Genomic DNA, 72,089 nt, shown 5'->3' with positions numbered 1-72,089 from the left:
ATTAACCTCAAAATGACAGTGTGGTCAGACAGTGACTATATAATAAAAAAACATCCAATCACACTTTGTTTTAATGAAATGAGCAGAAACAATGACAGTCTAAAAATAAATTATTTTTTTGCAATCAGAATACATCAACAAACACTTGCATGTATTTGCCATCCAAACATTGTGATTAAATGAACACCTATTTCATATTCCTGTCTCTGAATTACTGGCAACATACTAAAAGAGTTCTTTCTCTTTTTCAGTATACTTAATGGGTCGTAGGCTTTTTTCCAATGCATTCAAAGATGCATGGACCATAGTACCAATCATATTAATTTCTTAAAAGTCATATTTCCAAGGTATGATAGATTTTGTACTATAAATGCATGATTTTGTTCTTTTCTTGATTTGCTGATTTTGCTTATAAATTTCTTATTGATATTTGAGAAATGTGGGTTATTTTGCAAAGATTTAGGCTGACGTAGAGACATGCTTAGGTGCCAACGTGCACACAATAAATTAATTAATACATTAATCTATAATTATGGATTTCTTGTGCAGTGTATGTATTTCCAGCTTTATTAGCTAAGTATCCAAATTACCTTTGTACTGCAAGATTCAGGCTTGGTAAGGAAGTCTTATATCCCAAAGTTTGTCACTAATACCTTCGGGCGTGACTCAGAATCAATTGTTTTATTAGAATTTCTTATTCATTGTATATTCAGCTTCTTGTGTACATGTATCAGAGTCTTTGTAATTTTTTCTTCTACTTTGAGAAAATGTCCTTACTTGCAAAATACTTATTAAACTAATTCCATACTTGTCCATTCCACTTGTAGATCAGCTTTCCATCTGAAGTACATGTACTTGACAATCCATAATACAGCTAGATGCTCCTTCCTAAGGTGTTAATTGATCAACTTTTTATTGTTAAATTGGGGGAAAATATTCTCTTTATACCTTTTTTAATTAATTGAGAAAAAATGTAAAAGGATAAGTCAGAATGGATTATAATTTGAAAATGTAACGAGAGAGTTGGGAATATTATTTATTCATAATGATTTTTTTAATAATTTCATTGTCATGTCAATTTAGAAGGTATATTAAATAGCTTTTAAGTTTTATTCAGGAGTGGAGTGGCACAACATTTGGCATGGAGAATGGAATGAAAATTTTCATATTTTTTTTCCTCTTTCTGGTTGAATATGGTTATTGCCAGCATGCAGGATAACAAGTTAATTGAAAATGTCTGCTTGTCTATCTCTGGTTTGTATAAAACTTTATGTCCTTTGATAAAAAATAATCGTGGTCGACAATTTTATGTATCAGTGTTGATTGCACTTCCGTAACATTCATTATCAATTCTTACTTTTATGTTGCCAATATTTTCAAGTCTCTTTGTATCAGCCAAGGTAAATCAATTATCATGTTACAAGAAATAATGTATATTGGTTTTTCTATTATGTACAACTTTTGTTTTTCTTTATGCACTGTGATATAATGAAAATGCTTTTAACCTTACCTGATCTATTTTGTGCAGCTTTCTTTGTGTTATAGGGCTGAGATTATGTTCTACATGTATGTGCTTCTGAAAAGCTATAACTCTTGTCTTAAGAAAGTTTTACAATTACTTCAATATTACAGAGGATTGGCAGGCTTTTCAGCAATTTAAAGATTTCATTTGAGATGAGGAATTGTTTCAAAGAAAATAAATTTGGGAGAGCAGTCACATGTATTTTTAGCAAAGGAAAAAAAAATGGGCGTTTTCAGAGATAAAATAGGGGACATCCTTACAGAGATGAGACAATTTTCAGAATGCAGATTTGAAGGAATTTTGTCAAACTGTTATCTCAATGACTGAATTTCATTCTAGTCTCATGCTCATCTTTCTTATGTATTTTCTTTGCCATTGAAACTTAACCCTATGTCAATTTCATTTTCTATGCAGAATAAAAATGGCAGAAAATCACCATGCTCATTTAATGCATCTTGATCGTGTCAACAGGCTCAGAGAGGTAAGCTTTTGTTTTTATTGAACAACAAACTGATGCAGTGCTTATCGCAAAATATTTCCTTTTTTATAACTGACAAAATTATGTTTCTAAATATGGAGGAGATATTGATTGAAGCACTAGTGATGAAACCAACATGGCAAATTTTTGTTCCTACTTGCACAAGCAGTGACAATTTTCATCCAGGATATAAAAAAATGGATTGAGCCAAAATGAATGGAAGGAGTACGGCAATTAAAGCAGCAGATTATTTGAAACATGTAACTTGATATATGCAATTTATATATTAAAGTAAAAAAAATTAGGGAAAAAAAACAAACTTAATCCTAAATAGACTGGGCTATTTCCATACGGTACCTAAGAAGACTAGGGGGGGGGGGCTGAATGTTTGCAAACCTTACCTATTTTTCAGGGAATCTTGAATTACCAATTTTTTTTTCATGTTTGTCTACTCTCATTCTTTTTCCATGTATACACAGATAGCCAATAGGCCCAGACCTGACGGGGATTACAGGACAGAATGAATCCTTTTGAGTTGTACATGATAAAGCCTTTCGAATGCGGTATCGCTTCTCAAAAGAGACTGCACTCCATCTCATCAACATGCTTGAGGGTGATCTGAGGAGAAATACAGAACGTAATGAACCTCTACCTGTTTCTTTGCAGGTTCTGAAAACTTTACGATTTTATGCCGTTGGTGAGTTCATATTATCCACCAAATATTTATATGATATTGGATGCGCTTGAGTGGTATATCATATATTGCATTCGTCAGTCACTATGATTATTGCACTAGTCTATGACCAGCAGAGATTCTACGAGTACTGCGGGTTTCCTGGCGTCATAGGTGCCATCGATGGGACTCATGTCTACATTAGGAGTCCTGGTGGGGAACAAGCCTTGTACTTCCTTAACCGAAAGAACAGGTATTCCGTCAATGTGCAGGTTAGATCGCATTTTGAATATATTACCGGTACTTATCTTCATAAACGTATACTCTGTTATGCCAGTTTGAAGTTTTGGGAAAGGGTCGATAATGTGACTTGTACTCCTATCATCATTCCAATGTCACTAAAGTATAATAGCGGTCATTGACTTTTTTTTTACATTGAAATTTAGATTGTTTTATTTAGCACCCTCTCTTTGTAATGTATTGTACAGTTCTTATTTGTCCTTTAAATATGCTCTTGAGCGATTTCCTTACAAATTTATTTATTTAGATATGAGACGCTACAGACTAAGAATTTATTTTCAGTTACTTTTGATATACTTTGACATTGATTTTCATTTATATATGTCTCATAAAATGTTTTTCCCCTTTAATTGATTTGATTTATTTTAAGAAGTTAGCATATATTAACATGAAAAGATGATGAAGAAGGTGTTAGAAATATGAAAAAAAAGATGAACAAATTCAATTTATCATGTGTTTTTTCTTTCTCCTATTGATGTTTCTCTGTATACCATGATTAGGTTGTTTGTGATAATGCTGGAAAGATAACAAGTATTGTGGCAAGGTGGCCTGGCAGCACTCATGATTCACGGATTTTCTCTGAGTGCACTGAAATTGCAGCTAGAGGCAAGAGCAGATGGTTCTGGGTGGTTGCTTGGAGATAGTGGGTATGTCGATTTCTTTAAAAAAAATGTAACCAACTACATGTACTTAAAAAACCTTCACTGGCTTCCCGTAGAACAACGCATAAAATACATGTATAAGATACTGCTTCTAACAATTTGGATGAAATTTTCAGTGTCATGCTTAATGGATTTTTCTCTTTTTAGTCAAATCAACTTTTTGTGGGATGGACTTGTCCTTTAATATAATGGGCATAACAATACACCTCTGTACACATCAAAGAGTCCTTCATTTATTATGATTTTTCAGAAAGTAAAGCAACAACAGAAAAGAAATGTCAGTTTTGGATATTAAAAATTTACATAAATTTGCATATCAATATGATCTTTATGAAATGAATGAATCCCTTTAAGTTATATATCATCTAAATAATAAGCAATACAAAAATGTTAAGTAATTAATGATATGGGCAAAGAGGAAAAAATATGAATGTTTGAAATAAAGTATGTTCGGGGTTGTAAAATGTCCACTCATAATATGTTAGCAATTCATCTACCTCATTTAATGCCATTTATGGAATCCTCATGAAATTTTCTTCTGAAAAAATATAGTTTTGTAAGGATAGGGTTATTTTCATTTATTTTAGTTATGACCATTTGATTACCGATAGGTGCACTATTCAATTGTGACATAACACAAATGGGGTGTCGTGAGTTCAAGATTCAAGTAATAAAGTTCAAGTAATTTTTACATTTCATGAATTATAACTGCTACATAGCTAGGGGGAGGGGTGGTGGAGTGGCTGTTCCTCCCCATGATGAAAGGAAGAAGAAATATGCATTGCAGTTTCAAAATGGATATAGACCACACACAAAATTTATGAAAACAACAGGTAACTTTGAAAAACAGAACAAGTTTTCAAGGTAATTAAACCTTAACCATGATAATTATAAACAAAGTCTCCTACAAGATCCGTTGGAGTATTGGTCGCAACAAAGGCAGTTGGCATGGGTTTTCACATTACTTATATCATGAATGTAATTAATTGAAGTCCAAGTAGCAATGCTATATCTTACTGACAGGAAGTGGGCAGATATAGCAAGGATAGGAAACCATACAGCTCCTCGCTGCCACAAAGGCAGAACATGTACAAGATGGTGAGGAATTTGACTCAGAAACATCAACCTCAGCTTGAAACATCGACCAAATCATGACGTCCACCGAAATCACACTCGCGCAAAAGGCAGTTAATTTGTTCTTCATGCACCAGGAAAGGCTGCCGTGCAATGTCAAAGGGACCCACGGCCATCACGATTTAGACCTCATCTGTGTTTCAAAAAGGAAATCATTGTATCTTCATACAAATGTGGTGCAAGGATTCATCCCTCAGCTACAATAACCAATAAGATTCATTATGATATTATTCCACTTTTATCTCTCAAGCCTACTTTTATTTGTGCTTCCCTGACCACCCAAACACTTTTTTATATCATTGATGCTCCTGATACAAAAGAAGCATTGAAGTGGCTTATTCAAGAGTTGATGGATAAAAGAAAAAAAAGTCCAACAAAACACTGCTGATAGCAAAAAAAAACTGTACATCTACCATGCTATTTCTTGCTTTGGACAAGAAATTATTTGCTGATGTACCAAAAATTAAGCTCGTAAGTAAATTTCATGGAGAAGACGAGGAAATTGACAAGAAACTTTTGTTAAACAACTTCAAGTCTCCTACAAATATAGTTCGAGTATTGGTCACAGCAAAGGCATTTGGCATGGGTGTTCAAGATCACTGATATCATGAATGTGATTCCAATACAAGTAGTGATGCCACATCCAATTGGCAGGAAGTGGCCAGATGTAGGAGGGATGGGAAACTGCGCAGCTCCTCGCTGCTACAAAGCCAGAACATAACAAGATAGTGAGGAATTAGACTAAAAAATATCCACCTCGGCTTGTATTGACCTAATTATGATGCTGACCAATAATGCACTCGCACGAAAAGAAAAGTTAAAAATTGGAACCATAACGACCTTATCAAGGCACTACGGTGAGTTGACTTGGGAGAACTTTCTATAAGGGAAGCGTCAGCCGCGTACGGTATCCCAAAGTCAACTCTCCATGACAAACCAACAAGAAAAACACCTGTAGAGACAAGACAGGGACCTCTGCCTATCCTGACGAGAGTGAAAGAGACACAGATATGTGAGTGGGGCAAACACATGGCAAGAGTGGGTTTAGGGAAAACCAAAGATTACATTAAAAATGTAACTTCCTTTTATATCATGTGATGTTGAAATTTTTTCATGTAGCAAAGTAAAAAAAAAATTATATATTTGTCATTAGGTATATCATTGCAATCATTGCAAGATAACTATTTAGATATACGAATTTAATTAATATTATTGACTGAATTCATAAATTTGTCTAATTTTCCTTACTTGGGGAGGGGGGAGGTACACTGCTATTAAATACTACTAGTAAGTGAATGATGATGGCAATAACAATTAAATCAAAATAATGAAAGGTATCGCCGAAGCGAAAATTTCCAAATGGAGTTCCGTTGGCTCACCCTTCAGTTGGGCCCAGTAAACTCCTAAAGAAGACTGCTGGGGCTGCCCAACCTAGTTAGCCTTCGGAACAATCCCACCTGCAGAGACTTACTCCCAAAGAAAAACAGGAGTACAAGAACGGCAAGTAAAGGTGGTGGCTGAAGAAAGGGGCCGGGAAGAAGAACCCCAGCTCTTCGGCTGCGGCTACTCCTCCGAATCCCTATAATCCAGGGTTTGGATGGTGTAGACCGGCAAGAAGTGCCCCCCCCCCCTGTTGCCTTTGGCAATAGGACCCTGTTGGGAAGGAGAGTGGGTGTTACCCCTCTCATCAGTAGGTACTTCGGTCCTGCTACTGGAAGAGGTAGGGGACTTGCGTCCTACGATGTCTCTCTTTTGGTAGCAGTTCGTGCGTGTAGAGCTTGTTAATTCACGGTGGCATGCAGAGACTCCTTGGTAGACCAAGGAGAATCTGTTTGAGATGCAGGCCATGATTGACCATCATAAGTGGCAAAAAGTGGATCTGGCTCTCGAGCCTAGACTGAACTCGCCAGCAGCGTTGATTCACTACCGACCTTTGGTTTTCCTGCTGGACCTACTCTCTGATAACCAGCGAAAGCCTATTGCCGAGTTGAGAGAGGTTCAAGGAAGACTATCACAGATTTCGTTGAGACCTGCGTCTAGTTCAGGACAATTGGCTCAGGAGTCTGTGACCCTGATGTCAACCCCTCAACCTGTGCCTCAGCCAGGGAGAGGTATACCAGACTTGGGCCCCAATAACCCACCAGTACCCAGATTCGCTCTATGGGGAATTGATGCTCATTTTCATCTGTACTGTCTTCGTGACTTTGTGAATGAGGTCCAGCATCCAGTCCCTATGGCAACTACATTGAACATAATTACTCAGTAGGCCTAAACATTTTGGCAATCATTCGTTTTATCAAATTATTTTCAACTTGTAACTTTAACTTATGTCATCACTCTTTTACATCAAGACTTCAGCAAAATATATGTACACTAGAATTCCCGAAATAGTTGACAACGTTCTACAACTTCCTTGCGTTGTATGAAGTGGTCACAGATGCCAAGCCAATGGTAAGAACCAGGTTCAGTCAGTTCAGCCAGCTAAATAAAGATTACAAACAATAGAGGCATGTAATAATTTTTTTTTCATGGATCAATCTACGTCAAATCATCAAACTGGTGTCACTTGATTTTCTTTAAACTCATATGAAATCTTCCCAAGGTCAAACGGTTGCAAAGATACAGCCTTGCATATCAACCAGTATGTGTTAAGAAGAATGAGTTGAAATAATTTTGGCAAATAAATTCCCAGGCCACCATCTCTCAGCCAAAACCTAGTCGAAAACTTATCACAAATTAAAAAAACCCGATTAGAGATTGCGGTTCACAAGGGGCACAGTCCGGTATGCCCTTAATTCACAGGCCACAATCTCCCAGCCTGAATCTACTTTAACTATGTATTATGAAAGCTAAAAAAAATTACGAAAAAATGTAAAAACTGACTGGGCCTGGCCGTTCACCTACAGTTTAAGGGGCAAAGCCCAGTAGGCACATTATTCACAGGCCACCATCTCCCAGCCAGAATCTTCTTAAACTATGTAATATGAAAGCTATAAAAAAAATTATGAAAAATGTAAAAACTGGGCGTCGCCGTTCACCTAGTTTAAGGGGCAAAGCCCAGAAGGCACATTATCCACAGACCACCTTCTCCCAGCCAGAATCTACTTAAACTATGTATTATGAAAACTATTATATAACAATGCAAAAAAAAAAAAATGACAGGGTGTTGCCGTTCACCTACATTTAAGGGGCAAGCCCTGTAGGCACATTATTCACAGGCCACCATCTCCCAGCCAGAATCTACTTAAACTGTGTTTTATGAAAACTATTATAAAACAACGCAAAAAAAAACTGACTGGGCGTCGCCGTTCACCTACAGTTTAAGGGACAAAGCCCAGTAGGCACATTATTCCCAGGCCACCATCTCCCAGCGAGAATTTACTTAAAACTGTGTTTTATGAAAACTATTATAAAACAATTCCAAAAAAAAAAAAACTGACTGGGCGTCGTTGTTCACCTACAGTTTAAGGGACAAAGCCCAGTAGGCACATTATTCACAGGCCACCATCTCCCAGACAGAACCTACTTAAACTATGCATTATGAAAGCTAAATTTTTTTAAATAAAAATGTAAAAACTGACTGGGCATCGCCATTCACCTACAGTACAAGGTGCAAAGCCCAGTTGGCACATTATTCACAGGCCACCATCTCCCAGCCAGAATCTACTTAAAACTGTGTTTTATGAAAACTATTATAAAACAATGGAAAAAAAAAACTGACTGGGCGTTGCCGTTCACCTACAGTTTAAGGGACAAAGCCCAGTAGGCACATTATTCACAGGCCACCATGTCCTAGCCAGAATCTACTTAAACTGTGTTTTATGAAAACTATTATAAAACAATGCAAAAAAAAAAAAAATGACTGGGCGTTGCCGTTCACCTACAGTTTAAGGGGCAAGCCCAGTAGGTACATTATTAACAGGCTACCATCTCCCAGCCAGAATCTACTTAAACTATGTATCATGAAAGCTAAAAAAAAAGAGAGAAAAATTATAAAAAATGTAAAAACTGACTGGGTGTCGCCGTTCACCTAGTTCAAGGGGCAAAGCCCAGTAGGCACATTATTCACAGGCCACCTTCTCCCAGCCAGAATCTACTTAAACTATGTTTTATGAAAACTATTATATAACAATGCAAAAAAAAAAACCTGACTGGGCGTCGCCGTTCACCTACAGTTTAAGGGGCAAAGCCCAGTAGGCACATTATTCACAGGCCACCATCTCCCAGCCAAAATCTACTTAAACTGTGTTTTATGAAAACTATTATAAAACAATGCCAAAAAAAAAAACCTGACTGGGCGTCGCCGTTCACCTACAGTTTAAGGGACAAAGCCCAGTAGGCACATTATTCACAGGCCACCTTCTCCCAGCCAGAATCTACTCAAACTATGTATCATGAAAGCTAAAAAAAAGAGAGAAAAGTTATGAAAAATGTAAAAACTGACTGGGCGTCGCCGTTCACCTACAGTTTAAGGGGCAAAGCCCAGTAGGCACATTATTCACAGGCCACCTTCTCCCAGCCAGAATCTACTTAAACTATGTATCATGAAAGCTAAAAAAAAAGAGAGAAAAATTATAAAAAATGTAAAAACTGACTGGGTGTCGCCGTTCACCTAATTTAAGGGGCAAAGCCCAGTAGGCACATTATTCACAGGCCACCATCTCCCAGCCAGAATCTACTTAAACTGTGTTTTATGAAAACTATTATATAACAATGCAAAAAAAAACCTGACTGGGCGTCGCCGTTCACCTACAGTTTAAGGGGCAAAGCCCAGTAGGCACATTATTCACAGGCCACCATCTCCCAGCCAAAATCTACTTAAACTGTATTTTATGAAAACTATTATATAACAATGCAAAAAAAAACCTGACTGGGCGTCGCCGTTCACCTACAGTTTAAGGGACAAAGCCCAGTAGGCACATTATTCACAGGCCACCATCTCCCAGCCAAAATCTACTTAAACTGTGTTTTATGAAAACTATTATAAAACAATGCCAAAAAAAAAACCTGACTGGGCGTCGCCGTTCACCTACAGTTTAAGGGACAAAGCCCAGTAGGCACATTATTCACAGGCCACCTTCTCCCAGCCAGAATCTACTCAAACTATGTATCATGAAAGCTAAAAAAAAGAGAGAAAAGTTATGAAAAATGTAAAAACTGACTGGGCGTCGCCGTTCACCTACAGTTTAAGGGGCAAAGCCCAGTAGGCACATTATTCACAGGCCACCTTCTCCCAGCCAGAATCTACTTAAACTATGTATCATGAAAGCTAAAAAAAAAGAGAGAAAAATTATAAAAAATGTAAAAACTGACTGGGTGTCGCCGTTCACCTAGTTCAAGGGGCAAAGCCCAGTAGGCACATTATTCACAGGCCACCATCTCCCAGCCAGAATCTACTTAAACTGTGTTTCATGAAAACTATTATATAACAATGCAAAAAAAAACCTGACTGGGCGTCGCCGTTCACCTACAGTTTAAGGGGCAAAGCCCAGTAGGCACATTATTCACAGGCCACCATCTCCCAGCCAAAATCTACTTAAACTGTATTTTATGAAAACTATTATATAACAATGCAAAAAAAAACCTGACTGGGCGTCGCCGTTCACCTACAGTTTAAGGGACAAAGCCCAGTAGGCACATTATTCACAGGCCACCATCTCCCAGCCAAAATCTACTTAAACTGTGTTTTATGAAAACTATTATAAAACAATGCAAAAAAAAAAAACCTGACTGGGCGTCGCCGTTCACCTACAGTTTAAGGGACAAAGCCCAGTAGGCACATTATTAACAGGCCACCTTATCCCAGCCAGAATCTACTCAAACTATGTATTATGAAAGCTAAAAAAAAGAGAGAAAAATTAAAAAAAATTGAAAACTGACTGGGCGTCGCCGTTCACCTACAGTTTAAGGGGCAAAGCCCAGTAGGCACATTATTCACAGGCCACCTTCTCCCAGCCAGAATCTACTCAAACTATGTATTATGAAAGCTAAAAAAAAGAGAGAAAAATTAAAAAAAATTGAAAACTGACTGGGCGTCGCCGTTCACCTACAGTTTAAGGGGCAAAGCCCAGTAGGCACATTATTCACAGGCCACCTTCTCCCACCCAGAATCTACTTAAACTATGTATCATGAAAGCTAAAAAAAAAGAGAGAAAAATTATTAAAAATGTAAAAACTGACTGGGTGTCGCCGTTCACCTAGTTTAAGGGGCAAAGCCCAGTAGGCACATTATTCACAGGCCACCATCTCCCAGCCAGAATCTACTTAAACTGTGTTTTATGAAAACTATTATATAACAATGCAAAAAAAAAACCTGACTGGGCGTCGCCGTTCACCTACAGTTTAAGGGGCAAAGCCCAGTAGGCACATTATTCACAGGCCACCATCTCCCAGCCAAAATCTCCTTAAACTGTGTTTTATGAAAACTATTATAAAACAATGCCAAAAAAAAAACCTGACTGGGCGTCGCCGTTCACCTACAGTTTAAGGGACAAAGCCCAGTAGGCACATTATTCACAGGCCACCTTATCCCAGCCAGAATCTACTTAAACTATGTATTATGAAAGCTAAAAAAAGAGAGAAAAAAAAAAAAAATTGAAAACTGACTGGGCGTCGCCGTTCACCTACAGTTTAAGGGGCAAAGCCCAGTAGGCACATTATTCACAGGCCACCTTCTCCCACCCACAACCTGCTTAAACTATGTATTATGGAAATAGAAAAAAACTTCTCTTGGCATGGCCGTCCAACTACACTGGAAGAACTTGGTAGGCCTAAACATTTTGGTAATCATGGGTTTTACAAAATTATTTTCGGCTTATAATTCTCATCACTCTGAAACTTCAAGAATTCATTCTAGGCTAGGCTCACCTGGGCCCGGCAGCCGAAGCACAGCAATTTCTTGGGCAGATTGATAAACTTCTCCTTCCTAGGTGACAATTGTTAAAGTTTTATTGAAAGAGAAACATAACTGGCAACAATTTTAGGTCCACAGTAGAGAGAAGAAAAGTTGAAATATTAGTTTAAATGAAAGTACAAATTATAATCAGAATGTCTCAAATTTCAAAATACAACATCTCAAAAGAAATTTGTCAAATTCTTTTCTATCAGGCCGTTAGAAAGGAGTTTGACCAAAATTCTTCTTGAGGTTTCTAATGGCGAAAAGTGTTTCTTTTGATAGATTTACCCAGAGCATGCTAACGGGATAGCTCATTAGGGGGTGTTGGATCCAAGGAAATTTGTATATATGTTTTTTCCTGTATTGCATCTTTCTGTTTGATACTCATATACTTCAGATATTTGAATGGATTACCAAAATTTTTAGAAAAATTGAAATTGTCGAAAAATGAAATTTAGTGCCAAGTTCCACTCTCTATGCATTTCATTCTATGACCCAAGTGCGCAGGCTGTCCATCACAATCTTACTGGGATGGGTAAACATGGTGTTTGATTTTGTTTACAATTGTTGTATGGGAGGTGTCGATCTATTGGACCAACGAATGGCCATAAAGGCCATTGGGTGTTTGGCGCCATGGAGCGTTGTACTGGCAGACACCTCCTCCAGGTTGTCCCTAGAAGGAACTGGGGCACACTGGAATCCATGATCCACAAATGGTGCTTGCCTGGAACTTACGTCATAAGTGATAGTTGGGCGGCATGCCACCATCTTGATCAGCTTAATAACGGGGTTTATCTACATGATATGGTCATTCGAGAACGTCATTTTGTTGATCCCATCCATGATTGGCTCCACACCAATACAATCGAGGGCACATTCATGCGTGCAAAGAGGAAATTCTGGCGTCAGCATGGCACATCCAGAGTCCTATTCCCATCTTACCTTGATGAGTTCATGTGGAGAAATACTGTTAAGTTAGGACCGAACTAATTCGGTGAGAATATGAATAGCATCAGGCAATTTTATCCCGTTTAGTTAGCTTCATATCCTTCCCCAATTGCCATATAAATGTCCCAAGGAACTACATGAAATACAACAATCCCAAGACGGTCTTATGTCAACAAGCACAGGAACAAGGCTTGATTTGTATATGAACATTTCAATGCCGCATTCTACTAGCATTAAGTGCTGCATCATGACTTGGACGATCGATGAATGATTGGTAGGATACTGGGGTCATATATTTCATGATAGCAAAAGGGTGCGAGGAAGAAAGGGATATAAATTCCAGGGAATAGCAAGTTAATAAATCATGATTATTTCAAATTTCTAACATATGATACAAGGTTCTTCTCTTGTATGAAAATGAGTGCAGGAGCGATTGGGTAATGATAATTAATCATAATAACAAGTCCTTGTCGTATGAACTTTACAAAGGAGTGATAAATGCTACATATGACAAATGTGTGTTAAAGAGTGATAACAGTGATGAGGAAGAAATGATTGTCATGTCTGATATATGTTTTGGTAAAAATAGTAAAGGTGTAACTGAGGTAAGCATTTGCGATATCGGAAGGAATAAGTGATAAACAACACAGGTGATGTCATAACGGATGATGATTTCAAAGATGATATGAAAGAAGTTGTATTCAAGCAAATTAATATCTCTGTCTTCTATTAACTACCCCTCAAGATTGTGGTAAAGATAATTGAACAAGCAATTACCATGGAAAGAACATGTTGTTGTTGATACTCTCTTTAACTGAGCTGACTGCCTTCTTTTTGACATGCCATGACACTTAATACTTCAAGATTAGGTTGGCCTCCAATAATGACTAAGCATCTGGATTTCATCTCTACATATCATCAGATACTAAGAAACAACTCTATTTTAGCTTCGATTGTGATACCATCAAACTTTCAGCTGTATGGACTGAAATGTGATTCATTTTTATAATTGTGAGGACAAAAGTGCAACCCTGGGCGAAAGGTTCAATATGTTTATGAACACTTCAATGCGGCATTCTACAAGCACTATTTACCATATCAGAACTTGAAAATTGTTGAAGGAAGGGATGGGGTCGTGCTGGGACGATTCAATGCATGCCGCTGAAGAAACATAATAAATTTAGCATTAAGAAATACGAACTTTGCGAGACAATAGGGTACACAATCATTTCATTGCAATTTGCTGGGTCAGAAATAAGAGTCCTGAACGTTTTTTTTCAGGAATATCCAAATTACCCGACAAAATTGTCTGAAACTATGACACTGTCATGCAAACAACTGGAGGCACATTGCTATGTATAATTTTTACACCAATTTAATGCTTGTAAATTAATTATATGACAGGAAAATTCAAGTAACTGGCCCAGTAAGGTCAATCATAGGCGTGGAATACCTACATCATTAAACGACATGAGGAACCCGATTGGAAGCATGTCAGGGTCTAGGAAGGGTCCTCTACTGTACATTCCAGCAGGCTTCACAGAAGCAGCCGGAGGAAAGTGCACGCTGGGTTACGTGAAATGGTGAAAGTGTTACCATAGTGGACAAAACTGACCAGTGCATTCCTCATGTTGTTTATAAAATGTATAGTCATACAAAGCTAGAAGTTTTTATTTATTAATTTTCTAGTATTCATTTTACTTGCAAACTATGCAATGTGTGGTCCAAAAAAGCTGCTAGCTATGGCATTGACGGTTGGCAGTGGCAATGCCACAAGTGCTATCGCAAAAAAAAGCATCTGGATGGGGTCTTTTTTCCCCATAGTCATTTGTCGTTAAACCAGTTAATAATGTTCATATTTTTACGGTCAGAGGATGTGCACTTAGAAGTCATCCAGAGGGAGTCATCCATTATTGAGGATACGATAAGGGAAGTTTGTAGCCAACATCTCATAGCAAATTTCCGTCAACTTGGCGGATTCGACGATATGGGCAATCCAATCATTGTCGAGATTGACGAAAGCAAATATTTACATAGGAAGTAGCATCGGGGCCAGTACCATGAAGGCCATCGGATGTTTGGCGCCGTGGAGCGTGGAAGTGGTAGATGCCAACTCCAGGTTGTCCCTAGAAGGGACAGGGGCACACTTGTGTTCATATTTTTGCGGTCAGAGGATGTGCACTTAGAAGTCATCCAGAAGTCATCCAGAGGGAGTCATCCATTATTGAGGATACGATAAGGGAAGTTTGTAGCCAACATCTCATAGCAAATTTCCGTCAACTTGGCGGATTCGACGATATGGGCAATCCACTCATTGTCGAGATTGACGAAAGCAAATATTTACATAGGTAGTACCATCGGGGCCAGTACCATGAAGGCCATCGGATGTTTGGCACCGTGGAGCGTGGTAGTGGTAGATGCCAACTCCAGGTTGTCCCTAGAAGGAACTGGGGCACACTTGAGCCCATTATCCACAAATGGTGCTTGCCTGGAACTCACATCATAAGAGATGGTTGGGCGGCATACCACCATCTTGATCAGCAGAATAACAAGGTTTATCTATAAGATATGGTCATTCACGAAAGTCATTTTGTTGATCCCATCCATGATTGGCTTCACAACAATACAATCGAGGGCACATTGATGCGTGCAAAGAGAAAATTGTGGCGTCAGCACAGTATGTCCTGGGCCCTTTCCCATCTTACCTTGATGAGTTCATGTGGAGGAACAATGTAGGCCCAAACAAATTTGGGGAGATCGTTAATAGCATAAGGCAATTCTATCCCCTTTAATTAATTTCATCATATCGTTCCCAATTGACACACAATATGTCCCAAGGAATTACATGCAAACGGATAACATGAATTACAGGATTATTACAGGAAAAAACCCCCCAATATTGTTAAAGTTCCTTAATCTTGATCATGTGACCTGCAACTCATGTCAGGTGGTCACTGAGATTTGATGACCCTTGTATCCAAAGAAATATTTCAAAAAAAGTGATTACTGCTTGGGAGATGAATCAGGAGGAAATTTTCTCTCATCGACTGCAGCAATCGACTAAGCTTGGCCATGAATTTAATGCTCCAGTTATGCTAGCATTCCTGGGGCTAATCTTGAATATGGGAATGATACTGAAATCAAGCAACAGGTTTTCATGATACCATATCAATGTCTAAATAAATTTCATTAAAATTGAAAATGAGGGGTAGGTTATCAAAACACAGATTATGTATGCTTTCTGTGATAATGAAATAAAAATCATATTAGGTTATAGAGAAGGGTGCTTTGAGCATATTTCAATGAAAATCCCTATAAAAAATGCTAGATACATGTATTTTTGTATGTACACAGTTGAAAAAACCTGAAATTCATGAGGGAGTTGGTCACATTTTTTTTTACAGAATGCCGCTGAAGAAACATCATAAGTTTGGCATTAAAGAAATATGAACTTTATTTGACAAAAGGGTACAGAATCACTTCATTGCTATATGCTAGGTCAGAAATGAGAGTCCCTGAACACTTTTCTTTTAGGAATATTCAAATTACCAGACAAAATCGTCTGGAAACTATGTCAATGTCATGCAAACAACTGGAGGCACATTACACCAATGTAATGCTTGTATATGAATTATATGACAGGAAAATTCAAGGAACTGGCCCAGTAAGGTCAATCATAGGCGTGGAATACCTACATCAGGAAACGACATGAGGAACCCAATTGGAAGCATGTCAGGGTCTAGGAAGGGTCCTCTACTTGCTGTTACTGTACATTCCAGCAGGCTTCACAGAAGCAGCCGTAGGAAAGTGCATGCTGGGTAAAGGGAAATGGTGAAAGTCTTGCCACAGTGGACAAAACTGACCAGTGCATTTCTCATGTTGTTTATTTGTATAATCATATATAGCTAGGATTTTTTAATAATTTATTTTTAGTATTCATTTGACTTGCCCACTACGTAATATGTGGTCCAGAAAAACTGCTAGCTATGGCATTGACTGTTGGCAGTGGCGATGCCCAGAGTGGAAATGAAAGCGCAAAAAAGCATATCGACAGGGTCTTTTTTCCCCATAGTCATTTGTCGTTAAACCAGTTAATAATGTTCATATTTTTGCGGTCAGAGGATGTACCCATAGAATTCATCCAGAGGGAGTGATCCATCCATGATGATGATACGATAAGGGAAGTTTGTAGCCAACATCTCATAGCAAATTTCCGTCAACTTGGCGGATTCGACGATATGGGAAATCCAATCATCGTCGAGATTGACGAAAGCAAATATTTTAATCGGAAGTACCATCGGGGCGAGTACCCAAGGCCATCGGGTGTTTGGCGCCGTGGAGCGTGGTAGTGGTAGATGTCAACTCCAGGTTGTCCCTAGAAGGAACTGGGGCACCCTTGAGCCCATTATCCAGCAATGGTGCTTGCCTAGAACTCACATCATAAGAGATGGTTGGGCGGCATCCCTTAATCTTGATCAGCTGAATAACGAGGTTTATCTATAAGATATGGTCATTCACGAACGTCATTTTGTTGATCCCATCCATGATTGGCTTCACAACAATACAATCGAGGGCACATTGATGAGTGCAAAGAGGACATTGTGGCATCAGCATGGCACATCCCAAGCCCTATTCCCATCTTACGTCGATGAGTTCATTTGGAGAAATAATGTAAAGTTAGGACTGAACAAATTCTGCGAGATCATGAATAACAGCAGGCAATTTTATCTCGTTTAGTTAGCTTACCCAGAAAAACTGCTAGCTATGGCACTGACAGTTGGCAGTGGCTATGCCCTGAGTGTTATTGCAAAAAAAAAGCATCTGGATGGGGTCTTTTTTCCCCATAGTCATTTGTCCTTAAACCAGTTAATAATGTTCATACTTTTACGGGTAGAGGATGTACCCATAGAATTCATCCAGAGGGAGTGATCCATCCATGATGATGATACGATAAGGAAAGTTTGTAGCCAACATCTCATAGCAAATTTCCGTCAACTTGGCGGTTTCGACGATATGGGCAATCCAATCATCATCGAGATTGACGAAAGCAAGTATTTCCATCGGAAGTACCATCGGGGCCAGTACCCAAGGCCATCGGGTGTTTGGCGCCGTGGAGCGTGGTAGTGGTAGATGTCTTCTCCAGGTTGTCCCTAGAAGGAACTGGGGCACACTTGAGCCCATTATCCAGCAATGGTGCTTGCCTGGAACTCAAATCATAGTGATGGTTGGGCGGCATACCATCATCTTGATCAGCTGAATAACAGGGTTAACCTACATGATATGGTCATTCATGAACGTCATTTTGTTGATTCCATCCATGATTGGCTCCACACCAATACAATCGAGGGCACATTCATGCGTGTGAAGAGGAAATTGCAGTGTCAGTATGGCACATCCCGAGCCCTATTCCCATCTTACCTTGATGAGTTCATGTGGAGGAACAATGTAGGCCCAAACAAATTCGGGGAGATCGTTAATAGCATAAGGCAATTTTATCCCGTTTAATTAATTTCATCATATCCTTCCCAATTGACACACAATATGTCCCAAGGAACTACATGCAAACGGATAAGATGAATTACAGGATTATTACAGGAAAAAAACCCCCAATATTGTTAAAGTTCCTTAATCTCGATCATGTGACTCATGTCAGGTGGTCACTGATGTTGATCACCCTTATATCCAAAGAAATATTTTTTTTAAAGTGATTACTGCTTGGGAGATGAATCAGAATGCCGCTGAAGAAACATAAGTTTGGCATTAAAAAAATATGAAATTTGTTTGACAAAAGGGTACAGAATCACTTCATTGCTATATGCTAGGTCAGAAATGAGAGTCCCTGGACACTTTTCTTTTAGGAATATCCAAATTACCAGACAAAATCGTCTGGAAACTATGTCAATGTCATGCAAACAACTGGAGGCACATTGCTATGGATAATTTTACATCACTATAATGCTTGTAAATGAATGATATGACAGGAAAATTCAAGTAACTGCCCAGTAAGGTAAATTGTAGGCGTGGAATACCTACATCAGGAAACGACATGAGGAATTCAATTGGAAGCAAGTCAGGGTCTAGGAAGGGTCCTCTACTTGCTGTTACTGTACATTCCAGCAGGCTTCACAGAAGCAGCCGGAGGAAAGTGCACGCTGGGTTACGTGAAATGGTGAGTGTTATCATAGTGGAAAAAACTGACCAGTGCATTCCTCATGTTGTTTATAAAATGGATAGTCATACAAAGCTAAAAGTTTTTATTTATTAATTTTTTCAGTATTCATTTTACTTGCCCACTATGCAATGTGTGGTCCAGAAAAACTGCTAGCTATGGCACTGACGGTTGGCAGTGGCAATGCCCTGAGTGCTATCGCCAAAAAAGCATCTGGATGGGGTCTTTTTTCCCCATAGTCAATTGTCCATAAACCATTTAATAATGTTCATATTTTTGCGGTCAGAGGATGTGCCCATAGAATTCATCCAGAGGGAGTCATCCATCCATGATGATGATACGATAAGGGAAGTTTGTAGCCAACATCTCATAGCAAATTTCCGTCAACTTGGCGGATTCGACGATATGGGCAATCCAATCATCGTCGAGATTGACGAAAGCAAATATTTTCATCGGAAGTACCATCGGGGCGAGTACCATGAAGGCCATCGGGTGTTTGGCGCCGTGGAGCGTGGTAGTGGTAGATGCGAACTCCAGGTTGTCCCTACAAGGGACAGGGGCACACTTGAGCCCATAATCCAGCAATATGCTTGCCTGGAACTCACATAAGAGATGGTTTGGCGGCATACCATCATCTTGATCAGCTGAATAACAGGGTTTACCTCCATGATATGGTCATTCACGAACGTCATTTTGTTGATCCCGTCCATGATTGGCTTCACAACAACACAATCGAGGGCACATTGATGCATGCAAAGAGGAAAGTGTAGTGACAGCATGGCACATCACGAGCCCTATTCCCATCTTACCTTGATGAGTTCATATGGAGAAACGTTTTTCTTTTAGGGATATCCAAATTACTCAACAAGATCATGTGGATACTATGTCAGTGTCATGCAAACAACTGGAGGCACATTGCTATGGATAATTTTACATCACTATAATGCTTGTAAATGAATGATATGACAGGAAAATTCAAGTAACTGGCCCAGTAAGGTCAATCGTAGGCGTGGAATACCTACATCAGGAAAAAACATGAGGAACCCGATTGGAAGCACGTCAGGGTCTAGGAAGGGTCCTCTACTTGCTGTTACTGTACATTCCAGCAGGCTTCACAGAAGCAGCCGAAGGAAAGAGCATGCTGGGTAAAGGGAAATGGTGAAAGTGTTGACATAGTGCACAAAACTGACCAGTGCATTCCTCATGTTGTTTATAAAATGTATAGTCATACAAAGCTAGAAGTTTTTATTTATTAATTTTTTTGTATTCATTTTACTTGCCCACTATACAATGTGCGGTCCAGAAAAACTGCTAGCTATGGCACTGACGGTTGGCAGTGGTGATGCCCTGAGTGCTATCCCCCCAAAAAACATCTGGATGGGGTCTTTTTTCCCCATAGTCATTTGTCCTTAAACCAGTTAATAATGTTCATATTTTTAGGGTCAGAGGATGTGCCCTTAGAATTCATCCGGAGGCAGTCATCCATCCATGATGATGGTACGACAAGGGAAGTTTGTAGCCAACATCTCATAGCAAATTTCTGTCAACTTGGCAGATTCGACGATATGGGCAATCCAATCATCGTCGAGATTGACGAAAGCAAACATTTTCATCGGAAGTACTATCGGGGCGAGTACCATGAAGGCCATCGGGTGTTTGGCGCTGTGGAGCGTGGTAGATGTCTTCTCCAGGTTGTCCCTAGAAGGAACTGGGGCACACTTGAGCCCATTATCCAGCAATGGTGCTTGCCTGGAACTCACATCATAAGAGATGGTTGGGCGGCATACCACCATCTTGATCAGCTGAATAACAAGGTTTATCTACACGATATGGTCATTCACGAACGTCATTTTTTAGATCCCATCCATGATTGGCTTCACAACAATACAATCGAAGGCACATGGATGCGTGCAAAGAGGAAATTGTGGCGTCAGCACGGTACGTCCCGGGCCCTTTTCCCATCTTACCTTGATGAGTTCATGTGGAGGAACAATTTACGCCCAAACAAATTTGGGGAGATCGTTAATAGCATAAGGCAATTCTATCCCGTTTAATTAATTTCATCATATCCTTCCCAATTGACACACAATATGTCCCAAGGAACTACATACAATACGATGAAAAAGGACAAGATGAATTATAGTATTATTAATACAGGAAAAAAAATACAACTATATTGCTAAAGTTAATTTAATTACCTCTAATGACCTTTGACCTTGATCAGGTGACCTGCAACTCATGTCAGGTGGAGACTTGATTACCCTTGTATCCAATGAAGTATTCAAACAAAGTGATTACTGCTTGGGAGACGAATCAGGAGGAAATTTTTAGATGCTTTCCTGTGCCACAAGTCCCAAGAGTCCAAGGCTGTTCTTCGGCGACTCAACTCAGACCTGGCCATGATTCCTGGAGGAATGACGTCGCTTCTTCAGCCACTCGACGTAGCAATCAACAAGCCATTTAAGGATCATCTGAAGCAACTCTGCGAAGAATGGACGGCCAATGCACCGAAGGAGACGACCAAGTCTGGGAGGACCAAGAAGGTGGAATTAGCGCAGATCTGTGGATGGATCCTGGAGGTGTGGAACAAGATGCCCGCTGAAACAATCAAGAAGCCATTTCTGAAGTGCTGCATTTCCAACTAGCTTGACGGGACCGAGGACGATGTGCTTTGGGAAGACAGCGATGAGGCCACCGATCGGGTCCTCCAGCGATGACAATACCAATTTCATTTATAACAACGAGAGGTTGCTTGACATCTTCAACGCTTCTTCATCCGACAAGGAGTTCCTGGGATTTCAGATCCTTTGGCCCATTTTGGGAAATTGGCCACAAATTCTCAAAGAAAGAATAACTTCTAATACCCCATATGAAATAAATTTCCAAGGTTCCCTCAATAATATTACGATATCAGAATTTATAACAAAAAATTTTAAACAAAAATTTAAACAAAATTATACAACACAATTTCATATTTTAAATATCCTTTTTTTTCTCTCTTCTCTCAAACAATCAGCAACAAATCACATCTATATTGTAAAACTAAATTTTGTATTTCATGCGCATTTATTTTTTATTTCAATTCCTTTCTTCTCTTGTGTGTCTCTTTCCTCCACACATGGCAATGATTCAAAACGTTGTTATTAAACAAAATTTTGTATTTCATCCACATTTATTTTGTATTTCTTTTCCCTTCTCTTGTTAGTCTCTTCTCTCAAGCAACCAGCAATGATGAGGGGAAAAATATGATGCTAGAATTGGCATTTCCATCTTTCTCATTTTCATTATTTCTAAACTTCCTTCTTTCATTTTCTCTGTTTGAAATATGAAAAAGCTTTTATTTTTCAAGTATTCTCGTTCATTCTGGTTTCATGTCCTTTTCCTTTTAATTCATCTCAGATGCAATGCCAGATCATCCACACTCCTTTCTCGCGAGTGATATAACTTAACGCGCAGAAAAGAAAATGTAAAGCCGACGTAACGTGACAATTCGTATCGGCGATCAATTTGTTTCTCCGAGTCCATTATCAAATTATTTGGTCATGTGATGGTGTTGAGTTACTGAAACACAATTCCTGTTCGTCGCCAACAGGTAATAGGTCTGTTTTGTGAGTATTTATGCAAAATTCATACAATTGATATCGTCACGAATACCTAAGATATACAGGAGGAATCCCCGTAGACACGTATGATGATCTTGGGGCCAGTTGCCCGTACATTCAGCACCACGCACAGGCATTATCGCTGTGTGTTGCATGGACAAGATCATTGCGTCAAAATTGTCGAAGTCAGGCACTTGCAACAACAAAAAATCATAATTTTTCTTATATTTTATTGCTTTAGTATCACAGAGAAAACATGAAAATATTGCTTCAAATATATAGAATATGACACAGATTTCACCATTTCTGGTGGACATTGGTTTCCTCAATTTGTTTTTTCCAAGAGTTAAAAGTGGTTTATATTCCAGCAAATACGGTAATTGAACATGCAATCACCTTGGACATTGTTTCAAGGCATGAAGACAGACTCCTCCGATGACCAGTTCAAGAAAGCCATCAAATCCCATCTATTTTGCTATTAAAGAGGACAATGAATTACATGGACTAAGCTGATCATTCCCAGGTGTTGCATTGTTCTAGTGACCCGAATATGGAGTATTGTGTGTGCAGCTCTTTGCAACCAAAAGGAAAAGGTGCTATATATCGACTATTGGATTGGTTTGGAAGGAAATTATTACGTTGTGTTAACTGGCAGTTCATTACAGCAGTCAGCGAAGCTGCCCAATCAGTACAAGAACCCAACATTTACATCAATCCTTCCCTACAGGAGATTTTGAAATTGCCAGAAGATGGCGTTATCAGTGTTAATAAAGTTATCCGATGTGCTGGTAAAAGTAACTGTTTGCACCCAGAATTCAGTCTTACTTTTGTGGAAGTACATGGTATTTCACCTGGTTGATAATAGGAGCAATGAGACGAGGATGGTTTGTAATCAAGCATGTCTTTTGGAAACAAGTGGAATGCCTCGGACAGTCTCGTCTGCATTATGCAATTCTATATAGCAACAGTGCTGCAGGTACACAGGACTTGTCTGTGTTGACAGGCAAAGTGATAGGTTAGATATTCTAGGTCTATAGAAGTAAAATGGCGAATCTACATGGTAGATTGAGTGCAGGAGACGGTTCAATCTGCGTATATTTGCAATGTTGAAGACTTTGACAAATTAAATCTGTAGAATGAAATCAATGCAAAATTAACACAAGAGGTTAGCTAGCTTAAAGGTAAATGCTAGTTTTGATAACGATATCAAAATGAGTTCATACAGAATCCAATGAAATGACCACCAAAGTGTCTGTTTGTATAAATAAAACGCATGTGCCAAAGGATTCTGGAAGAAATTGTGTAATTGCTGAGAAATCAGCAAATAAGCACAGGATTCGGGTAGAGCGTCGGGCCCGACGCTCAAAGCAATAATTATACACTGTCCCACGTGCGCTTATCTGTGTTGGGGAAGTTCAGTCTGAACATTTTTCAGCGTAGATTTCAAGATTTCACAAAGTTCAGTTTATGTAACTGTACCAGATCTAGATCCTCGATGATATACTGCCAATTAAGCCTGGTTTTACAGACTTTCTCATGAAATCAGTGTTTACTGCAACTACTGGAACTTCTCTTTAACATGTAGGTTGTACGCATGCCGTGCATGACTCATGTTTACTTTTTTTGCATACGATAGCAACAGCACTGATTGGCCGATTCCATGCCGAGGTATCGTGGCTGGACCGAGAGCTATTTTGGCTGAGATTTTCCAGACGATCCAGCCCTGTTGTGCTTGCCTTGCCAAAACCCCCTAATATAGCAACGGTGCCACTAGTAGACTGGACTTTTTCCAAGCTATAACATCACACTTATCCAAGCTGGCTTTTCTACGCAGCATACTAGATTTTCAAATTAGATTTCACTGTTTTGCACAGTTTGGTTTCTGATTAGATCTATATCTATGATGATATGGCTACCTGTTTCTAGACCTTCTATTTATATTATTGCCCACTGCAACTCCTCAAGTTTACATGCTATCATCATCTGTTATAAATCTTCAAAGAAGATGAAATTAGACTACGACGCATGTTATGAGGTTTATATAGTATGAGGGACGCACGTTATCTATACTAATCATTACACTTGGTGGATTGGTATTGCAATGTAAAATTCCACCACTGAATGGGAAATTGGAAATGTCCCATATTTGGTACATACTTCAAATCATGTTACACTTTTTTATCTAATCAATACATGAAAATAGATGTCAACCTGAGAATGAAAAATGATGAAAAGAAAAAACCAATGGGATATTGTGTTCCTGAATGGGCAAACCTTCTTGGAATGAGAGAGGTTGGCAGTGATGCTTCATTGCAAACATGACTAACTATTCAGGATGGGCAGGTCAGTCGCATCAATGGATCTATCCACCTCTTTAGTAAGGTAAGGTCATCTGCTGGTCGAACCATTGTTGTCTGCAATTGGTGGATTCGGGATGACATCACAGATCACAAAGCCCTCGGTTTGGAATGCGGACTTCAGCTCAGCCTACAAAGAAATAGATGAAGGCAAGTGTTAACTTGAACAGGGTTCGTTAACAGGGTCCGTGATGAAGTCTAAATATTCTGATAATTATTTAAGCCCATTCCCAGTTTCGCATGTTTTCTAAGTTGTTGCAGTTAATTACATGTATTTTCAGTATAAAAACAATGTAAAACTAATTAGTACAACCATAACCAGTCATTCAATGGATGTTCTTTTGATATGCAACAAAATATAACAGAGTCTGACTGATTACCATGCTTTCGTCTTTTGGGCTGATCAAAATTCACTGATTTTCCCTCATTTGAGGCAATTTTCCCTGATTTCAGGTTTTTTTTTTCCAAATTCCCTGATTTTTCCCTGACTGGAAAAAAGTTAAATAATTTTCCCTGATGGGCTGGGAACCCTGTTGAAAGAGGTTATTGCCAGATGCAGACCTAGGGTTACAATATTACAAAATGCAAGGTCACTTTTTCTTTATTACAGCACAAATGGGGTAGCTCATCATTTGATGTCAGGGGAGCTTCAAATCAACTTCCCTTAATATTGTGATTGGCCGAGCAGCACTGGTGCCTGACAAATACTAAATGAACTGTCAAATTAGAGAGACTTTGTCAAATAAAACACCCCAGTTCATTCATGAAATTGAGTATCTGAATATAAAAACAGCCCAAGTCCAATTTTGGCAATATTGAGTTAAAAATTGGAAATTGTTCTTTATAGAATGACTCACCTAGTGTATAAATGATAAATCTGAAATCTTCACAGAAATGCCTTAAATAACGCAAGAAAATCTGGCATGAGCGTAAGAAAAGCCCATGATTTGGGCTTTTCTTACATTCATATCATAGCGCCCTCTCTCATTACTTCTACTACTTCTACAGAAGTCTACCATGTATATGAATGTAAGAATGACCCAAGTCCATATGATTCTAAAAATGACCAAAGTCCACCAGACAAAAGGCCAGCCCACAAGTAACACGAGTATTAATGTTCTTACAAAATGTACACTTGAATTTGTTATATGATGTTCTCTGATGTCTTTTGGCCAAATATACTTTAATTGCCCAAATTTAAAAAACAACCATTAAAAAAACCCATTTTTTTCTTCAATTTTCTCGAAATGACCTCCTATGGACTTGGGCCTTTTTATATTAATATTCTTATTCTCCCCTGAAGTGAGCAAAGAGTGGATATCCTCAGAACACCTGCAGCCAATTTCATAAAACTTTTTATAATACCAAATTTGCAATAAACGGCTAAAAACTATTAAAATTCTTCAATCTGATTGGCTATTAGTCAACTTGTTTAAGAAGTGGTTTATTTGTTATTATAGCAAATCTTTATGAAACAGTAACCTGGTCAGAGACTATGGAGCAAGAGTGGAGAACTAAAGGTCACTCATGATCATCAATCAAGAGAATGGCTCAGGTTATTGTTTCATAAAGCTGTAAGTTATAAGCGACTTTAAAAATGACTGGTAATCCTTTCTTGTGGTAACTTATACACACCAGATTTTCATTTATTTCCTTAAAAAGGATCACCAGACATGTAAAGTCGCTCAGAAGTAATGAACAGCAGAAGTCAAAGGTGCAGGATGTTCACTGATGCCCCATGCCCCAAGTGAGGCATCATGGGTACAGTGTAAAGAAAGCTTTAGTAGCAGACTTACCAACTGATGAGGATCTAAACAAAGACCAATAACGGCTCCTCCACTACCAGAGAACTTAGCTGATGATCCATACTGAAATAAAGAAACACAAAGATGTTTTTATGTGAATGTTTTCCTTTTTAATGTATTTTTCATAGTCATGTAAGAAGATTCAAAATACTAATGGGACTTATACAATGAAAAATAATTTATTTTACTAAGCCATGGTGCAGTCGTAGTGGTTCTGACTTTCACCTTTTTCATCCTTTTTCACCCCCCAAAAGTAAAATGGTACTTAACAGATGATCCATACTGAAACTTAGAAACACAAAGATATTTTAATGCAAATGTTTGGCTTTGACTGTACTTTTTATATTATGCAGGGCAGGCATGAGAGAATATTTCCAAATACTAAAGGCTTACCTTGTTGAAAAAAAATCAAACAAGTAAAGAATAATCTTTTATAATAAACCATGGTGTAGTCGTAGCGGTTCTATATGCATTGGCCATTCTCCACCCAGGTGTAGTAAATGGGTACCTGGTAGAAAGGAATTCCTTGAATACTTGAGCACCTGATAAGTGCAGCCGTGCTAAAGCCGGAGTAATAGTATGCAGTGCTTAAAAACATTTGTATTAAGCGCTATATGAATGTTGCAAATTATTATTACTATAATGATCATAACAAGTTCGCCCACCTGTCTTGCTAGTTGAATCATTCTGAGATTCTCCGCTCCTACAACTGCATCGCCATAAATCGACCTCCGTAGATCAAAGTTCTTATTCATTAGTTCAAGGAGTTCGCTATGGTTGCCATCTTGAAGAGCAGATCTGTGAGGGAACAATGGATGAATGAAAAAAATAAAGGATAGAATATTTTAAAAGGGCAAACTACCACGGCTTTTGATCTGAATAGCATCTGCAGCCCAGAACAGATTCTCAAGGCCTTGGCCTCTTTCCCCCACAATGCAACATTTCAATCATCTAATTTTCTACAATAAAGGGATAATTATGTAACTGTTTCATCGAAAGGAACTCTCATCAAGAACTATATTTAGCGCAGTAGTTAACAAAATGAGAGATTGTGTGGTGGGCAATTGTCCCTAATATTAGGGGAGGATGCTCGTGCCTGAGCAACCTTAGATCTTCATGTTTAAATAAATGAAGGAGCTCTTTCATATCATGCATAAAAACAACTAACAGAACTTTTTCCTCTGGCAAATATAACATTTTGTTAGGCTTGAACATTCACTCCCCATGAAAGTGAAAGGCAGAGTGTCAATCAAGGTAAAAGAAATTAATTGCAGCAAACAACAATTTCTTTTTAAGAGAAAGTCTTTTAAATCAAGGTTAATTGTCAAAATATTATCAGACATCTGGAGCTTGTACATTAATGCAAACTTGTCTTTTTAAAATCATGAAATCTTAGCAAAAAATCCATGATCACTAACACAGAAAAGCATATGTGGGACAGTGTATTAAGATTGCTTTGAAAAATATGCCACATCTGATGGAATTCCGTGCTTATTTTGCTCATTTCGCAGTAATTACGCATTTTCTTCCAGAGCATTTGTCATGTATTTTTTATTTAAACATACAAACACTTTGGTGGAAATTTCATTGGATTCTGTTTCAACTCATTTTGAGATCGTTCCCATAACTGGGATCTATCTTTAATCCTTACCTAGCTTGATCCGTAAGATCAGCAAAGGTCGTCATCGCCCCATGGACCTCCAGATCCCCAGCAGTCCATCTCTCTCTTACATTATTATGAATCTTTCCAGAATCACTAGGGTTCCTGATATAGGCCAACCACAGGCCAGGTATTAGGTCCAGGTCTACGTATTCATATAACCCATGGCCTTGTTGTTCCATGATGGTCCGAGAGAAGTCCATGTAGACTGCTCCTTGATAGACCTGAATAACACGGTCCTAGAAAATAAATAAGTGAAGTCAGGTATTAGGTCCAGGTCTAATATACCCCATGGCCCTGTTGCTCCATGATGGTCCAAGAGAAGTCCATAAAGACACTAGCACCGTGTTATTCAGGTCTATTAACACAGTCCAAGAAAATAAATAAGTGAAGTCAGGTATTAGGTCCAGGTCTATGTATTCATAGATCCCATTGAGCTAGTTGCACCATGATTATGCAACTAAAAGTCTATGTTCTATCTGCACAAGAGTCATTGAAAAAAGAGAAAGTAACATTTTTAAGTATGAACCACTAGTAAGGCTAAGGTGCCAACAAATGCATATTGTTTAATGCAGTGACCCATTACATACCACAAATGGAAATTTATGCATGATGTTGGCCATACTCAAGTATTTGTAAAACACCCCGTACCATTGATATCTCACCTGTAGACCGGCATTGATGAAGAGCTCATCGATCTCAACGTCTAAGATGAACTGAGGCTGAAGGGGCTTAGCAAGATCCTGAATGGAGGAAAAAGGTAAATGAACTTTGTAATCAATGTGTAGGTGTTATGGCTGAGTTGCTAATAATCTTACTAATAATAATCCACTTTTATATAGAGCTTCACACATCGGAATGATGCGTCTCAGCGCTTTACTGATATATTATAACCCAAGTCATCAATTCAATCAATCATTCCTGCACACGATATATGCACATCCTCCACTCCCTGTGGAGTATTCCAGTCACTTGCCATTGAGGGGCACACAGTACTGCACAAGCTACAATGGGTGGTGAGCAAAATTTAAAATCAAAGGGGCATAAAAATGTAACTTACCGAGTTGTTAAGATCAAAGAAACGCATCAAACATCTGAGTGTAGCAGCTACTATGGCGCTGCTACCAGCTAAACCCTGCAAAACAGAGAGATCAAAATAAAGTGAGAAAGAAAGCCAAAGAGACAAAGAGATGACAAAAAGCAAACCGAAAGAGACGGAGAGAGTAAAGGAGATAAAAAGATAAAGGTTAAAAAAAGAGTGAAAAAGAAGAGATAGAGAGAGATCAATAAAGGAAGAGAACAAGAAAGCAAGAAAGGTGTTGATGTGGAGTGTGGAGAGAAAGACAGAGACCGTGAAAGAAAGGAAGAGACAAAGAGAACCAAAATATTATCGATTGAAGAAACCCTTAAAAGATAAAACTTGTATTGTTGTTATCAAAATCATGAAAAACATGCAATGATGTGCTTGATGTGCTAGCATAAAAAACAAGTGGAATGCCTCTGGCCGTCTCACCTGCATCACGCGATTCAATATAGCAGCAGTGCTGATTTTGAAAACTACTATAACTCGCACAAGATGTTCAGTGATACTTGGTTACTCTTATTTCCACGTTTTATGAACTAGACCAATACACTTATAGAGATATGATGGCAATTCAACAAATACCCCCAACGTAGCCAAAGTTCTTTGACCTTACATGACCTTTGACCTTGATCATGTGACCTGAAACTCGCACAGGATGTTCAGTGATACTTGATTACTATTATGTCCAAGTTTTATGAACTAGACCAACACACTTTCAAATTTATGGCTGTAATTCAACAAATACCCCAATTTGGCCAAAGTTCATTGACCCTAAATGACCTTTGACCTTGATCATGTGTCCTGAAACTTGCACAGGATGTTCAGTAATACTTGATTACTATTATGTCCAAGTTTCATGAATCAGATCCATAAACTTTCAAAGTTATGATGGTAATTCAACAGATACCCCCAATTCGGCCAAAGTTCATTGACCCTAAATGACCTTTGACCTTGGTCATGTGATGTGAAACTCATGCAGGATGTTCAGTGATACTTGATTAACCTTATGTATAAGTTTCATGAACTAGGTCCATATATTTTCTAAGTTATGATGACATTTCAAAAACTTAACCTTAGGTTAAGATTTTGATGTTGATTCCCCCAACATGGTCTAAGTTCATTGACCCTAAATGACCTTTGACCTTGGTCATGTGACAGGAAACTCAGGCAGGATGTTCAGTAATACTTGATTAACCTTATGGCCAAGTTTCATGAACTAGGTCCATATACTTTCTAAGTTATGCTGTCATTTCAAAAACTTAACCTCAGGTTAAGATTTGGTGTTGACGCCGCCGCCGCCGTCGGAAAAGCGGCGAGATAAAGAGAGATAAAGAGACAAGAGAAGCAAATTTTTAAGCAATATCCATGAATCAAAGAAACTCAAAATAAAAAGCAATGAACAATATAACTTAAATGACAAAACATGTATCATCACTGTTATAATTAGGACAACATGCAACAATGATCTTGGAGCAATGCCAGCCACAATTGACAGAAAAATTGTCTGAAAAAAAATCACATGATATAGATTACAGATGCTTATTATTATACTAAAAATAAAGTGTGTGACATTGAAGGTTCTATCATTTGTATACAGCTATAATTGTTAGGTAAAAATAACAAAAACTTTAAAATGACATAACTTTGATATCAGAAGTAACTTCTGATAACTCTGATATACGAAGTACAATTTTTAATGAAAGATTCATCATTTTGCTTTTTTCTCTCTCTCATTTTAATAGTCTATTCAGCTTTTGTTGGGAATGACATAACTAAAGTTCCAAAGAGGACTAGACTCTAAGAAGTGCTTTCATCTGACTTTAAAATTTCAATAGCTCTACTTACCACCTGACGGGGAATGTTAGTGTCGTATTTCAACTTGAAATTCCTCTTTGGTAGGGCAATTCTAAATAAACAATATAAGAGAAATATATCCATCTTTTTATCAAAACGCCAAACTTCTGTTTACATTGCATCATCACATGTTCACATTGTTCTCACCCCATGCTTTAGCCCTTGAAAGACTGGAGGGAGGACTCCCTCCCCCTTGATGCTGTGCAAGATTTGGTGGTGATTTTTTTTACCTGATTGCTAAGAAAGCATGAATGCTTGTAAGCAAGCAACCAGAGGACCGACGGCTTAAGGTCCTCTCCGAAGGACCTGGTACAGAGGATTAATGCCTTACCAAAGGGCACTAGCGCACCAAGTGGGAATCGAACCCGGGTCACCGGAATACGAGTCCCCCGCTCTACGAGTCCCCCGCTCTACGAGTCCCCCGCTCTACGAGTCCCCCGCTCTACCGACTGATTCAGCCCCCCCTTGACATTTTTCGCGATAAATCTGTAATGCAAAAAGCTGGCGCCGCGCCGTTCCACGACTTTTTTCTTTCAAGTCTTGCGCAACTTTTGAGACCAAATATGCGACGCCCGGGTACGTGGTTCCGAAATTACGCAACATTTCGTAAGTGCATGTCGACCCAAAATTGCTCAAAAACGTGAATTTGTGTACAAATCCAATGCAAATTGTGTTTTTAGCCAAAATTCATAAATGTATCATTATTTTCAATTTGACTAATTAAACTCAATTAATTTCATCTTGTGTATGGTCAGAATAAAGTCGCGGACGATTTCCATTGAAAAAACAATAAAAAACAAAAACTCGAAAAACAAAGAAATACATAATAAATTAAAAAAACAAAAGAATACATAAGAAAAGAATTGTGATATTGAACTTTTTTTAAAGTACATTTGATCAGAATCCTGCAAAGAGTCTACAAATAAAAAAATAGCAGTTTAGAGGCCTTATTTAGTTAATTAGAGCAAATCTTTGATTGTACGCATAAATTAGCATAATTAATGAATTATGAAATTTTTCAGAAAATTTGATCCTACAGTCTTGGAGATTATGCCATGGGTAACGCACGTGCCAATTTTGTCGCGATCGCCCGGTCGACGGCCGAGATCATAGGGGGGGGGCTGAATCAGCCCCCCCCCCCCCAGTCTTCTTAGGCATCAAAATAGCCCAGTCTATTTAGGGTTAAACGTTTTTAGGAGGAGTTGTAAATACCAAATCATCAGTACTTATTCATTTTTTACTTAATTATTATTCTGATTGTTTGGGTTAGTTAGCTAATTCTTTCCCTTTTTCTGCTTTGATTGTTCAAATAATGTTATTTTATTTGGGTCGGCCGTTCCTAAGGTTATCTTTTTTTTGGCTGCTACCCTTTCAGTATAATACTTTATTTACGTTTATGTCTGATATATGTCATGTTTGTACTATTTATATTGTTTTTATACTGAGAAAAATAAATTGAATTGAATTGAAAATGAATAGAACTTAATGCCTATGAAAAACATGATACTAGAATGATAATAACCTGATCAGGACATCACATAGAACCTTACCTTGCATAAGCTTTGGCTGTGTAAGGTACCATACATCTCTGCTGTGTCTCTTTATCTGAGAAGAAATGCAGCCATTTCTCATAATCACCTAGCCCCTGGAAAAAAAAAGATACAAATCACTGTGATTGCTATTTGAAAGACAACCTTCAAGCCAAGTACATAACCAAGATCACAAGTGCAAGGTTATTATTGTTGTAAATGAAATATAGCTTTTGTTTTGGAACCGAGAATTTAGATAACACATACAAACGCAAAGGTGGGGGATGAGACACCAGCTTATTCGCAGTGCTGCCATGCTAGAATGCGGGGCGGGGGGGGGGGGGGGGGGTCAACAACTGATTACACTTAACACTTCATATATAAGCTAATCCCTCCCAAACTCCCAAGCTTTGTCTGATCACAATGTACAAATTTTTCACTGAAATGAAAATCATCAAACCTCATTCAATTCATTCTTCTGAAAAACAGAGAAGGGGTTAATGTAACTTACCACTTGGCCAATAAGCTGGAACCCTGTAGGCAGCTTCATGCCATAAACCTCATGGCGAGTCTCATTTATCAGCCATTGCTATAAAAGTTTAAAAAATTAGAAAGTCAAAAAGGGGCCTAAGCTTTCGATCCTAGCAGAATATTCGTCGGAGGCAAAATGACAAACATATAAAGTGGAACAACCATAATATAGACCACAAACAAGCTACAGCAACACTAGAAACATGGAGACAAAAGGGGCATTAGTGAGTAGAGAAGACCAATCGGGTTAGTGAAGGGGATGAAAGAAAAGGAGTAGGCAGACACAAAGGGAAGTTAGTGTAAGTAAGGCCAGTAAAAGACCTCAAGCCAAGAGGGATTAAGATAATGAGGCAGGCAACATCAAACAGGATCTGGAACAAAACAGTGATAATGGGATGAATAACAAGAGAATTAGTGAGAGGTGGGTCAAACAGGTTACAAAGAAAGGCATGATAAACTGGTGCATAAGAGTGGGGGAAAAAAGGAAAAGAATGGGGAACAACTGATAATGTGCAAAAGACATATAAGTATATATGATAAAGCAATAAACCAACTAAGAGAAGAAGGTAAGTGTAAATATGTATATATAAGTGATATGTATATAAATATATCCAAAAAAGAAATGTATATGAAAAAATATATAAATACACATATGGTGTAACTGATATTGTAATCTGCTAGGTGTGACGGGAAAAAAACATAAGACTATATAGTAGGGGAAAAAAAAAAAAAAAAAAAAAAAAAAAAAAAAAAAAAAACCTGTATATGTGAAAAAGAGGAAGCAAATTGCCTAAAAAGACCATAGTATACATGTAAATAAGCAAATGTGGTAAATCTAAAAGAGGTGAGTGGAGAAAAAACAAATATATACTGTATATATATAATAATTATTATATCGCCTGAATAAGGAAGGAAAAATTGGAGCTGAGCTTGTAAGTAGAGGAAGAAACTATAATGTAACTATTCAAAAGAGCTGAGGGGAAAAATTATATGTATATATAAATTGAAAGTGGATAGGAAAGAATAATCAGTCATTTCCCTCTTGGATGTTCAGGCCATGAGGTTGGGTGGTGCGAAGTCGTCTCATCCAGAGCTTCTCCCTGCTAGTACGGACTGAGTCAGGACGGGTACCTAAAGATTCGATGCCCTGTAGCATCATGTCAGTGATGGAGTGGTTGGGGAGGTTAAAATGGCGGCCAACTGGAGTGTCCAGCTTTGCTGTGTTGACGGTGGATCTGTGCCCGTAGAATCGTTTCTTGAGTGTGGTCTTGGTTTCCCCTATGTATTGTACCCCACAAACTCTGCAAGTGATGAGATATACAACATTAGTGGTAGTGCATGTGATGTTGCCCTTGATTTGGTGAGACAGGCTGGTAGAGTTGCTGGTGAAAGTATCGCCCTCGTGAAGGTGTATTTCACATATGATGCACCTGTTGCTGGTGCATTTGAAGGTGCCATGCTGTATGGGAGAAGAATGGTTAGTGAGGGAGGGCACTTCAGCACGAACAATGAGGTCCCTGAGATTCGGTGGGCGTCGGTATGCTAGAAGGGGAGTATCGGGAGCGGCCTGTTGGAGACGATCAGAAGTGTGTAAAATGTGGTGGTTATCACACAGGATTTTGCGGAGGGGGGGTAGATTGGGATGGAAGGTGGTCACAAGCGGTATTCTGTCGGTGGTCTCCTTGTCACTTTTTGGTTTGAGAACTTCAGATCTGGGGAGAGAACGAACTTTGTTAATTGCCAGTTGGACGGCCCTGGCCCCGTGGCCCCTGGCACAGAGATGTTTCTGCAAATTCCTGGCATGGAAGGAAAAATCAGGGTCCTCGGAGCAAATACGGCGAAGTCTGAGGGCTTGACTGTAAGCGATGCCGGTTTTGCAGTGACGGGGGTGGCAGCTGGATGAGTGGAGGTACTGGTGGGTATCTGTGGGTTTAGAGTATAGGGTAGTGGTGATACCATTAGACTTTTTCTGGACTGTAACATCAAGGAAGTGGGTTTCCTGTTGGGAGAAATCAGAAGTGAATTTGATGGTCCTGTGGAAGGAATTGATGTGGTCAATGAATGTATGGAGGCTGTCTTCATCCCTGGTCCAGATGAAGAAAATGTCGTCTATATAACGCCACCAAATCCATGGGCGACAGGGGGCTGAATCTAACATCTGCTGTTCCAGCTTGGTCATGAAGAGACAGGCGAATGAAGGAGCCATCCGGGTGCCCATTGCTGTACCGAATATCTGTAGGTAGTGCTTGCCCATGAATGTGAAGTTGTTTTTTGTTAGTACATGAGACATAAAGTTTAAAAAATAACGAAAAAAAAATGTCACATAACAACTCGGTGGATTAAAAGAAAAAATATGCTCAAACGGGACAAACTTAGAAATATATTTGTTCATCTCTATTTAAGACAAAGAGACCACATTTACAAGGTTTAGCCTAATAACTTTTGGATGTAGAGTGCTAAAAAATTTAATGCTTCTTGGCAAGGTTGTCTTGGTTGCAGCAGTAAATTTCTAGTGACAACATTCAACGCTTTGTGGCATGGTTTTTTATATCTAATCTTTTTGTAAAAGTTTACCTTATGAATATGTGCAAATTATCCACAGTAACTGTGGCAAATGGCACCAAACTGATAGCACGCTGTTCTTCGCAGCGGGCGACGCACACTTTGCTTATTACGTGACGTCATCCTGCAACGAGTTCCAGGTTTCGGACCGTCGCATGAATATGCATAAAATTGCAGAAACTCAATAATTTTTTATCGATACTTGAGCGATCCAATCTGAGCCAAGACCATTTCGTGTGTAGAATAAGTGGCTTCCACAGAACAAAGTTATTGTGTTTACAAGGAAAAGTTAAAGGCCAGACAGACGGACGAACACCAAGCGTGATACCATAATACGTCCCGTCTAGGACAGGCGTATAAAGTGGCTTCCACAGGAAGAATTTGTTACCCATGACCACTGACCAAAACTGGTCTTTGGGGTTTGTTACTGACCATGTATTTTCCAAATGTCCTTTGTCTGACATCAGGGTTGGCTTGGAGGAATGTTGGGATGGAGGATAGGGTCTCCTCCTGAAAGCAGTAGAAGACTACACTGGCTTGACGAGACTGGGTCTCACTCTCGCTGGGCTTCTCAAGGAACTTTGTGATTCTAAAAACAGAATGATGAGAAAATAAAAATGGAAGTATCACACTGTCTGGTGCTTCCCGATTCTCGCCTTTCAATCAGAGGGTTTTTGTATGGAATCCCACTAATGACGTTCCTTTTCTAGAAATCCAGTTTATGTGTTTGTTAAAAACTTTTTATCATTCTGTTTCTTAAACACAGATACTGTAGTCATTGCTCGACTCCTCTGCATGCACGTAGTCATGAATTTATCGGACTAAACCAGAGTTGCAATTACCAGGAAAAAAAGTCCATTCGATTGCAATTAAATACACATATTCAGTGACCAAGATTTTGAGCAATGGATACATTCCCAAACTACCTGTAAATTATCATTTAAAATGGAGACCACTATTTTGTCATTACTATAAGAGCTGAAATGTAATTTTCAGAGGATTTTTTTTTGCCAGGTCCCACTGAGGTAGTCTTCACAGACAGGTTTTACTTAAGTAGAAATGCTATTTTAACTTACCTGTTAGTTTGTGGACATACTTCAACCATGCCTCTACTCGTGATATTCTCAGAAGGTTCCATGTCGTAATAAATGGCCAACTCCCCTTTCTAAAAAACACAGGATAAACATAATTAGCAGTTAGTAATTTTGCTGTAATTTTGCTGTTGTAATGTGCAAGATATAACAAGATGTTCCAATAGAGGGCACTATGTATACCTTGCCCCTCATCCTTCCCCCCCCCCCCCTCCCAACCAATGCCCAGTCAACCATAGGCCCGTAGGGAGCAAGGTAAGAGCTGCCACGCCAGGCCATGGCAGAGATCCGTTTTTAGAGACCAGTACTATCCGCACATGAACACTGTTAGCACTGACAGAGGCCCTGATACAACCGGTAACGTGCCTATTACTTACACAAGGCTCGACATTAGCGGTGGCCCGGTGGCCCGGGGCCACCAGAAATTCACCTCGGGCAACCATTATTGATAAAATGTTCAGTTTTGGTGGCCCGAATCGGGCAACCAATAATTTTCAAAGTAGCGCAATTTTTCTCTCGATTTTGCACGCATTTATCGACTTTCTACAGCTCAAATTGCAACCCAGTTCGTCATGCGCCCTTTTTGTTGATCTACACACAAATACACACACACAAAGTTTGCATATTAGGCCTACAGCTATAGCATACAGTAGCTATTATCCAGCCAGCCGCGCCGGCCGGCTGGCGTGAGCTTTGCATGAAGCCACTGCATACAGTTGTGCTCTAGATGGAGCTGCGACAAAAAATGTTGCTGATAAGAAATCTTCCACAGAACTTTGAAAATCTGAGTCAAAGTCACATTTTACACCTATGAAATGACATTCTACAGTCTACATTACGAAAATTTGGTGTACCCTGATTATTTGCAAGCATTAAGAAGAGGAATTATTACCTCTCTTTTTACTACAAAATACCGATTTCCAAATGAATTAATACACATAAAAACACATAGGCAAGTACATCACAGTCCCACGTGTGCATTTGTATGTATGTTGATACTTGGTTTCTTTCGAAGCTGTGTCTTTTCTAGCCAAAAATAAACAGACAGTTTCTTTCTTTCTTGTTTATAAATGACTTCTTAAACCACTCTTGAGAAAGTAAATACTTTGGGAAGGCATTTCATTGATATTGAAATGTGAATTTTTCCAACATTTTGGCAAATATAGGGAAGGACTTTTCTCACACTTTTTTTCCAGATATAACTTTTGCCGTTTTCCTTCTTCTTTTTTTTTCTTTCATTTTTTTTTACAGAGGTTAAACCATTTATACCCCTTCCCATTGAATATGCCTGATTAAAAAATATGTTTCTACTGAAAAAAAAATAATACAAACTAAAGGATATAAAAATAGAAATGTGCCATTCCCAGAAGGTAAGTGAAAATTATTTGCTTGGCTTTTAATTATATTCCAGTCAGAATAGACTGTTGCCACAGCTGTTAAAAAATATTTGTAATGGCTTCTTAATTATCCCCTTTTCCCCATGTTTATATTAATTTTGTTTTATTCATTTTTCTTTCACTTTTTTTTTCTCTCTAAATTTGTTTTCTTTTTCCCTGTTCTTTGTTTTTTCTTTCTTCATTTTCTTTCTTTTTTTTATTTCACTTATTTCTTTTATTATTTTTGTTTTCTTTTTGTAATATACTTTTTGATAATTATTTTTTATTTGTTTCCCCCTTTTATGCATTGTTCTAATTTTGCAGCATATTTTTCTGTGATTTTCTCCTGCTATAATATGCTGCAAAAGAGAAAACAGAAATAAACTGGATTTGGGGCCTGCATAATCTAGGTTTTAGGATTCAAAGAGGAAGAAATGAAAAAACCATTGTTTTGTACATCTATCTGAATTTGCTATGCACTATTTATTTACTTTACCAATATGAGTGTGTGTCTATACGGAGATAAACAAAAAGTCCACACAACCTGCGAACAATAAAATTCATTTATTCTCTTTCAATCATTTCATTTTTACAACGATAGAAACAATTTATATTTTACCACAAGCCAATTAGCAAAGTAAAATAACAGCAAACATGGTTTACATACAACTTATGATAAAGTGAAAGTAACTTAGTGGTAGTGGCTGCAGAATCAATATTTCAGAAGTTTGTTTTATTCATTCTTAATGTGTTTCTTTATATTTTTCGGGCCACCAAACTTTAATATCGGGCCACCAAAAAAAAATATTTGATGGTTTTGGTGGCCCGAACGGGCCACCACCAAAAAAAGTTAATGTGGAGCCTTGCCTTACACATTAAAATAAATGTTTAGACTCAACAATCCAAAAGGTGTGACTAAGCTTACGGTTAGCGCTCTGTTAGGCTAACAACATTTCTGTGCGGCCGGCACATATTACCAGAGACAGCATGTGAGATACTGATACTTGACTACTGAACGGCAGGGCCCTGTTGCATAAAAGTTACTATTATGGAAACTTTGCCATCCAATGGTAACTACCATGGTAACAATACTCATCAGCCAATCAAAATCAAGGATTCCATGCAAGTTACCATAATGGTGACCTTTATGCAACTGGTCCTGATATGCATCGTCGCAATTGGTTATGTCTCTCAACAACAGGTAAGTAAAATTACTTTATTACCTTTTGCCAAGGATTCAGAATCATTCTTTCATCTTATGACAGTAATAAGAATTGCAAACTTTAGATCAGACAAAAATTGCCCGAGCTAACCCGCCTCAGTGGTTGTTATGTTGTACCTCAAGTGCACATTAACATACAGGCTTTACCTGCAAATTTAGGGAGGTGCTCAACTGCTTAGTAGTGAATAGGCTTTGAAGTTCACAGCAGAGACATTCTTTCTTTAGTCAATGGCATTCCAATCAGGTATCCATCTATTGTTCTATTGTCACTGGATGACATATGCATTGCATTGGAATGTAAATTACATAGGCATGGCATTTCCATTTAAGTGTTCTTTATTAGGGAGTTTACACCCTCCCCCCCTCTGCATGATGGATTCAAGCACATACCTAATGTACTATCAAATGCCCTTCATGACAATGAACAACCGAGAAGTCTTTGTTGAAAATTGGTGAATCAAAACAGCAGTGTTTCATCCTGGACTCCAGACAAAAGACATACTTGTAATTTTTTTTTCAATTCTTCAGCACTTGATATGAAATGTTTTTCCGGTAACCAATTTTCAACAAAGACCTTCCAGCGGTTCATTGTCATTTGATAGGCATTTTCAATACATTTACCATGTTCTTGAATCTGTCATGCCCTGTGGAGCAAAACTACCAAATATATCCAAGTTGGAAAATTCAAGTCTCAATTCCTTATCAATATTTGGTTGTATCGGTATTTGGTTTAAATTTGTTCGCAATATAACTCACCTTTCTCCTGAAGTAGTGTATTACTTGAGTGATATCAAACTTGTGATCTTGAAATAACATATCACCAGCAACCTGCCACAAAAAAGATAAATAAAAAAAAATACATATAGATTCTGCTTATGCTTCACCTATTTTACTTTTAATAACAAATGGTGCTGTAGGTTGCCAGTTCATCCAATATAATACAATCTGCTCCACAATATCATGACTTGAAAGAAGTTGTATATAGAGGGCATGATTTACACAGAATATTTTGAATTATACAAACATGTAAATCAACACAATTATGGAATAATGCACACAATAAGGCTTTGATGACATTCCATTAAATTAAATTGACAAACTGTAAAACACATGTAGTGTAAAGCACATATAGAATAAAGAAACAGGAAAAGTTATAGGCAAAATCACTTTTTTGCGATAATGATTACACGATCTACCAACAGATATCCTGTCTGCCAGCAGGCGGTCATGAATATTTCTATCTCTGAAAAAAATCTCTCCAGTAAGAAAACAATGTCTTTTCTTTTCGAACAGCAGCAGCAGTCATCAATACAAATTAAACATAATTCATAGTAATAAGACCATAGTAATAGGAGGCAGCGTAGCTCAGTCGGTTAGAGCGCATGTTTCGGATAAGATCGTAGATCTCAACGTGAGGGGTTCGAGTCCCGCTCATGCCGAAACGCGTCTAACAAAAAAGTCTAATGCTATAGCGTTGTGTGTTAGTGTGCCTCACCTTTGTATTCAGTACAGGTGTGAATGCAGTTGGAAAACACTCCGTCCATCGGAAAGGACGCAAATGTTGGTCCCATGTATAGGAGTCACAACCTATGCACTTTAAAACCAATACCCTATTCGTCAAATAGTAGGGTGTTCACCAGGTGTATAGCACCTGCCGGTCCCGGCAAAATTCAGGTCAAGTACCCGATGCGTTTATGCCCGGAGGGCCCTTCATCATATACATCCAGATCCAGATCATTTAGTTTCTTATTAATATACATTGCCAAAGTGTTTTCTATAATGAATGCAAGCTTTTTTTTTTTCAAGGGCGAGGGGGTCAAATCTGTCAAGAATTTCATTCATGAGAAAAAAGAGGTTTGATGATGGGAATAAGAATCAGAATGGTTTGACACTGACCTCACAAGTTTAGGCAAAAAAAAAAGGGAGAAAGTTTTATATTTTTCCAAGCAGGGGGAAGGGGCCCTGAAGGGAAGGCACGTGACCCAGGCCCCTCGTGTGATCTAAACATACAGGGAGTCAGACTTACCACAAGAATGTCATCCTGAATCTGTTTATTTCTTAATGCCAGATCAAGATCACCTACGGATCCTAATCTGAAGAAATAAAAATCACAAAAAAAATATGATTTAAAAAAATTTTTATCTAGGATTGTTCCTTTACCAGCCTGACTGCAGAGCCATATGCTTAATATGCTAATGAACAAATGAGCAAGATTTATTCTTACCCTCTCTTGGCCGAGTTCACCTCCCTGCAAAATCTCTTTTAATACCTCTTCATCATAAACCCAGATTTTTTTTTCTTTTCTTCACAAAATGGATACCATCATTGATAGCCATATTCTGTAAATTCTTTGTTCAGAGAAGTAAATTTATGAAAAGCGTGCACCGAGATAATACAATAGGCTATTGTATGATCTTCGTGCAGTATTTTCATAAATTTATTGAATTTATTTATTTCTGCTTTCAGGATTTTTTTAGACCTTTTGTTACCTCATATTGATCTTTGTAGTTATCCCTGATTCAGCACCACCACCCAAACTCCCCTCCCCCCCCCCATTTTTTGGGATACATTGAAAAAAAAAAAGAAAAAAAAAAGTTTATACCTTTGTTTTTAATCTTATATTTCAGTCTCGCAAAACATTTGGGGACCAAATTTGCAAAATTTATCAAAACTTTAACTGCCATGACTTTCTAATTTCCCATCTCACTTGATATGCTCGGTTGATTTTACTCTGTTCATTCAAATTATCTTGGGCTGTGCTTGATCATTAAATGTGCAGCTAAATGTTATAAGATCTCGATGATGATAGTTCTCCAACCCCCTTCCCTTCATTCTCTATTTAGTCATTAGTACCTTCCATTGAATGTAGTAGTACCATCATTGATGATATTGTCAACTGGAAAATCTCTAGCTGTGGCCCATCTTTCATAGTGCTTGTATCTGATATGAAAAAAACAAAACAAAACAAAAATATTCAAACTAAAATTTAAAATATTAAAAAGACTTTTTACATTGTATTCACAAGTTCATAATGTTCATAAGGTAGTATTTATTGTCCAAATTAATAAATAAATAGATGGAAATTTGAATTTTTAAAAATATGGTATAGAACATACAAAATAAAATAGCATAGAGAATCAACATATAAAACTGAGAAATACAAATATTGGTCTTGGCCATTTGCACTCTTGCAAAATCTTTGCAGTGTTTGTGACCACCCTGAAAATGGCACTTAAAGAAAAATCCATTTGGGGTTTATGACCCTGAGGTCAAGTGCATTTCCTTATTATGTGAGAGAAGATATAAGCAGACTTACTTGTCAGCATTAGTCACCAAGTAAACCTCTGAGAAGTGTTGTCTCCTAAGATAAACAAAATTAAAGAAAATATAAGTTTCAATGTTTCATATCAATTTACTGAAAAAAAAAATGTAGGCATAGACTTTTCCCTCCATGTTGCTTACTCCCAGATTTTTTTTATGTTTGGACAATCTGAGTATACTGATGAATTGGACAAGTGATGTAGATCTAGTATTCTGGACAACTTAAAGAAAAATAAAGGAGATTTTTAAAGTCTTTTTTCCAGTGTTCATCATTAAGCTGAATGGTCTGAATGGGGACATCTCTGAAAGTCTGAAACTATTTACTAGGTGGTTAACGAGAATCATGGAAATCGGAATCCAGATGTTATGCTGCGCATTTCACTGCTATACCTGATCATATGTCCATCTTATTATTCAGTTATTTAATTTTTTTAGAGTTATTACTATATTTTTAAAATATTTTATTTATTTCTTTTTTATTTGTTTTATCTTTAATTTACTTTTTATGTTGTTGAAAGGGGGGGGGGGGTATACTCACGTATTGATCGCATCCCACCAGTAATCAAGGATCTTTCTTCCACCAACTCCAGGAAGAAGTGCCTTGGGGATGCCTTCCAAAGAACTGTATCTACCTGAAGAGTCTTCCTGTACATTTAAGGAGAAACCAAGTTAAGTGAATATCAGCTCATAGTCATAGCAAGAATAAAAACAATGCAGAGTTTCAATTATCTTGCCCAAGGATCGGCCCAATGACATTGCACAGCCATTTACCATGACAAAGCCAAAATGGTGACATAACCACTTGCAAATTTTTTCTAGCTTTCCTAAAACACTTTTTCACCAATTATCACTTTGTCAAAACATTACTCATTAGGAATGGTTTTTCGTTTTTGATGCAATGTTGCGTCGCCATTGGGACTCGTTCAACTAGCTTAAGTAATCATGGTAATGGACCGACTCACTGACATGAAAAAAATTAGCAATAAAAATCATTTCAATTCTAATAAATAACAGGTAGCAATTTCACGATTCAGATTTCAGTGAGATCTAGATCCAACTTCCAAGAGTTGCCAAGACCAAGTCACTTGGCAAGTGTTGGCAGGAGGCAAGTGTTTTCCTTTTCCCGTTTTTAGCGCACAAATTTCGGCTCAATACTTGAAATAAATGCTCTTTAACTGTTTATTCTCCAAAGAGAGTAATCAACTGTGTAATGTCATGAACACCATTAATTTCATGCCATATCGGCGGAAAATTGTCATTTCACATTTGGGCCTTGAGCCCGCTCTCACTCTCAGCATGCTCAGCTCAGCTCAACTCAGTCTCATCAACACTACAGTACAGGCTTTACAGCAACACCATCATGACCTGGCATTTACCCACCACTAGTACTAAGTACTAGCCAGGCCAGGGCATGAGGCCGAGCCGAGGCTCCTAGCTAGAGAGTAAAAATCATTACCCATCATCACCACTACCAGTCATGCCAGTAGTACCACCATGACTACACTACTGCAGTACACTACCAGCGCGGTGCCAGCTACAGCGGCCATAGCCGGCCAACAACGCTGACCTTCAGCCAACATGCACATAACGCAACGTGGGGGACAAGCAATTCAAGCGGCCGCGAAATTGGAAAAGATCCATCCATCCAGGCAACGTGGTCATCCAGACCAGCGGGGCGTGCCCATGAAGTCCCGCCCAACCTCTGGGGGAGAGAAGAAGACGATCCGCTGGCCGAAACCCAGCAACCCCTAGCCCCAGGCCAGGTCAAGCAGCAAATCACGCTCGCGCTTAGCTGCTTCTTCATTGAAAATTTATCAAGCTTACGAACCTTAATTTCATTCTCTAAGATTGTCCCATGTCCTGCAACAAGAATAATGCAAATCATCGCGCAAACATGCAAATTAAGTGATCTTTAAAAACAAAATTATTGCCGCTCATCACAAACATAGACTCATGTCACATGTTGACAGGCTGGAAATGTACTGGTAGTCTTTCTCATAAGCTAAAAGTAATAAAAGACTTTTTAATAATGAGGAAAATACATAATAAGTGAGATTGTTACCAAATATATCGTCTATATTTCTATGATGATACATGAGGTTATATGAATTTTTATGCTATATCTAGATTATTACCTCTTAAGTGAAAAAAGAATAAAAACGAAAAGTTGAAACCTAAATTTTGTTCTTGAAGCAAGTATCATAGCTTTGACGCAGCCAAAATAAGGTCAACGAACTTTCGCTTCGTGGTCGTTTTCGAGAAGGAATCACCGACGAAGTTTTCGATTTTATTCGCTATTTTTCAGGATAGTTTGATCTAAATTGTTTGAAAACCAATCGACAAAATGGCAATGGCCAACCTGTTTAGATCCAGAGGTAATTAAATTGTTATATTTTCTTCCTGTGAATAATTGTATTGGTGATACATAGACCCTACATGTATTTTATTTTATCTGTGAGAGTGAGACCCCTGGCCCTACGCAGCAGGCCATTTTCATTGTGGGCGAAAGCAATTCTAAGGCACACATTTCGTATCGCGACATCACGATCCCGTGATAAAGTAATTGCAATTGCACAGGAACGAATTCACCGGGTTAAACACATTAGTTTGTAGTGCTAGACATACATGTACAACTACAAGATAACCCTGTAATTGGTGTGAGTTGAATTGACAATATGGACATGGCTTCAAACACTGTTGAAGCTTGGCCTTGCCTTTGGCCTTGGTCATGTTGATCTTTGCTGTGCAATTAACCCAGAGAGTGCGCGGGCGGGAGCCCAGAAGCTTACCGTGTATTTGACCATTGTCACCGGACTAGGGTGATTTATGGTCTAAATATTTCTCCAAATGAATTGTGAAAACGGAAAGTATACAATTACCACGATTATATGGATGAAGGTCTAACGAGTGGCAGATTCCTGACATCTGGGCACAGTCTGGAACCTCAAAAAAACGAAAAGTTCTCTCCTTCTACCCCGTCTCGATCGGCCATTTTTGTTAAAAATCGTAACAAAATGGCCGATCGAGACTGGGTAGAAGGAGAGAACTTTTCGTTTTTTTTGAGGTTCCAGACTGTGCCCAGATGTCAGGAATCTGCCACTCGTTAGACCTTCATCCATATAATCGTGGTAATTGTATCCTTTCCGTTTTTACAATTCATTTGGAGAAATATTTAGACCATAAATCACCCTAGTCCGGTGACAATGGTAAAATACACGGTAAGCTTCTGGGCTCCCGCCCGCTGCGCGGGCGGGAGCTCTCTGGGTTACTGTGCAATGAGCTTTCTTGACCATTAATTAAATTGTGAATTTATATTTCAAGACTCGTCCAATCATCACTCGATTATCGATAGAATTATGAATATGAGAAGAGGCACTGCCGCCGCGCTGCGCTGGTCAGAAAATATGGATCATCCCAGTTTACACTTGCAGGGACTGTCTCAGTTTTTGTACATTTCTCCACAAAAGAAATCTAGGATTTTTCATTCCCCTGTCACATATGATAAGAGAGTCAAGTGCCTACAATACATCAATTGATTGCGCTAGTCAATGACAATGTAGGATGGAGGCCCGGGTGTCCGGACACTTTATATTTTTGAAGCTTTCTTTTTTTTCTTTAGATTACACTGAAAATATGAATTCAATAGTTGTAATCATCTTCTATTTTGTTCTCTATAATTCCTAACATTTTGTACTCAAAATTGATGGAACTTCGCTTGTACATTTTTCCAAATGACTTTCTAAAATTGATCGTCCGGACACACAACAACTGGGTATACTATAAGGTTTCTTAATTGGAAGACGGCAAGTTGTGAAAAATAGACAGTGAATTGGGGGGAATTGAGGTCACTGAATCTATTTTTAATTTTAGCACTCTCAATCAGTCAATCTCCGTAATTGCCGTCTATGTCCCAAAGGGGTAAGTGAAAAAAAAACTGTCCCCATAAAAAAGGATAATCTCAATTTATTAAAACATGATTTGCCAAGTGGTTTATAAGGATATCCTTGTTTTCTGGGACAATCCCAATTTTTGGACCAGCACCTCTACTGAATAGAGTACAGTAGTTGAATTAGAAATGTCAAAATGACTCAGAGACGATTTCTGATGCCTTGAATTTGAACAATAAATGTCAGTATTTTGATTGGCTTATTTTCATTGGCAATGCATGGCAATGCCAAATAGTGAATGAGGCCTAGTTATTCAGGTGACAGGTACATGTACATGTTCTACTCCTTCCAGAGTAAGTTAAGACTGCTGCTTCAAGATGATGAAGATTTAAATCCACATTGTTAATTTAGGCCTCTAAAATACAGCTGAAAAGTGAAATTGTAAGTATTGACTAAAGCCAGGGAAGGGGGACGGGGTCCCATCACTCCCATGTCTGACATCTGCACAGTATCTAACAATAAAATCAAACACAAATTTCTTTTCACAAAAAAAATCAGCTGATAATGTTCCTTGTATGTACATGTATGAGTACTTGAGCCAGAAAATCTCATAAAATTTGAGAGAAATATACAATGTATGATTTCATGGAGAAAAAAATCAGCGGCCAATCATTTTTACATAATTAAAAAAAAAATGGTGTCCCACGTCTGTGTGCCCATTCACTTACACAATTCAGGAATTTGGATGAGAAAGGCTGCATTGTGAGGCTGTCACATACTCACATGAAATGCCTGAAATTCATTATTATTATTATTTTTTTGCTTCTTTTAAATGAGAATCATGCAGATGCGCGTAGACAAGGAGCACTGCACAGACTTGGGGCACCATACCATACAAGTACGTCTACAAGCTGGTTATGTGATCTCTAGTTCATTTTACTTACTTTAAAGTATTAAAGCGGTATACATGTATAGCCAAATTTTTCAATTTTGTATCCCTCATCTTAGTGCTGCTGACAAGTCCACGCCTGATGAGCAGTGCATTTCTGAAGTCGCCATACCAAGCCAATTCACCTGCCATGCTGAACACATTTCACACCACCCACCACAATAACAGTAAGTAGAAAGAATGCCAATTTTCTCTCTCTTCCTTTCTATATTATCTTTCCACTATTAAGGTCAGAAATCGTCTGCATCAGCCAAAGTCCATAAAGTCAATATAATTTTCTGAGGTAGAGACCCCAGCTTTCCTCCATTAACAGAATTCAAGAAAAACATAGGATTGATGGAATTTCATAGAAAATGCAATTTTCAGGCCTCCCCCGTCCCCCCCCCCCAAAAAATACAAATACAAATTAAGCAGCAAAACCCTGAAAATCAAAGCCAACTCTCCCAAATGTGTATTTAAAAAAAAAACATCTGCCCATCAAACCTGTTTGCTTTGTTTGTCAAGCTTTATCTGTATGAAAAGTTGTTTTCTAAAATTGCATTATGTCACAGAAGAACACAGGATAAACGAGAACACCGAAGAAGGAAAGTTGTTATTTAAGAAACATTATAATTATGCCAAAATTTAGTTACGGCAATGTAAAATTGCATATTTTCATTTATTAACAAAAGGAAGTTTTTGTAAATCCCTTTTCCCCTCAAGTGCATTTCAATAGGCCCTATTCAAATTAATTACCAGATTATGATATGAATAAATATTTTTAAAACAGTTAGGATGCAGTATTGCAAAATTGAGATGTGTTTCATGGGATGAATTTGGCTCAAAGTATTTTTTATTGGGTTAGTCTGGATACTTTTTGTGTGTATGAATACCTCTTCCCGATTTGAAATAGGCTGCAAAGGCAGTCATGAAACCACATGCACAGTATAATGTCAAAATTCCACATTTTATTAACTCCAGACTTCAATTTATCGTATTCTTCATAAAGCAATGCAGGTAATGCAGCTATTGCAAAATTTTCATTTTGACCAGTAAAAGTATTATTAAAGTTTTCACATGCTCTTGTGCAATGTAGGTGAAGACTTCCTTCCAAGTATTGGAATGCTGAGAGAGTTATATTTGTAGGTCTGTTTGGAATCCATATTTTGCATTTACTTTCAAAAGTAATACCAAACATCAATTAATTTAAATCCTGTTTAGTTTTTCCTAGAGCAATACAGCTAAGTACAATTGTTACCAGTAAAAAGCGTGTGTTCTTTTTATTTCTCTTGTAGGTGCTGGTTTACTTCCATCCAAGCACTGGAATGCTGAGAGAGTTTTATCCGTTGGTCTGATAGGGATCATCCCAGCTGCTTTCCTCATTCAGAACCCAGCATTAGACTATGCCCTCGCTGCAAGCCTTGTGTTACATGGTCATTGGTAAGGATGCAAGAATTTTAGAGTAATATCAGAATCGGAAATAGTAGTAGTAGTCGTAATAATTTTAGTGGCAATAGTAGTAGTCTTAGTAGTAGTAGTAGTAGTAGTAGTAGTAGTAGTAGTAGTAGTAGTAGTAGTAGTAGTAGTAGTAGTAGTAGTAGTAGTAGTAGTAGTAGTTGTAGTAGTAATAGTACATGCAGTACTACATGTACTTCATGTAGTAGGAGTAGTAATGCACTCTTAGTTAAACAGTAGTCCCAGTGGTAGTATTAGAAGTGAAGGGGTGGTGGTGGTGGTAGTAGTAGTAGTAGAATTAGTAGTAGTAGTAGTACATGTAGTAGTAGTAGTAGTAGTAGTAGTAGTAGTAGTAGTAGTAGTGTTTGTAGAAAAAGTAGTAGTAGATAATGGTACTTGGTCAGATTATGGGATAATGTTTGATTATTAATATTGTCAGGCAATCAGCAATTTGTTTAATAGTAGGAGTTTTATGGTAAGTTCATTGCAGTAGGCCACCTTGTCTTCAATTTACAAACTCTGTTGTGTAGATTTCTTTTATCACGTCATTCTCTTTTTACGCGATCCTTTCCACAGGGGAATGGAGCAGGTCTTCTTGGATTACATCCACGGCGAGACGATGTCAAAGGTCGCAAATGCCTCCCTCACCGCCATCTCAGCATTATCTTTTGCCGGTCTCTGCTACTTCAACTATAACGATGTCGGCCTCACCAAAGCAGTCATGATGCTTTGGTCATAGTGGAATCCACCCATAATAACTGTAAATGCTTCTCATATTGAATGACATGGATTTCATAAATTTACCCTTTAGTTAACTGTGCTCTGTCTAACCAGGTGCATTTTCCCTGTTCTATTTTCCTAGCAATTTTCTTACATCTTTTGAGCAATACTATCTCTCGGAAGTGGGTTAGACCCGGCAAATATTGGTTAACCCTTTCTATGTCTTCTTCATCAGTCACCCATCAACTTCTTCACATATTCTGTGGGTATTGTGGCCAGTAAGTCTGACAACTGCTCACAGAGTGCCAGTGAGCTCTATTTGTTTTTTGCGGTAAAAAATGTCTTATCTAAAAAATGAATGGAGTGATAGATAATATAATATTTTCTGAATTGGGTGACTTTTTCCTTCTTTTGTTCATACCTCGTGATACTTTATTCTGAATCCATCTGCTAATTTTGCAACTTAACACAAGGAATTTTTTTTTTCTTGGGGCAAGTTTCCCTTTGCCCCTAGTTTAGTGCATTATTTTTGTTTGGCCGGGGGGGGGGGGGGGGGGGTTAGTAATCTCAACAGACTCTTGCAGCACTGTTTAAAATTTTTAAAAAAAGATGGAATTTGCAATGCCAAGTTTTTAAGAGCATTTTCTTTGTAAATCTGAAATAGTTATTTCAAAGACAAAATGAAATGAATCTACTCAATTCATTTTGGAATAATGCATCTACATGTATGTTTTGCTCTTTCTTATTCTTTATAACAACTTTTATGTCATGTGTTACCTTTTTCTGTGTCAACAATAGTGTTATGAGTGTGTTTTCAATTAACTTTGTAATTTGCTTTGTTAACATTCAGCATAAAAATACCAAGACAGTTTTTTTTTCTTGGAAATATGAATGTCTCCAGTAGGCCCTTTCACGTACTGCTGTGTAACGCTACTCTTTGAGGTCATACCTTTTTTGCTGGTTTATAGACTTTTAATAGGCAATGCTAGTCCTTTGAAACTTGGATGTATACAGATTAAATTTGCAGCCATTTAACACCATCAAAATGATAGGAACTTCCAATTTGGAAGCAGTCTACAATATGCAAGCACGATCCATTGAAAACGATTACACTGAAGCTGAATGAATTATTACACAGTAATATGTGAAAGGGTCATAGATGTTGCAACATTTTGGCAATGCCAATATATTTCCTGCAATCAAGATTAATGTCTTTGCAACAAATGAAAATATAGCAGAATGTTCCCACATTCTGGCTTTTCTTCAAGAATTGTAGACAAATGATAACAATTATCTATGCCGATTTCTACTACGAAAAACCCAAACCACTCTGGTTATATGTTCAATATTTGCTTTTCAAAGTCGTAAATTTTGATTGCTTACATATGTCCTTGGATCTTCAGTTCATTGTCTTCAATTCATGACACACATACGTGTTCTCATGTTCAAGTATAAAATTGAGGGGCACTATAATTTTCATGATGTTTGCTAGCTCTGTATTCCCCCTCATACGATTATGTCTATTTACACACATAGCCACTCAAATCTGAGAATGATTCAATTCAGCACTTTTGAGTTGAATTAGATTTCACAGCTGCAAGTGGTCCCCCCTCCCCCGAGATCAACCAGTATGTAAATTTTGAAAGGTAAAATCTTTACTGACAACAGAAATGTGTACGAATTGGGAAAAATTTGACTAAGGAAATGATAAATAACAGATGTTATACATGTAGTTTATTTGCATTAGCTGCTCTGATAATGCCTTGTCTTGGGTGGACACTTGATTTATGGGAAGTTGACTTACATTACCTGATGAAGCCCTTGTCTGCAGTATTGTGTTTTATCGCAAAACAGAAAATTATGAATAATATTATGATTTACTTAGAAAATCAAATTTCTTCAGTGATAGAATGAAGCCAAACATTTGTGTGACACATGCAATTTTATGATTATTATTAGAGTGTTAATATGAAAAATGAGTTGGAATATTAAAATCACTAAATATTCAGGTGGTGTATTGCCTATGGTTAATAGTAGCATGCCAGCGTTGGCAATGGTTGCCGACTGTAGTTGGGAAAATTAAGCATTAAAAAAAGTCAAGTTTTTCCCCCCATATGACATAACCCATATCAAATATGTAATAAATCATATTGATAATTAAACATGTTACCCACATGAAACATGTTATAGATGTAAAAAGTTAGCACTATCCTCTCCCGCTAACTTGTCTTGTATGTATTTGCCTGCTGCATTATATAACTATTTGTTTGCATTCACGTTACATGTATTTCATGATTATATATGACACTGCTGAAACGCAATAAATAATATTACAGTATTTACCTGCCTTCCCTCTTAAAGAGTAAACATTCATAAATTCTTTATATTAATTTAACCTTCAAGCAGTTGTTATACTTCTCAGATAGTCAGATAACACTACACGGGCTAGAACTACTGCAGTTGGTTGACTATTTGGTCCTATTGCAATTTGATCAACACTACGCATGGTTTAATACCCATGTATACTAAATTCTAATGTAACCTAAAGCTCTGTTGTAATTTCCTTCTTGTCTAGATGTATGTTTTACTTTCTCAGATAAAAATTTGATTCGTAAACAGTTCATCTACCTGTATAGACTAAGTGGCCCGTTTTCTGAAGTCGGGGCTTAATTTAACCCAGGCCTGCTTTAATTGAATTAATCTGGGTATATGATTATAGTTGCAATCAATTTTCTTTTTAATGGGGTTCCTGAATTGCCAGGGCATCATATTTGCTCAATATGTATTATAAATGCTATTGATGTCGGGATGCAGCTAATAAATGTAGGTTTAAGTCAACATATCACTTGAACTCATTGAGCCCTATGCCCAAGGTAACTTTGGCTGGGGTCTATGGGAAATGCATATAGTGTACAGAAATTTGATTGTGATCAATGTGACAATAACAAAATTAGAGAGAAACGTAGTATTTGAGTCTTTTGATATTATCTTAAAACAAAGCCTATGAACCATGGGGTGAGGCATTTATTATCAATTTATTTCATGAATATTCATTACTGATGTGTTGTACAGAATGAATCCACTGCCAAATTATGTGTTTGGCCCTCTATCGGTGATGTCATTACTCTAGTGTTCCCGCTTGCATAGGAATGATGCATGTATGAAAATGTGGTATTTGTACAAGTACATGTAATCCAATGGAGAGGGTTGATTGTCAAGGGTCAATGCAGATATGCCAAATTTGTCTATGAGAATGTGTGTTATATCATGTGCGAGTTGGCATTTAAGCATGACTCTTCTTAACTTTTTTTTTAACTCTGTAGAGCTCTATTTTGATTACTTTTTATACGCACTGTACATGTGCCAAGACCTTAATCATTTGTGGACAATAGACAGTGATGGCATTACCAACTGAGGGTCAACGACCATTGGATGGGCACATAGTATGTACAATGCTAATGATGTAAACCATTGTTTTGATGTTGAATTTTGTTGAAGATCCAGTAATGATTATCACATTTTTTGTTGTTGTAAACCTTTGGAGATGTCTTTGTGTCAAATGTGAAAAAAAAATTATTGTCCTGCATCTTCTACGAGTTTTGGGAGATTCCTGCACTGGACATGCATGAGCAGAATGATCGGGCAGGAGTGTCATAACCTCATCGAGGAAACGTTGCATGACTGACCATGCATTCAGAGCAAATTGTCATTTTTCAAAAGTCACAGTCATGGATAACTTCTTATAATAAAAAACAGTAAATAGCCTTGCAAGTTGCAGTCATATTATCACCCTCAACTCCTTTCCTCCATGGCACTCGTGGCTTTTAGAAAGTGACATTTTGTCTTTGATCAATACTCCATTGTGAATGACTTGATCGGTCAATCTCATTGTTCAATTATTAGTCAGTCTCTCTACACAAAATTTAATACTATATGGCAAATTATTTTGTGAACACTTACTTACGTTACTCAAACCATTTTCATTCACAAAATAAGGTAAATCTTGATAATATGAGGACTTACTTTTGCTGTTGTGTTTATATTACACAGAGTTGATCCTTTCACCAGGAAGTGAACGCCAACTGGGTGTCGTGTTAAAAAGACTTGTTATAACAACAAAAGTACAAATTCTGTAACAAGTTTACTGTCAGCCAATCAAATCGAATGATTTCAGAAGCTTGAAACCGTTATTGTAAATTTGTTATTATAGCAAGTTTTATGAAACCGGCCCCGGGTGTTTGACTGTGTCAACTGCGTGACATGGAATTCTTTTTGTCGCACAGAAGTGTGTGCGGAGATAACACAGAATTTCAATTTGAATAATGTATTGATATGTATGTGAATATAGATATTACATATCCTTATATCCTAATAAAAACGAAGAAAAATCAATGCAGTTATCTCCAGGTCGTGTTCTTTTATTATACCCAAATATTGGTAGTGTTCTGAAGTCTCATGCAAATTATCTTTTCATTTACAAACTCAAGAAAAGAAAGCAGATCCGCAAGACAGGCATGATTGTCTTCATGATTGGAAAGGGGGACAAAGGAACAGAAGAAGAATAGAGTATAAAAAGGAGAGAAGAAAAGGGTGAGGGGAGGAAGAAGAGGGAGAGGAATATACACAGCAAAACCTGTGGTGTTAACCGGTGTACATAGAGGACCACACCAGTTATTTTACACCGGTGTTGAATTGGTGGTGTTAGTTTTACACCTATAGGTGTCATTACAACACCGTTGGTTGTTACATTTACACGCTTTGGTGTTATTTTTAATCTCTAGGGTGTAATTTTAACACCTCGGGGTGTGGTCCTCTATTAACACCAACTGGTGTCAGTTTTAACACCGCAGTTTTTACAGTGTAGATGATATAAAGAGAAAGGGAAATTGGAGAAAGGAGGAATGTAGAAAAAGACGGAGAAGAGAAGAAGAAAGGAATGTATATGGAAATCGCATTGGAATATTACTGTACTTGCTTTCGTTTTATTTTTTAAATCAACATCATTTTCATCGCATGAGCGCCGATTTCTTTGGCAAAAAGAATATATACGTTGGCATTTCCATCAAAGCCTACTTCCTAATTGCACCGTCAACGATCAGTGGTCATGGTATTAGAAATACCAATATAAGAAAACTAATACTGTATTTCACATGTACTTCAATGCTCATTGATGTGTGTGATGGTAATTCCTGCCCTCTGCCTCCAGTCTAAATTAGTTGAACTGCTCATTTCATGTGAATTGATGAATGGACATGTCTTATTTTCTTTCTTTATTAAAAGACCCTTTACGATCAGGGATAAAATATAAAATACAACAATATAAGTAGTTAATTATCAAGATGTTACTACTGGTCACTTCCGATCACATCCCCTCCCATCTTCTCGATCTCTCTGCCATTCTATTTTTCTTTCACTCTTATCTATGTATTCGTCTATCTATCTACCCTTCCATCCATATTTCTATCTCTATCTAAGCTATGTACATTTCGTTCGTTCTTTCTATTTTATATCTACACATCTATATATATTTTTTCTATATGCTTTTCTTCTTTTCTGATATCTTTTTAGTGATAATTTCAAGTAGCTTTTATTCCACTATTCTAGAACTTTCTTTCATTTATTTCCTAACATCGCCTTCAACGTTTCACCCTGTCGCTTTGGGGAGTATGATAAAACAAAAGGCCAGTTTATACTTTCACCAGCATTAATTTGTTGTACGCTACTGATATCTTCCCATCTGATTGGCCCAGTGCATTTGTTTATATAAATAACCGTGACTACGAAGATGTGCTTTATGAAACCGGGGCCGTGAGAGAGGGAGAAACATCTGATGATTATAATTACAATTAAAAGATATAATGCAGAGAGAGGGGGACAGAGATGGAGGTGGAGGGGTGGGGGGAGAATGGGTAGATGGAGATGGGCGATTCCACACTAGAACTTCAAAAATATCATAAATTTCAACATGCTTTCAATAAGTCATAAGTAGTGTAATATTTTACTATGATACCTAAATTTTTTAAAAATTATGAGTTTTAACCAAAAGTGAAATCAGATATAGTTTTTTTGGGGAAGAATAATGGAATTTTCAATAATTTTGCTAATTAAATAGTCAAGTACAAACACTGCCTGAAACAATTATTGGCAAAGCACGAGAAGATTGAAAATATTGCAGGTCAATGGAATAATGTATCATTGATGGTTCCAAATTATATCTACAACATTTTCATGATCCCTAATAGGGGCAGCCCTGATTTTTCCGAACCTATTTTTGGCAATGTCCCGTACGACACATAAAGATGCAAAAGTTTGTCCTACAATTTTATTTTTGATGATGCAATTTCACAATATCAGTTTCTCTTTCTTCGACCCATGGGTGATCGATTTATCCCATAAGGATGTAATCACAGCCCTTCATTTTTCAATAATTGTCCTATTAAAAGTTGTCCCGTACGACACACAATATATAATGCATTTAATTGCAGGATTTTGATTCAGAAACTGTAAATAGTAGGCCTATTTTAATTCAAGTAATTGATTTGACATAAAGTGAACTGAAAAAATACTTTTTTATCTCCATAGAACATGAAATAGGTGATTCTAATCATTTTAATTGATGTCATGTAGGTGTATTCTTTTGTGAATCCCTTCAGCTAAACTGGTGATTTTCACTGGTCAGAGCAGGTTAATTTCTTTGTCACTGAGCATGAAAAGAAAACGTTTATAATTGATTCACCCTAGCCGTGAAGATGACTTCCTCTTGCATGGAATTATTATAAGATGTAAAAAAATTACATATCAATCAACTATTTGGACTTCCCTTGATGATCACTAATTTTTTATATACAGTATTGAAACTCCTTACTTTTTTCAAGTTGTAAAAAAAAATCTGGAAAATAAGACAAACCATATGGTTTCATGAAATGCAGAAAGGTTTGAAAAAGTAGAACCGCATTTCTTTAGAAACAAATATTTTTGTGGAATTATAATTGACAGTTGTGACATAAATCATGTTTATACATTTTATATGAAAAAATTATAACATTTTAGCCCCATAATTTACACAAACAGTTTCATTCATTCATTGTTTAAATAGTGTATTGGAAATCATCAATTAATTCACTAAAACCTCAAGTTCTTCAGCTTGGAAAAAATGCTGCAAACCCTTGTACATTTCCCATGAAAAAAAAATGAAAACAAATTGCTCCCGATTGTATATATTGAGGTTATTTAATTATATTGTCCTGAATGACTACTTATTAAAAGACTTCATTAAAAAGGAAGAATTTAGGGGCAATGCTCCCCTTCTAATTGATAAAAGTTCATTGTTTTATTCAGACTGCCCAGTACAACACGCAAGTGCCTGTACAACACACAAGGGACCCGTACGACACACAAGTGTCCCGTACGACACAGAAGTGTCCTGTACGACACACAAGTGTCCCGTACGACAAATTATTTTGTTTATGATATATTGACAGAAATATTCAGCCAAAAGCGGTTTTTAACATAATGAATGTCTTTAGTTTGATAGGACTATCATTATCATCAGCCAAATAGAGTGATTGAAGAAGTCAAAGAGACATAAAGTAAGAAAGTTTGGCTTCAATTTAGAGGTGTCCCGTACGACACATTTTGAGTGTCCCGTACGCCACAATGTTCTCGAAAATTGTAATTTGCTTTATTTATTCATGAATGTTTATTTTGCTTTCTTTCATAGATGTGTTTGTTCTTGGGTAATTGAATATCAATTTGAGTTCAGTTTCTATGAAAATTATCCGTCCAACTCACTGACTTTAGAGTACAAACTTGAGGTTTCGAAAAAAGCCACTTTTTCTGCGTCCGTACGACACATTACTATTTTAAATCTGTATTATACAGGATGTGAATTCAAGTCATGTTAAGTCTTGGTTTTTCTAACACTCTGGTAGTACTTGATGATCACCTTTAGTTACTGGAATATTTTTTGTTTTTCTTGTCAAAAAACTGTCAAATGTTCTCTAAATGTCCCGTACGACACGTATGGAATCACCCAGATAATGAGAGTAAAGCAGCATATAATCCTTTTTTTGTTAAAAAAAAAAAAAAAAAAAAAAAAAAAAAAAAAAAAAAACTGTAATTGTCTGTAGATGACGTATTACCCTTTGGTCATGCTCGGTCAAGACATCAAAAGAGAGAAAGAAACACAAAAACGAACAAACCAAAACAAATTGATTTCAATGGGTAATGACTTAAGCAGCATTTAACTACCTTAATTAAAGAAGGTTCAATCAAAATGTCAGGTTTATTGCCATTTTTCTTTAAATTTGGTCAACCATGCGTGACCAGATAAAATGTATATAAGGGAAGAGATCCTATGACTCGAAAGAATAAGAACAAAGGCAGTCAACAAGCACCCTTCAAGACAACGACTATCATCAAGACAGACATTTTCACAAAATCGTGAGTATCACCTTTTATTTATTTTTTCATATTTTCAGTCCGTAAAGTTTTTGGAATATACTTCCAAATTCGTTGAATATATTCAACAGAATAATTAAAGGGCCAAAGGGGAAAATGAAGATTATGTAGACACCAGTGAAGTATACCCCAAAAAATCTATATACGTATATATTTATATTGAAATTAACAAATCACATATATTAAGAACATGATGATATAAAATGATTGCGTTCTAATAGTTTTGTACCTATCTCAATGACGACATCGGCTAAATATCTTTCCATCTTAATGCGCCAATTCTAAAAGAGAGTTTTAAACTGCTCAGGAAAGCCTTTCATGAAAATAATAGCATTTTTCACTGGCATAGTTGTTATAATGTACTGAAGATCCACAGGGATCAGAGGACGATTCACTATTATACGTACTGTTCGGTTTTTTTTTTTCATTTTTCGGAGAGACATTGAATAATTTTTATCTTATAACTTCCTGAACTTCTCTTCAGTATTTGGTGGATCCCCTCTTCGTAGTCTGAGGGAATAAAAACCACTTCAAAAAGGAAACTGGCAACTATGGACTATTGGTATTCTAAACTTCACCCATTAAAGAAATACATATGTTTAAATGTTAGGTTTTAATCAAGGGTAAATTTCAGGCAGAATGGTTTTTGTTTCCTTTAAATGTTGGTATCTTGATAAGAAAAAGATATATGAATAGGGTTAGCACAACAAAAAGCAAATCCAAAAATGAATAATGATAACAATAATAATAAAAACACGAGGGTATTTTTGTTTCTTTTACCTCTTTGTTTTTTGCATAATGGTCTACAAAAAGGAAGATAGGGATTTAAAGTTGGCCTTTTTGATTTCTTTTTATCCAGAGTTGATACTCACTTAATTTGATGGTGTCCCTTTTTTGTGTTATTCATATTTTGTTATAAAGCCAACATGAATAAATAAAAACTTTGTTGTAACAGTTTCTCGACATTATCTCGTATATTTGTGGTTTTTAATAGAAGTTCTTCATAAAGAATCTCGGAAAGGCTAATGACAAATGAATGATTTTATGATAATAAAAGTTAGAAAGGAGGTAAGAGAAGGATCTCGTCTTATATCCCCTTTGCTATCTCTTTTTGTTTTAGACCATGGTTTCCAAGGTACTGATTGCTTTCATGGCCATGATGGTGGTAGCCATGGCCTTCGAGTTCGAAGAGACCGACGGCGATGAGGATTTCGACGTCGAGTTCATGAAGAGGGATCCCGTCATGCAAGATTACTTTGTAGCTTACAAGAGGGGACAGACGATGAAAAAATACAAACGTGATTCCTGTTACATTTCTACGTTTTTTTTTCCCATTTGAAAACAATTAAGTTTCCATTGTGATTACTTTTAAATCAATTAATGATTATTTTCCGATTTATAAACATGATAAAGGCGAAATACAGACAAATACGATGATCTTTGTAAGGTATAAAACAAATGATCTGAACCACAAACTTACAGTTATAAAGCTATTTCATTAAATTAATTTGTCTTTTTTTAAGATTTAGACGTAGTTAGTACCATATTGTTGCTACGACACTTTGCAATTGTATAATGTTCACGGAACTGTCTGGGAAAGAAGATTCTGAAACCTGCCGGTATACTACTGCTCGCGCTAGTTGTACCAATTAATTGATATTAATTGCATGATGAATTGATAATTTCCTCTTTTTTTCTTCAACCCGATCTTAGCATGTGCCACTGTTCCTAATTGTTGGTGCAAGAGGAGGGGAGGCCGTGTAGCCTACTGTGCTGGTGAGTATTATGGGTTTAAGTTGCGTACGAGCGAAATAACCCAGAAGGAAAAAACAGTTCTACTGGACCAGTTAAACCAGTAGAATTTTAACTGGTAACTGTTGAAATTGGAACATCGGTTTACTGGTCTAACTGGTCATACTGGTCCAGTTAAAATTTCACTGGTCCAGTTAAAAATTAAACTGGTCTTGAATTACTGGAATTTTATACTGGTCTTGTTTCTGGTGGTTGTTACTGGTCTCACTGGACTTCATACTGGTATCCAATTCAAGCTGGTCTTTACTGGTATTTTCTACTGGTCTCACTGGTCCTCGAACTGGTCGAACTGGTCCTCGTACTGGTCTTACTGGATCAATTTATTACATGCCTTTGATTTTGTATATACCATGGTCAGTGAAATGTGATGGAAAAGATGGTTAGTAATTTAATCTTTCGGCAGTTATTTTAAATGTGATATATGAAATTACACATTTTCATTGTGAATTAGTTCACACACTTATTTGGAAAGTTTTTAAACAGCAATGAGTGCCATTGCAAGTATATTCCATTCTAAATCCTGATTTTTCTTTTTGAAATAGGATATATGCAAATGAGGTAAACCACGTGATCAGCATCATCAGAATTACTGGTATACTGATCTTGACCAGTTCAAATTCAAACAATTAATTACTTTAGACCACATTACTATATCAGAGGAATATATCTTGCTTTGATCTTAATTATAATTAGAGGAAATAATTATTTTAATGATAATGTTAATACTTGATGATTATGATAATATTAATAATAATAATTACAATATCGATAACAATGATAACAGTAATAAGAATGATAACAACACTGATCATAATAATCATAATACCAATAATTATGATAATTATAAGAAGAATGATGATAACAACGATAACGATAATAACTTTTTTTGAATTGCAAGATTCATTTTTCATAATTCGTCAAATGATCTGACTTGAAATAAAGTCATTATTTATTGGACCAGTAACACCAGTTTGATGAAAAACAATTTAACTGGTATTACTACTTTGCTTTAACTGGAATGCAATTGTTTGAATTGGTCTCCAGTTCATTTTAACTGGTCCAGTTGATTTTTACTGGTCCAGTTTAAAATCAACTGGTCCAGTAAACATATACTGGAAACCAGTAAAAATCTACTGGAAACCATTTATTGGACCAGAAACACCAGTTTGATGAAAAACAATTTAACTGGTATTACTAATTGCTTCAACTGGAATGCAATTTTTGGAACTGGTCTCCAGTTGATTTTTACTGGTCCAGTTAAACCTCAACTGGCCCAGTAAAAATATACTGGAAACCAGTAAAATTCTACTGGAAACCAGTAAAAATTCTTACTGGTCTTACTGGTTTTTCTTTCTGGGAAATGGGCGAAATATTTGCATTAAAAAAAAATGAAAATCGAATTTTCGATAGATTTTGACACAATTTAAAACAAATTATATCATTATTCACCTTTTCTTCCATTCTTCTTTATTTGTTCTTTGACGTGGAGCTTTACTGACACCGGTGATTAAAGTAACCCCTCTATTTGTGTTTGTAGCTGGAACTAGGGGCATGATGATTCCAGATGCAATTAATCACTTTTTTTCGAAAATGGATAAGCAATTCATTAGACAGATATGTTACTTTGTGAGCATCCGATGTTAGTAAACGAAGATTTTATAATATTTTGGATATTAGATGTCATTTGGAAAATGGGCCAATAACTATAATTGCGAGGGTAATTCTACATGGTATTCCGTTCATTCTGACAAAGAGTTGGTTTCAATAAAAAGCAGTACAAAAAAGAGAATTTTATTGATGAAGGTTTGGCAAAGATCTATCCAATTGGATAAGAGTTATGAAAACTTGTTTTAAGTGTTAATTTTGTGACGTCATATCCAAGCCCACTCCTCTTGTCATGTTATATATATTCATATAATAATAATAATAATAGCTGTATTCATAAAGCGCCTTTTGCCTCAGGATACAAAGCGCTGCTATTATTACCCCGGCTTTAGCTCGAGCTACCATCACCGGCGCTCAGTGCATGCCGGGTACCCATTCACCTCACCTGGTTCGAGTGCAGCACAGTGTGGATATATTTCTTGCTGAAGGAAAACACGCCATGGTTAGGATTCGAACCCACGACCCTCTGTTTGAAAGGCGAGAGTCAGAACCACTATATATATATATATATATATATATATATATATATATATATATATATATATATATATATATGTCACCGTCTGTGACCGTCACCGTCACCGTCACCGTCACTGTCACCGTCCCAGCTAGCTAGGCTATGGCAGATGAACCCCGGGTGTAAAGGGTGGGGCCAGGACTGCGCACACTGTACTCCACTTTAAACCTCAATAGCGCAGGCATAAAGGACATGTCCATGTCCAAAACGCCACCAAACTTACCAAGCCCTGTAGCGACGGGATAGGGGCGAAATCGGCAGGTGGAAGATGTCACTGGAAGCCGCAGTTCCAATCCTGCATGCAGGCGGTTCAGGATATTGGTCGCCTGATGTTGACCCAGAGACGACGGCATCATTCGGCAGCACCCTGAACGACCGAGCAGCCTTATCTAGGGACAGCACTGCTTGCTCCACACGGAGAGGGGCCTAGAAAAGGTGGCCTAACCAAAGCTCGTCTCTCATCACCCAGTTGGCTAGCCGCGGTCAACGGGCATCTTCTCACGCGGTCGAACAACAACAAAGAAAAAAAGGTACACACCCACCTGTAAGGGTGTACAAACACTGAAACTAGCATGCTGGAACATCAGAACTATGCTTGACCGAACTGACAGCAACCGACCGGAACGTCGCTCTGCTCTTATCGCGCATGAACTATCAAGGCTTGATGTTGACATTGCTGCCCTAAGCGAAGTCCGCTTCTCAGAAGAAGGCAGCCTACATGAGCAGGGCGCTGGATACACCCTCTTCTGGTCAGGGAAACCTGCAACGGAAAGACGTCTAGCTGGCGTTGGTTTCATGCTCAAATCTTCCATCGCCTCCAAGCTGGAAAACCTACCAACTGGTCATTCCGACCGCATCATGTCCATGCGCCTGCCTCTAAAGAACAAGCAGCATGCAACACTTTTTAGTGTGTATGCTCCGACTCTTCAAGCCGATCCTGCAGAAAAAGACATGTTCTACTCGGAACTCCGCAGACTTCTCCAAAGCACCCCTGCAGACGACAAGCTGTTAATTCTCGGCGACTTTAATGCTAGAGTAGGACAGGATGATGTCGCCTGGAAAGGAGTACTCGGAAGGCATGGTGTTGGAAAGTGTAACGACAACGGACGCTTGCTGCTGGAGCTCTGCATGGAACAACAACTTGTCATTACCAACACCGTCTTCCAGCAAAAGGACAGTCTCAAGACAACATGGATGCATCCTCGTTCTAAACACTGGCACCTCATTGACTATGTCTTAGTGCGTGGACGTGACCTAAACGACATCCTTCACACCAGAGTGATGCCCAGCGCAGAATGTCATACTGACCATCGCCTAGTGCGCTGCAAACTCAGGATGCATTTCAAACCTAAGCTAAGAAAGGGAGGCCCCCGCAGGAAAAAGTTTGATCTCAACAAGCTACAGTCAGCTGAAGTGAAAGCTGAGTTCCAGGTAGGCATACAGGCCAAGCTTGAAAACAACAGCTGCCTAGAGGATCCTTCTCCTGAAACACTATGGAACTCGCTTAAAGCTTCCATTCTGCAGTCATCTGAGGAAACTATCGGGTTTTCCATAAAGAAGAGCAGAGATTGGTTTGACGAAAACAACAAAGAGATCCAGGAACTGCTGGAAAAGAAGAGATCGGCCCACCAGGCCCACCTGTCACATCCGTCCTGTCCTGTGAAGAAAGCTGCCTTCCGTCACATCTGCAACAACCTCCAGCGTAAGTTTCGTGTGATGCAAAATGAGTGGTGGACCAAACTTGCAGCAAGAACACAGCAGTACGCCGATGCTGGTGACTACAGAAGCTTCTATGAAGCCATCAGGGCTGTTTATATGGCCCCAGACACCAGGCTCAGAGTCCATTACGCAGTGCGGATGGACTGACACTCCTCAAAGACAAGACATCTATCCTTACCCGATGGTCTGAGCACTTCCAGGCACTCTTTGGAGCTGACCGGGTTGTCCAGGACTCAGCAACCCTCCGCATCCCCCAGCTGTCAGTCAAGGAGGAACTGGATGTACCGCCCTCTCTGCAAGAACTTACAAAAGCCATTGAGCAGATGAAGAGTGGCAAAGCAGCAGGAGTTGATGGAATTCCACCTGAGATATGGAAATGTGGAGGACCAGTGTTACACAACAAGCTCCATGAACTCCTTGTCTGTTGTTGGGAACAGGGCAAGCTACCAGGAGACCTCCGCGATGCAGTCATCATTACCTTATACAAGAATAAGGGGGAAAGGTCTGACTGCTCAAACTACAGGGGTATCACTCTACTGTCCATCGCAGGAAAAATCTTTGCCCGAGTGCTCTTGAATAGGCTAGTACCTGTCATCGCAGAAGACCACTTCCCAGAAACCCAGTGTGGCTTCAGAGCAAACCGAGGTACCACAGACATGGTCTTCGTCCTCCGTCAGCTCCAAGAGAAATGCCGGGAACAAAATAAAGGACTGTACATAACGTTTGTCGACCTAACCAAGGCATTTGACACGGTGAGCAGAAAGGGCCTCTGGCTAATCTTGGAACGCCTCGGTTGTCCCCCAAGGTTCCTCAGTATGATCATCCAGCTGCATGAAAACCAGCGTGGCCAAGTTAGGTTAAACAGCCATCACTCCGAATCTTTCCCAATCACAAACGGTGTGAAACAGGGTTGTGTCCTTGCACCGACGCTGTTCAGTATCTTCTTCAGCGTAATGCTCAAGCAGGCCATGGAAGGTCTTGATGAAGACGAGGCTGTCTACATCCGCTACCGCCTCGATGGCAGTCTATTCAATCTCAGGAGACTGCAGGCCCACACAAAAACTTGTGAGCAAATATTTAGAGACCTTCTCTTTGCCGATGATGCTGCCCTCGTTGCCCATACCGAAAGAGCCCTGCAGTGCTTGACATCCTGCTTTGCGGAGGCTGCTCAACTCTTCGGACTCGAAGTCAGCTTGAAGAAGACGGAAGTCCTCCATCAACCTGCACCCCGGGAAGAGTACCGCCTTCCTCACATCACTATTGGCGAGACTGTGTTGAAGAGCGTTCACCAGTTTACCTACCTGGGATGTACAATTACTTCAGACGCCAAGATTGACAGGGAAGTAGACAACAGACTGGCCAAAGCTAACAGTGCCTTCGGCAGACTGTACAAGCGGGTCTGGAGAAATAAGCATCTGAAAAGGGGCACCAAGATCAGCGTATACAGAGCTGTTGTCCTCACCACCCTACTGTACGGTTCTGAGTCGTGGGTAACTTACCGCCACCACATGCGACTCCTGGAGCGTTTCCATCAGCGCTGTCTCCGGATCATCCTCAACATTCACTGGACCGACTATGTCACGAATGTTGAGGTCCTTGAACAGGCGGAGATCCCCAGTATCGAGGCCATGCTGCTGAAGACTCAGCTCCGTTGGGCAGGACACATCTCAAGAATGGAAGACCATCGCCTGCCCAAGATAGCCCTGTACGGCGAACTTTCTACTGGCAATCGTGACAGAGGGGCTCCAAAGAAACGCTTCAAGGACATCCTGAAGAAGTCCCTCGGTACATGCCATATCGATCATTGCCAGTGGTCTACTCTGGCTGATGACCGTGCTAGCTGGCGACATATAGTCCATCAGGCTGCCTCTTCTTTCGAGGAATCCCGAAAAGATCACCTGAGGGAGAAACGTCGCCGCAGAAAGAATCGCGAAGCCTCAGCAGCCACACCAAACGTGACTTTTGACTGCGGCCGCTGTGGCCGGGCCTGTCTATCACGTATTGGCCTTGTGAGTCACATGCGTGCCTGCAGTCGACGTGGACTGCCTTTATAAATCTTCGTTCGCGAAGCAAGCCAAGAGATATATATATTAGCATAGTTCGCAAAACACACACGCAATGTTCTTATTATGTATCATACTCAATTTCTCCCGATCTTTTTACAGGTGCTGGAACCGGAGCTATCTAAGCTCAGTCGATGATAAACCCTGCCATCCCCGCTTGCCACCTTCCGACGAGACCATCGCCCGGTCAAATTATGATCAAATATATCTAATACGGGATACTGATTGACCAATCACTGCGCAGTAGAATGTGACGTCACACCGTGTCAACCTTATAATTTGTAAAAAATAAAAATTGAAGTCAGTGGAGATAATCTTGATATAGCTTGAAATAAATGGATGCATGTAGCATAAGGAAGTGGCTATGATATATTTCATTGATGTCGGAATATTTGTAAGGTCTGAGTAGTGAACTGATACAGTAAATGAGGCGAAAGATTACTGAGAGAGAAAGTTGACACAGCTAAAAGACAGATTGAAAAAAAGGATGGACAGAGAGAGGGGAGAGAGAGAGGGTGGTAATGAGACGGTAATGTAAAAAAAACACACACACACGCACACCCATTATAAACTCACTCCGCATACGCATACACTGCAAAAACTCCGGTGTTGAGTTAACACCAGCCCGGAATCTATAAATGTCCACACCAGAGAAGTATTGAAACAACACCAGTTTGAAATCAAGCTGATGCTGTTTTAATACTTATTGGTGTTGTGTAAACACCTATCTGGTGTTAGACCAAAACGAAGCTGGTGTTGTCTAACACTTCATTGGTGTGGACATATATAGATTCCAGGCTGGTGTTAAATAAACACCAGAGTTTTTGCAGTGTACCCTCATTCACACACACACACACAGGGCCGTCGCTAAAGGGAGGGGGTGTGATAACCCCCCCCCCCCGCTAATTTGGATATTGTCGTTAAATCAGTGCTGCTGTCTGGAAAAGGGAAGAGAGGAAAAAAAGAAGGGAGAAACAGGAAAGAAAAATGGAAAGAAGAGAAAGAGAGAAAAAAAAATGAAATAAAAAGAAGAGAGAAAGGAAGGAAGGAAGGAAAGAAGGAAGGAAGGATGGAAATGAATGAATGAATAAATAAATAAATATATGAATAAATAAAGGAACGAAAAGAAAAATGAAAACAAAAGGAAGGAGAAAATCTGAGATATAAGAGAAAAGGATAGACAAGGTTTAATTAAAGATGCGGAGTCTTAGATGTTGGAAAAATCATAAATTATCTGTTACGCAAGGTCTGTTGGACTGACGCCTGTCGGGAAAATGACAAACTGTCGGGTCACGCAGGGCTGTTCCTACTGCTCCATGTACCTTGTTCTTGCTCGGTCTTTGATCAGTTCCATTATTTTTGTCGGCAAAATAATGTCAAATTGTATACTGTTAACGTTAACGTCTGTACCAACAATGAATAGATAGTCCCAGTTTAAGGTCCAACTCTGAAAAAAAAAATCAGCTCGCGCTTCGCGCTCACATCATAATGTTTAGTAAGACAAATATCCTCTCCACAATTACCCTTCATGTTGGACAGTGCTTAAATTTCCCTCAGAATATATATAAAAAAATCCGCTCGCGCTTCGCGCTTGCAAAAAGATACACAGATTGTTAAATTACATAAGCCGCATCTGAGCTTGTTCTTTGTATAAGATTGTGTGAAAATGTTAAAGTTCAAGTCAGAATGTTAAGCTTTTAAGTCAAAATATCAAAAGTTGTCAGCTTGTGCTTAACCGACAGTGATAAAAATGTCCCGGTTTGAACTCTAAATCTAAAAAAAAAAATCAGCTCTCCCTCGCCTCATAAGTGAGGTCAATATTCTCTCCACAATTTTCTTTTATGTTGGACAGTGCTTAAAATTTCCCTTTCGGGTCAATACTATTATGTACCAATAATTTCAACTCGCACTTCACGCTCGCTTTATGTTTTTTTGAGATACACATGTACAGCTTGTTTAATAAGTACAGATGCAGACACTGACTTGTTTTGATATAAAAACGTGTACAAATGTTAAGTTTTTATTATAAAAAAATATTTTTAAAATGAGGCGGTCAAGGACGGTTTTCTGGTCAAATATGGGTTTTCAGCTATATATCCTATCCGCTGGTAGTAAACATTTGATCCCCAAATTTAATCTTCATTATTTTATTGATTTTTTTTAGTGCTACTTTTACACACGAATCTGTGGGAAATGTTTTAGGCTCGCGTGAAACCTGGAACCCACTTCGGGGTGACCTCCATCTGGTTATCAGCATCGAAGAGTAAGGCTCCAAGACCTAGCTGGCTCTAATAAAGGTGCCACCATTCCTTATCAGTTGGTGTAGTTGGCCGCGAAAGTGGGGGGGGGTGCTTTAGCCCCCACAATTTTTTGTACAAAAACGTAAAATTGACCATATGATTACGGTTATCTTTTGCATGGCAGCCCCACCTTCTTTGAAAACCGTTTCACTGCCAGTTTGCCACTGCCGTGTTGGGCCTACGTAAAGCCCACTTTATATGTATATGGGGACCGGTTACATCATCATCCTAATAACCCACTCGGACAAAAAAGTAGTTCTCATTAAGGTTACTGACTGTAACAAACATCTTGGTACATCCTACCGCAATGCTTAGAACGGTGTCTTCACATTGGCGGCTGAAAATTAATGCTATTCCAAACCCAAACTGGACATTCTAAGCACTTTTGTGACCCTAACAAGATGGTTATCTGTCTAAACATTTAATGCAAGCACGAAGCGTGAGCTAAAAAATTGATATTCGAACCCAAACCTTAAGATTCTGAAGCAGTTTTGGGGCCATGAACAGGATGGGTATCTATCTAAACAATTGATGCGAGCGCGAAGCGCGAGCTTAATTTTTTTTTGGTATTCTGACCTAGAAATTCAACATTCTAATAAGCTCTTTTGGTAATCATGAACAGAATGGCTATCTAACTAAACATTGCGAGCGTGAAGCGCGAGCTGAAAATTTTTGATATTCGGACCCAAACCTGAAGATTCTAAAGCTGCACTTTTTGTGACCATGATCACGATGGGTATCTATCTGAACAATTGATACGAGCGCGAAGCGCGAGCAAAAAATTGATATTCTGACCCAAAAGCTCGGATTCTAAGCACTCTTTGAAACGATGAACAGGATGGTGATTTCACTAAACAATCGTGCGATCGAGGAGCGAGATGAAAATAAGTGATATACTGACTTGAAACGGTAACACTTGAATTACTGCATTATTGTATAATGAACGGTGATAAATAAATCCCATTCGCCCTGGGAAGCATCGTTGTTGAGTCAACGCCAAGATGTTTATTAAATTTGTTCTAATTATAATGGAGCGATCTGACCTAAATGTCCTTCATTTTCAACTTTTTTTGGTTGTCAAGTATTTCTGAACAAAACGGCATTGGGAGTGAGTTTAAAATTTGTGTATTTTCCATAGTAAAAACTGCAATTTTTTACTTTTCTATATCGGTTTTGACTCAATTTCTTGTTTCAGCTGTTCAGTTAAATTGTCATCGTTTCCTTTTCCTTTTCTTTCTTTCTTTTTTGTTTCTTTCTTTTTGTTTCTTTCCTTTTTTCTTACTTCTTTTCTTCTTCCTTTCTTTATTCCTTCCTTTCTTTATTTCTTCTTATTTTCTCTTTTTTAGGGGGTGGGGGGTGGTGTCCCCTCTTGAAATTAAGGGAGCTTGTCAAAAGTCCATGCACCGTTCTATACCGTCTTTACTGCATCCGGGTTTTCGCTTCGGCTTTCCTGCCCAACGTTCCCTTCTCTTCAAAGGAACGGCCGCCATCAAAGGCCCATTGATGCCACCGTTCTTTTGTTCGTCTTTCCTGCAAGTCTTAATTTCTGTCGAAAAACCGGAGAATCTATTCTAAATAGCTCCCTCTACGACCAAAACAAAGGCGTGCCTTCATATTTATTGTCGGATCGGAGAGTTCGGGTCACTGTTCTGAACTATGGTTCGCATCTATAATGGAAGTTCGGGTGCATTCATAAAGCCACAGTAGCTTAATCAAAAATCACGCACGTGTCATAAATCGTTACTGATCTTTCGAATTTGCTGCAATAACCATGAAAACCTCCTTTTTCGCATTGGAAGAGGGTCAATTTATGATGTTTTAGGTGGGGAAAATAAGATTCCACACATTTTCGTTTCGTAGGCCCAAGCCATTCGTACAATTCACGTCAACTTGGAATATTTATTATTACTCGCATCTGAAACAAGTGTCGGGAGCCCCCCCCCCAAAAAAAAAAAAAATAATAATAATAAAATAAAGAGAAGGAAATGGAAAGATGAAATGAATATGACCGGAACAGCTTGGCACTATAAGGCATAGATAGATCAAAGATTTATTAGAAACTGTTAAAAATAGTTTGTTCAATTTTTGGACGGGCAACCATTTCCCCAGGATAACATAATTATAGTCTCTTAATTTTCTTTATCTCCTTGTTTTAAAGAAGCGGGACCAAAAGAGAAGATGAAACGAGGAAGAAGAAAACTAAGGATAGGGAGAGAAAAGGAAGGGGAAACAGAGAGAAAATAAGAAAAAAACATTGGGATGGAGGAAGAGGAAGGGTGAAAAAATATGGAGGAAAAACAGTTGAAAGAGAAAAAAAATGGAAATTTGAGAGGGGAAGATATTTAGGATCGAATCAACGGGAGAGGGGGGACAAATTGAAAATGGAAATGGATAGAGACAGAAAATAAGGGGAAAGAAGAAGAGAGATCTTGTGGACGATGGGGGGAGAAATAAAGGGGAAAAAGGGAAAGAGTGAAAGGGGAACAGAGGGGAAGACATGCAGTGGCGGAGGCTGGATCCGCCCCTGATTTAGATTTACATTTTATTCACCCCATCGATCCCCTCTCGGGGTATGAGAGTACATATAAACAACTTATAACAGACTAAAGTATGTAACTTCATTTAATTGGTTTAACGTATTAAACGTAATGTTCGGAATTGAAGATGAATACCAAATGTGGTAACGATCTGAAAATTAGTTCGATCAAAATCCAATGAAATTTACCAACGGAGTGTTTGTTTGTATAAATGAAAAATATTTGCCAAATAGCCCTGTGAAAGAAATTCGTGCTGAGAAATGAGCGATATAAGCACGGAATTCCATCAAGTGTCAGGTATTTTTCGAGGCAATATTATAATACACTGTCCCACGTATGCTTTTCTGTTTTAGTCATCATCAGAATTATCGATATTGAGCGGCGATTTCATTATTCTACAAAAATAAGTGTATATTAATGTACTAGTTCTAGATTTATGATTAATATTTCGTATCGAAATCGTCATGTAATCATATTTGAAATTGCGTCTGATACTTTGTGCTGTACATGGTTTATGACCTCTCATAATTATCGATATCGTCATCACCGCTGTTACAATCGCAATCATCTTCATTTCTCTATTATAAGTATTATCTTCATAAACATTTCTATTATTTCATTATAATTTTATCTTCATAAATCGATGAGGTGGGAGAAGGAGGAGGAGAAGAAGAATTACCAATGAGAAGCAGACGTACATGTAGAATGGGGGAGCAGTAAAAAGGGATGAGAATAATAATGAGAGATGAGGAAGAATACGAAGAGGAAAAAGGAAGACAAAGAAAAAGCTTATCAGTATATTACATCATCTGATCAAGTTTTTATTCTCATCTCGATCGTTCTCTGCATGGGTAGTGTTTAATTTATTGTTCTAATTGTCATGTTAAAACTCTTCGATTAACTTTGGTAAATAATACGTAATTTTGTCTTTTTAATTTTGTCGAGTATTAACAAGCATTTTAAAATGTTTACAAAAGTGCAGTGGTCATCGGATTTTTTTCTTCAGATGTCATGAATCAAGCACCATTTCTCGATGATGTTCTATTTTAGAAATAACCTTTTGAGCACCAAACGAAGTATGTTGCAATGTTATTCAGACCTACATCTTGAAGTCTGTCCCGATAGATGGTTTCCAATTCAAAATACACAGACATTTTGATCGGTCGCCAAATCGCTGGAAAAAAAAGAATGTGTGAAAAGGGCTAAATTTTCCAATAAAACACATTTGATTTCATACCTATCACATCACAA

General features: G+C 38.2%; 2 protein-coding genes across 2 annotated transcripts; one reads left to right on the top strand and one right to left on the bottom strand.

Annotated features, from left to right (window-relative positions):
* Positions 1–21,658: 21,658 nt before the first annotated feature.
* LOC129267441 (uncharacterized) lies at positions 21,659–44,766 on the bottom strand. Its single transcript, XM_064103449.1, has 17 exons — positions 44,604–44,766; positions 43,314–43,420; positions 42,771–42,815; positions 42,308–42,394; positions 41,481–41,547; positions 40,211–40,282; positions 36,842–36,930; positions 36,198–36,354; positions 33,184–33,261; positions 32,694–32,788; positions 31,135–31,195; positions 29,266–29,340; positions 28,871–28,948; positions 28,197–28,444; positions 27,211–27,343; positions 26,537–26,608; positions 21,659–24,870 (listed from the first exon to the last, which is right to left on the bottom strand). Exons 1-17 carry the CDS (start codon positions 44,658–44,660, stop codon positions 24,772–24,774), a joined length of 1,620 nt encoding a protein of 539 aa, XP_063959519.1. The 5' UTR covers positions 44,661–44,766; the 3' UTR covers positions 21,659–24,771.
* A 207-nt stretch (positions 44,767–44,973) lies between these two features.
* Positions 44,974–54,157, top strand: LOC129266473 (succinate dehydrogenase [ubiquinone] cytochrome b small subunit B, mitochondrial-like). The gene is made up of 4 exons (XM_054904329.2): positions 44,974–45,150; positions 47,671–47,778; positions 48,886–49,030; positions 49,622–54,157. Exons 1-4 carry the CDS (start codon positions 45,120–45,122, stop codon positions 49,782–49,784), a joined length of 447 nt encoding a protein of 148 aa, XP_054760304.1. The 5' UTR covers positions 44,974–45,119; the 3' UTR covers positions 49,785–54,157.
* Positions 54,158–72,089: the final 17,932 nt, after the last annotated feature.

Source organism: Lytechinus pictus, chromosome 8, assembly GCF_037042905.1.
Source record: "Lytechinus pictus isolate F3 Inbred chromosome 8, Lp3.0, whole genome shotgun sequence".
Lineage (NCBI taxonomy): Eukaryota > Metazoa > Echinodermata > Echinoidea > Temnopleuroida > Toxopneustidae > Lytechinus > Lytechinus pictus.
The sequence above is the reverse complement of the archived record's forward strand: the minus strand, read 5'-3'. Positions and strand labels throughout refer to the sequence as shown.

Coding starts and splice junctions, on each gene's coding strand:
- LOC129266473 (XM_054904329.2), top strand. CDS start 45,120: ATGGCAATGGCCAACCTGTTTAGATCCAGAG. Junction 45,151..47,670: donor CAACCTGTTTAGATCCAGAG/GTAATTAAATTG, acceptor CCCTCATCTTAG/TGCTGCTGACAAGTCCACGC. Junction 49,031..49,621: donor CTTGTGTTACATGGTCATTG/GTAAGGATGCAA, acceptor TCCTTTCCACAG/GGGAATGGAGCAGGTCTTCT.
- LOC129267441 (XM_064103449.1), bottom strand. CDS start 44,660: ATGATTTGCATTATTCTTGTTGCAGGACATGGGACAATCTTAGAGAAT. Junction 36,355..36,841: donor GTATGTCCACAAACTAACAG/GTAAGTTAAAAT, acceptor TTCTGTTTTTAG/AATCACAAAGTTCCTTGAGA. Junction 33,262..36,197: donor GGACATTTGGAAAATACATG/GTCAGTAACAAA, acceptor AAACTTTTATAG/CAATGGCTGATAAATGAGAC.